Here is a 65,397-nt window from a genome sequence, read left to right as displayed (position 1 = left end):
ACACTTGTATGCTTGGCATCCTTCAAAGGGCGTCTAATAAGTTATCCATATTGTTAACGTTCTAATTTTTAGTTAATTATATCTGCCGTATAAGATACTTAAATCAGAAATACTATGCATTATTTGAATCTTCCAGGTAAGGTGTTATGCTTTAGAAGCAGGGTGGATGTGATGCATTTACTCATGTTGTTAAGAGGTTTTGCGGAGTTTGGTTAGATTTGCAAAACCATGATTGCTGTGATCTTGTACTGAATTTCATTGTTTTGAAGTTGTTGTTAATCTTCTAGAATAAACTTGTATATCATAAACATTCATATTCCTCACTGAAACAAACTTAATGGAGTCTTCTTTATAATAATATGAAGTGCGAGAAAAGTCTCTCCAACTGTTAAACCAATTATCTCGTATAGATGTAGCTTCCAATTTTGCAGCTCATTGAGAGAAGCATGACCCAGAGGAAGAAGAAATAGAAGCCACTGCGAAAAATATCACCGTTGTAGCCTTGCTCGACAGTGTGTTGCCCATTGGTTCAAAGGAGTTGTTGATCAAATTCACATTACTCATTGTCATGCCATATGGAAGGAGAAGGTCTACATTTCCACTCTTTCCCAATGACCAAATCTTATCGCTATCAATAAGTGTCATGCCACTTACGTGGATCATCCCTGCTGTAACATGAACTGAACTGGAAGAGCGTGCTGCTAAATTCTGTCCGAAGGCAACATCTTTCGTTGGAAGCTCAGCTGCATATGCAGTAGCAGCAGAGATAGATCCCAACATGCGACTGACCTATTAAGCGATGGAACCATCCCAACCTTTATCAAATTGGACATCTGCACCACAAAAAGATGAAGAGACCCCGATGAGATAGAAAGGCAAGAGAAAGGAAAAAAGAAAAGAAGTTCAAAAACTGAAACCTATATATTCAGTATTCACCCAGCAGAAACGTTTACTAAGATGGAAATCAAGCATGGAACACCAGATTTATCCTTTTATATCCCATTTGACCCAAATGCAAAATAGAAGCGTACAAAGTAAACTAGAAAAATCACAATCCAAATCAAAATCTCAACCTGCTGCAGTCTTTGCAATTGCTGCCTTTTGCTCAGAAGAGGAAGCACCTTCCACATTTGTTTTTGAAAGCTCAAGGAATGGCAGGAGAGCATGCTCGTTTCCAGCATACACCTGTTGTCACATCAACAGGTTAAAATACAACTCGTACAAGTGATTTCTGGTGCTGGAAAGATGTAATGGCATATCGTTACCTCCCCAATTAGGGCTGGTTGCACCATATTAGGAACCCCAACTTCGCCAAACTCATAAGCATCAAAACTTAACATTAAGTCATTGTCATAGGCATCAAAGTAGTTAATGTACTCATCAAGCATTTCAAAAGGTGATTGATCTGCATCAAAAGGTTTACGTTCATCGACTTCTACATATGATTCATCAGTAACTGGTGGATTCTGAGGTGCATCGAAGTATGTAAGCTTCCCATCAACAGGGTACTGAGCACTGTAATTGTATTATGCAGGATTTAGGAAATCCTCTAATGCAAAATAATCATTTTCATTTGGTGACTGATCCATTTGGAACTGTTCAGGTAAATTGAACATTTTCTAGCTGGTAAGGCAAATCTAGTATGCCATCATTTTGACCTGTGCCAATCAAAGCTTTTTGATCATCTTCAGAGGAGCCCTCTGTCGCAAAGGGTACCCCTTCTCCAGTAGCTGCAGCTCTTCCCAGGGATCCACCAAGAATGTTTTCTGTGTGTGACCTCTCCCATTCATACTTAGAAGTTGTTGCAGGTTAAGGATAATATTTATAAGAAATAATGAAAAGAAAATGCCCCATGTATCCACTACTTGGGATAGTGAACATATAAAATCTGCAAGACTTGATTCAAAGCACTTTCATTCAAATAAATATGAAAGAATGTGCTGCGGATTTACATTTTTTGTATCCTATGAACAAATAAACACATAATACTAATTTATTTAAGGCCAGGGGGCATGTGTTGTGCGGGTACTTCAAAATGGAAGTTGTACCCTTCTCGGACACTCCATATTTTAACTGAAAATGTTGTGTCTTTGGAGAAACATTGCTGTGTCTCAGCCATACCTGTGCAACACAGGGGGAAGGGACTAATAAAAAAGAAAAGGGCTAAGGAAATTACCTACCCCAGTAACTGGGTTCATCAGGTCCTAGAGAATCTTTTGATAAATGGAACTCATCAAGACCATTAAGTATGCAAACCACACATTAGCCAGTTTGATGAGCTGCGGCGAGTAATATTACATTAAATGCGTGTAATATAATAAACACCAGGTAATATCACAGTGCTTTGAGTGATCCTGTTGCTCAACTAATACCTGGTTAATTTTCCATAAAGCTAGTTTCAATAGATACTTACCTAGTAAAATTATATGACAGCTTTCCTTTGTACATTGTCCCAAAGTTGTTTGCTCCAATGTTGTTTTCCAAGGAAAAGTTGTTAGTAGCAGTAGCAGGCTCAGGGATGTGAATTCCTCTGCTCTATCAGTATGTTTCGAAGACGTTACGGCTCATTCTTTAGAGTGTATTATGGTGGATGACCTGCATAATGAAGTGATAAAAAGGTTACTAATTGTCTGGGAACCATTACCATTGCCAAGATCATGTATGAAATGAGTAATTGAAACATGAGTGAGATCACGCACCAAGAAATTAGATAGGCAGATAGCCAAGCTTCAACATACTTTAAAATCTGATGTCTTAATGTACGTTCTCGAAATTTAATTCAAATACCCAACAATAAACAATATATTCATGTACAGCTGTGGTGCAAGTGACATTGTTAAATTGTGCAACTTTGGTTATGTTTCAACCAAGAATTTTATGCTAAATTCATGGATATGGCTTTGGCAAAACCTCATATTGTCAATGGTGTATTGCTATTATCCATTGAAACTATATTCTTGAATACAAATGAGAACAATAAGATTTTGTTTTAGTGCAATACAGCTACACTAAATTTTTTGCATGGATGGTTCTTCAATTCTCCAGTTTGGTTGGTAACTCTTATCCACATGTTCTGCTTAAGGGCACCTGCTAAATTGAAACTGATATAGTGTTGTTCAACTTTCCTCACAAAGCTAAATATCGATATTATCAATGAAGAGACTTATTATTGCTCAGTTGCTTACAAATTGCTAATCTTGTCAGTACCTTCCCATAATGGCTTGATCTAATTTCAAATTATAATTGAAAAAAATCTATAAACAATTGATGTAACTCAAAAAATCCATACCTGACAAAGGGATTGCTAGAAGATTTCAAAGAGAATATGGAGAAGGAGCAACCGTGCAAAGACCCTTTTGGCTTTATGAATTTTTTTTTCTCTCAACTGGAAAAAGTATAATGTGAATGAGGGAGAGAATCTAAAACGCCAAACCCTTCGTTTTTTTCGTTTTTTTCCCTTTTGAATAGGGCTGGGGAATTGGAGTTGGTGGACCAATCCTTCATCACAATAAATAAAAAATGAGAATAAATCAAGTGGTTTGAAACTTTGAATAATAGGATACCTGGTTGCTAGTTGCTAGGAAACTTGTTGAGGATACTGAAAGAGGAGTCCCAAAGAAGGCAAAAGGTGGTGAATCATTTGATAAAACAATATTTGAAGATTTATTGTTGAATGAGAAGATGGAGTGATCATTCGGGAGAAGAGAGATTAATAGCATTTTTAGGGTTCTAAAAAATCCTTCCATTTCGATTTAGTTTTTTTTTCTCCGATTTTTTCTTAATCCCCCTGGCTGACGTGGACACCCTCGGAGCACTCGAAAGGAGACTGCTATTTTTTATTTTTTTATTTTTTATTTTTTTTTATAGATAAAAGGAAAACACTTCCAAAAAATTTAGGATGGGCTTCCTACATAGTTTTCATCGACACACAATTGAATCAGAACATAGCAAATGGAAAATACATAGCAACAATAGCATACCAAAGTGGGGGGTAATACTCATCTAGTGGCTCATTTAGTGGGGGGTAATACTCGTTAACCCAATAAAAAATACATAACATAGCAAATGGAAACTACATAACGTACCAAAGTAACTTGGACACAACAACTTCAAGACGGTCAGAACTTATCCTCCGACATTCAACACCTTGAGGATTCACCTGAAAATTTTATAAACACCATTGGTCATCTACTCATCTATAAAACTCAATTCTTGAAGAAAGATACAGTACATCCGGCACATATAATCACTGCAGATATTGATTTTGGTTGTATAGAAAGCCACACTAATCCAGTAAGAACATTAGTAACCGCTAGTCCAAGTGTCAACAAATCTACTCTAGACTGATAACTGCCAGACATAGAAATAAACAAAGTGTGTTACAAAAATGAGAAATCTGGTTTAACATGTGATTATGTGGCCATAATGTAGTTATAAGATTTTGTAAGCAAGAGACATTGACATTTTTATAACTAATCGCCCATGGTCTTTGATTGTTCAAGTATATGCTTATGCTACTTATTACTACCTGACCATTTACTCATAGCTAGTCAGCTAGTCCTCAAAGACGGTGCAATGCAAGCCCAACTTATGCGATCAAATGTCAATATTATTAGTATATTCCTATTGCACAACAATGACATTATTGTTTGAAATGGTTTACCAAATGTGATCAAATGCAATATTACTAATCTAGACAATGAAATGAAGCTAAAATGAAAGATTTAGTTATCTATTGGCGTCAGCGACAGGGGCAATGCCGGAAACAGTGCGGTTAAAAAGAACAGCTAAAAGTGAGAAACCACCAATGTATATAGGCAAGCTACGAACAGTGTCATCATTTTTAGTAACCCAGTCAGTATCCATTCTTTCTTGGGCTTTGGGTCTCTGTAACTCTTCTGGAAATCTGCTGTGATAAAACCCCTGGGTACTTAAAATTTGCTGATGTGGACACCATCAGAGATGAGGAAAAATGACTACTATTATATATATATATATATATATATAGATTTGGAGAGGTACAGTGGCCGAGTACTCGAGCAAGTTTCTGTTTCTGGATTTAAAGTACAAAACCCCAAGTCGAAATTGAACTCTAATACATAATGCTATTCCATGTTTTTAATTCAATAATTTCTGATTCAATTGGCTTTTCGCTATTTCATTTGTAAACCCTAACAATTTATTGGAACAAAACTAAAGCGGTAATGACCAAACGACAAAATCTACAACTAATCATTTGAAAAGAAAGAGAATAAGGGGATGCATACATGATATGAGTGCATAACATGGACGTCAACACATGTTTTGGAATACCCAATCCAGTAACAAAATCCTAATAAAATACCCCCCAACCAAGCATACCCATTTTTATACAATTACCAAGCCCACAGTAAGATAAATAATATCTCAGATAATATGATACACTATCTTGTGTTGTAAATTAGGGATCAATATACTAAGCAAGTTCAGTCACATATATATGAACTTAGATCGATTTGGTAATTTGTAAGATGTCACACCTATTGCCCAAAAGTGCATGGAGCTTAATGATTAGGTCTTCTTCATCTTCAGCGAAGTTTCCGCGTTTAAGGTCTGGCCTTAAATAATTTATCCATCTCAACCTACAACTTTTATGGCATCGACGTAACCCTGACCAAGACAATATATGAACAACAAATTAAATTAAGACTAAATGAGCAAATGTACTCATCGTCCTAAATAATTAAACTATATAATTTTAATCACGAGACAAATAGTTAAGAGCGAGCAATGCGCAATGGCTTTTTTTTCGATCTGTTTAAATTGATGCTCGATGAGCGTCTGGTCTTCTTGCTCAGACCAAGCTCCTTCGTCCTCCATCTCCAAACAACATCTCATGAAAAACTCATTTTCTTTGTGGAACTTCGATCTTTTCTCGAATGGGGAAAAATAAACAAAAAAAAAAAAAACAAAAACTCATTAGAGTTTCTCTTACCGTGTTCAAGAGCGGTTGAGGATCGATCCGGCATTAGTAGATCCATCTTTATAAATGATTATGAAGAGAATCTCTAGGGTTATTATTTTTAATTTTAGTCGCGGGGAGTTTTTTTTTTTCTTTTTTCTTTGGGAATAATCGTGGGTTTTTTAGGCGGGTTTACATCTATCACAGTTTTTGGCATGTATTTTCGTAAGTCGTAATTAGCTTTGGTTCCCTATTTTATCGTAATTACTTATGGACATGTGGAAACTCTCAAAACTCACTCTCCCTCAATTGATGAGGGGAGAGCTATAATATATATATATATATATATAAATAAAGATATACCTTGGTTTGCTAAAATATTTGGCATATCCTGTAAATACCAACAGTCCCAGTAAAAATATCAGTAAAATATCACAAAGCATTTTGTACTAAAACAAGTAGAAACAGACCGTGGTTATATTCTCTGTTATGTACTTTTGTTCACTGCTGCCTTGTAAGACTATTATATTGCTCCTTCCAAACACTCATTCTTCAACTAATTAATGGAATTTTCAAATTTTTGGGGGTGTCGTCGACTTCGCAGTTCCATTTCTGCCTCAGACTCAGGTTACTATCTCAACTCTTTTTATAATTTTCTTTTAAGTTGTTAGTAGCATTTAATAAAAGGAATTAAAAATATTGGACTGAAAAAGTGATGGCATCTGTAATTGCAGATAAGCGCATTAGAATGGAGAACAACCAGCTTTTTGATGCGGTGGCAAGTGGTAGTAATACACCCTCAGCAGATGATGTGCATGATATTATTGTTGAAGCTGGGAGATCATCGTGCAAACATTCTTTGATTACGGACTTGGAAGGCTTCCAAGGACACCAAAACCATGGTAAAACAACAACACCCACCCTGGAGAGCAATTTTAGTAGATATGATACCGATTACTTATATTAGATTCAACGTCAGTAGTTACTGGATCAAACCAATTAAGGCTCACAATGAGAATCCCTGGATGATTTGATAGTCTCTTAATTTAAGGCGTCATGAACCCATATTCAGTATTTAATTTTCACTTGTTCTGACTTGCTTGCAGCAGGTTCACATAGCTCTGGAACCACCACTCTTCAGTTTTCCAATGGGTTAGAAGTGATGGTAGATGATTCACCAGCAGACATTGCATTCAACCTTAATCGTCTATTAACACAGGTGATTGACGATTACCTCTCGCTGCCTTCTGAAGAACCAGCCTCTACCAGCCCATGGATGACAAGGAGGATGTTACTGAGGGAAAACCTGAAAATGATGGCATTGAAACAGTTTCCTAAAAGAACAATCAGAAGGCAAAATCCTGCAGAACCAATAATAAGGCATGTGAAGAAAAGTCTGCACAAATCAAAGAATGACACCTCAGCAGTGACACCTCAGTAGTTTGTAACAACTATGTAACCGCTTTAGAACATTGTACTATATATAGGGAAGTGAATGTACAGAAAAATAAGACAATGAAATAAAGATTCATTTTTAGTATTCTCGTTTTTGTTTATGGTATCGGAGCAAGAAAACCTTATGGTTACAATCGATCCAATCAAAGTCTAAGATCCATCAATTTATTTTTTTTTCAATTCTTCTTCATTTTTCTTCGATTCTTTCTTATACAAAATCAAAGTTTCGATTCATCAATCACTCAAATCTATACAATGACAAGAACAAATCAAACAATTCTTCCTTCAGCAAACCCTAATTCCACTATTAGTGGAACCGAAATCGATAATCAAAGTCAGATTCATCCTCAAATCAATGTTGCTACTTCAATTCCAGCTCAAATTAATGTCGTTGCTTCAATTCCGGCACAAATCAATACTGCTGCTCCATTTTCAACAAATTTCAATCAAATTCATCAAAATCAAGATCAGATTAATTCTATTTCATCAAGGTCACAACAGAATCAAGGTTTTCAATCTTTCAATATACAAAATCAAGGTTTCTATCAAGAAAATTCAATGCATCAAGGAAATCAAGATTTTCGTTCAAATTCATTTCCTTACAACTTTACAAGCTTCAATGCTCCAATGGCAGTTCCACCAACACACAGCTCGTTTCATTTTCAGAATATCTCCAACATGGTTCCTTTGAAGCTAAAGCGTGATAACTATCTCATGTGGAAGCAAGTATTCCTGCCGATTCTTATAACTCACGATCTCATGGGACTTATTGAAGGTCTTTGTCTGCCTAAATTTCTTATTACTAGTGATGGAAACTACTCAAATATGGTGAATTCTCAATATGTGACATGGGTTAAACGTGATCAAATGCTTTTAATCTGGATTAATGCAACTCTACCTGAAGAACTTTTACCATATGTGATTGGTGTGTCTACGTCAAGAGAATTATGGCTAACTTTAGAGAAAAGACTTGGTACAATTTCGGTGGCCCATGTTATTCAGTTAAAGACTCAACTACAAGAAGTTAAGAAAGAACAGAATACAATGGCTGCATATCTTCAAAAGATTAAGATAATAACAGATAGTTTAGCTGCATCTGGTTCTGTTGTTTCTGATGCTGATCTAATTTATCATACATTGAGAGGATTACCTGCTGATTACAACTCATTCACCACCTCAATTCGCACAAGATCAATCAATGATCCAGTACAACCTGAAGAATTACATAGCCTTCTTCTGAATGAAGAATTGACTATTGAACAAAGGAATAAGGGTCTTCTTCATGCCGAACAAATTCATCAAGCCTTTGCTGCTTTTAATGTCTCCAATAGAGGATCCTATGGTTCTAACATAGGCTCTTATAATAGAGGATATGGTAGACAAAATGGAAGAGGAAATGGATTTTACAATGGAAGAGGAAATGACAATGGCAGAGGAAATAATGGCTATAATGGAACATCAAACTACAACAACTCAAGGTACAATAATGGACCTGGGTCGTCTAGCAACAGTGGATACTCAAAGAATTATAATAACTCTGCCAATTCTGGAAATTCAAGGCCACAATGTCAGATTTGCAATAAATTTGGTCATATTGCTATTGACTGTCACAATCGGATGAACCATAGTTTTGTTGGAAGGATTCCTCCTGCCAAACTTGCTATGTTGGCTAGTTTTCATGATACTGGTTCATCTATGCAAGAGAATGAACCTCAGTTCTACGCTTCTTAGTACAATGATTCCAGTAATTCGAATCAAGCTTCAACCTCTCAACCATCTGATTCTTGTTGGTATGCAGATACAGGAGCCTCAAATCATCTCACTGCTAATCTCAATAATCTAGCTTCTCATTCTGAGTACAAGGGATCTGACAAAGTCTTAGTTGGCAATGGACAAGGTTTGCCCATACTACACTCTGGTTCTACTTCCTTTACTATTGAAAAGTCTGCTCATAGTTTTCATCTTAAAAACATTTTGCATGTGCCTCACATTAAACACAATCTTCTTAGTGTACATAAATTTGTTTCAGACAATAATTGTGTTCTAATCTTCACTCCCAATGGCTTTTTTGTTAAGGACTTGGCATCGGGGAGGATGCTTTTCCAAGGACAAACTGAGAATGGTTTATATCCTCTTCATCTTTCAGCAAAATCTCATGCATATCCTTCTTCATCTACTGCCTTCTTTTCAACTAAAGCATCAAATTCCACTTGGCACAGCATACTTGGACATCCTGCTGCTCCCATAATGCACAAGCTTATTCAAGCAAAATGTATTGATGTTCAAAGTCTTTCTAAGGATTCTTTTTGTAGTGATTGTGCAATAGGCAAAATGACTAAACTTCCTTTAACTTTGTCAAGTTGTAAATCTACTGAACCTTTACAGTTACTTCATATGGACCTATGGGGGCCTTCTCCTGTTATTTCAGTTAGTGGAAATAAATATTTTGCAACTGTAGTTGATGATTTCTCAAAATATTGTTGGTTTCTTCCATTACAGTCGAAATCTCAATTCTGTTCAGTTTTTCAATCCTTTAAACTATTCATTGAAAATGTTTTATCTTATAAAATCAAGGTTGTTAGAACTGATAATGGAGGTGAGTTCACTAGTGATCAACTTGAAATTTTTTTGTATCCTTCTGGGACTTCACATCAATTCAGTTGTCCACACACTCCAGAACAAAATGGAGTGGTGGAGAGGAAACATAGGCATATTTTAGATATGTCTAGGACTCTTATTTCTCAATCTTCCATTCCATCAAAATATTGGGTTGATCTCTTTTCAACTTCAGTTTATTTGATAAACAGACTTCCAACTTCTTCTCTTCACTTTATATCTCCCTGGGAAAAACTATTTCGTAGACAACCTGATTATTCAATCTTAAAAACCTTTGGCTATTGTTGCTACCCTTGGTTGAAACCATATACCTCCAATAAACTTGAATTGCGATCCAAACCATGTGTTTTCATAGGTTATTCTCTTCATCACAAAGGTTATAGATGTCTGCATCTTAATTCAGGAAGAGTTTTCATTTCTAGACATGTTTTATTTAATGAAAAATAATTTCCATTTAAGTTGTCTTCTTTTCAATCTTCTTCAAACTCTAATTTTCCTTCATCCATACCTCGACAAACTTCTGATTCTACTCCTATCCCAGAAAAGTCCGCACCAATCATTTCATCATCTTCTATTCCTATTCCGAAAGCTTCAGTTCAAACACCTAACATCCCTGATAACAATTCCTCTTCATCGAACAAGCATCACATGCAGACACGAGCAAAACATGGTATTTTTAAGCCCAAAGCATTACATACTATCAAACATCCTTTACCAGTTGCTCTTCAAACTACTGTCTCATCTACTTCTGTCACTCCTACTTGTTATTCACAAGCTATCAAAGATCCTCAATGGAAAGATGCAATGGTTTGTGAATTCAATGCCTTACTCAAAAACAACACTTGGATACTTGTCCCACCATTACCCTCTCAAAACTTAGTAGATAATAAATGGGTGTTCAGACTGAAATATAAAGCTGATGGTACTCTTGACAAATATAAAGCTAGATTGGTAGCCAAAGGATTTAATCAACAATATGGTCTAGATTATTTGGAGACCTTCAGTCCTGTGGCAAAACCAACCACAATCAGACTTATTTTATCCATTGCTGTTCATTTCAACTGGGAAATACGGCAGTTGGATGTCTCCAATGCTTTTCTACATGGTCATCTAAAGGAGCAAGTGTTTATGAAATAACCACCAGGGTTTGTAGACCCCATGAAGCCTCAGTATGTATGCAAGCTGTTAAAATCCATCTATGGACTGAAACAAGCACCACGTGCTTGGTATGAAGAACTCTTTCAAGCTCTTTTACAAATTGGATTTAACCCATCTGAAGCTGACCATTCCTTATTTATCAAGAAAGATTCAAAGTCTATTACTTACATATTGGTTTATGTGGATGATATCTTAGTAACAGGAAGTTCAAGTCTTGTTTATCTTCAAGTTATAACTCAATTAAGTTCAGTGTTTGCACTAAAAGATTTGGGCTTACTGAATTATTTTTTGGGGCTGGAAGTGCAAAGAAATGCAAATGGTCTCTTCTATGTCAGACAAAGTATACTCTGGACTTATTGAAAAAGGCAAATATGATTGATGCTAAGCCTGCTCCTACACCAGTTTCTTCAAGTTGTAGTCTAGATTCTCATACAGGAGAGATACTTGAAGAACCAACATTTTACAGATCATTAGTAGGAGCTCTGCAGTACTTGACGTGGACAAGACCTGATATTTCATTTGCAGTTAACATGGTCTGTCAGTTTACGCACTCTCCAAGAACACCTCATCTTGCAGCTGTGAAGAGAATTATTCAATATTTGAAGGGTACAATTACGCATGGTATCTGGTTCAAGAAAGGTTCTTTTACAATTCATGCTTACACAGATGCTGACTGGGCTAGTTGTCCTGTTGATAGAAGATCGATCACTGGGTTATGCGTTTATTTGCGGTGTAATTTGTTATCTTGGTCTGCCAAGAAACAACACACAGTGGCAAGATCCAGCACTGAAGCAGAGTATAGATCTCTTGCACACACAGCTGCAAAGATCTATTGGATTTGTATACTGCTGAAGGAACTTCATATACCTCTCTCTCAACCTCCTCTTATTCACTGTGACAATATCAGTGCCATAGCTCTTGCAAATAATCCTATTTTTCATGCTAGAACAAAGCATGTAGAAATCAATTATCATTATATTAGGGAACTTGTTATTAACAAGGTTATTGATATCAAATACTTATGTACAAAGGACCAATTAGCAGATATCTTTACAAAAAGGATTGTCTACACAGAGGTTCCACATGTTACTGTCCAAGCTCTCAGTTATTCCATCTCCTTTCAGCTTGAAGGGGGGTAATAAGGCATGTGAAGAAAAGTCTGCACAAATCAAAGAATGACACCTCAGTAGTTTGTAACAACTATGTAACCGCTTTAGAACATTGTATTATATATAGGAAAGTGAATGTACAGAAAAATAAGACAATGAAATAAAGATTCATTTTTAGTATTCTCGTTTTTGTTTAGTTCGAGCACAAAAGAAGTAGGCAAATCCACTTTTGATAAACTGAGTTCTTCTGAGTTATTGCTCATCATTCGCCAAACCAAAATAAAGAGGCGAAGAGATCTAAACGGAATATTAGGGTTCGCGACCTGGAAACCTTAACTTCAGTTACACAGTGCTATAATTTGCTGTTGCCTCTCCCCAGAAATGCTCCGTCGTCTCATAAAAGCAAAGAAACATATCATGAAGAAGGGACTACAATGTTTGTGGTTGAGCAAGAGCTGGCAGTACTAGACTCAGGGAACTCCATATATCATGGAAATATGCCACCTGACCCAGACAGAAGTCGCAGTCAATGTTCATTGACACTCCATGAAGCAGAAAAAAATGGAAACAGAGAAATAATAAACAACAGTGAGCCATTTGAAACCAACACCAGAGACTGCTGCTCTTCAGGCATTTCATACAAGGAATTGGGAATATACCAAGGCAGGCCTGACAAGTGTCAAGAATATCTGAAGACAAACTCCGGACTTATAACCACAGGATTTGGGTGTTCAAGCTTGACTGAAGCAGACGGGAGAGCAGCACTCGAGTTAAAGAACTCTGGTATTTCACCACAAATTTCTGTAGATTCTTTGTTACTTCAAGTAAATGTTGGAAACATGAATGCGGAGAAAGAAAGTCCTACATTGGTAGAGGCTGACAGAGCATTGGAAAATGTAAGTTCATCTGAAAACACCAACAATATTTCCAAGATTCAACAGGAGCTTGAACTAAACGAGAAAGCAGAAGAAATAGAAGACTTGATTAACCTGAACCAAACTCTTACAGGCAAAGAGTGTCAGAGTAACCAACAACTGCACGAAGCGCGCAAATCATTGATCGAAGTAAGATTTGTTAGTAATTTTGTTAGGATTGCAGGCACGTTCATATGTATAATATTCAAATACTTTATCAGAACTCATAAAACGAAACTCTTCATTTATATAAAGGGTTTCCAGGACTTTTTGAGTCATGGCCGTGGAGCAATAATTGGGATCAAGCGACTAGGGGAGCTAGATGAGAAACCTTTTCGAAATGCATGCATACAGAAGTTTCCAGCTGGAGAATGGGATGTAAAATCTGCGGAGTTATGCTCGCTTTGGCAGGAACACATAAATAATTCCGAGTGGTATCCATTCAAAACTGCAACTATTAATGAAAACCTTCATGTATGTAATACATCTCCTTACCAATTTTATCTATAACTTGCTTCTAATGCTCATCTTCCTTGCTTTTCTCCTATTGTATAAGAGTAGGTCTTCCTTTTGTATGTTTTATTATATTGGATCTTTGAGATGTAGCTAGTGAGAGGTGCAGGAAATAATAGATGAAAATGATGAAAAACTAAGAAGCCTGAAGCGAGAATGGGGTGACAAAGTGTATGATGCTGTAGCTACAGCCTTGTTGGAGATAAATGAGTACAATGCAAGTGGGAGATATGCAGTTCCTGAACTTTGGAACTTCAAGGAAGAAAGGAATGCCAGTTTGAAAGAAGCCATCCAATATATATTAAAACAGTTGAAATCTTTGAAAGCTTTTAAGCGTCGAAGACTATAAGCCAAGGTAGGCATTTATTTGTTTTGTGTCTTATACTATTATAAAGAAAGGACAAGTATAAAAACTAAGTTCACCAGTCCAAGTGGTATTGGGCATTGGTCCTGTCCACATTTAAATGAGAAATGAGGTTTTTCGTCCCCCTCCTGAATATATTTAAATAGAAACAGAGTTGTGGAAGCATCTTTTTCCCCCTTAGAAGAGTCTAGACTTCCTCATCTAAATGTTTATTTCTTTGAACTTCATTTTCCTAATGCAGCGTACACATTTTATATGTTTTTTTCCCTATTTGTTTTGTTTTTTTTTTATTTTTTTGGGTTTAGACAAGGGCGCTACAAATTGCGCGGTGAGCGCCTTATGAATAACAAACTCGATTCTTCAATTTTTTTTTTCCTTAACTTAGTTTGATAAAAAAAAAATGACAGCGGATACCCTAGCCGATCGAACCAAGGGCAGGGCTTAATCTTTTCATTGTAGTACTGGCCTGTGCTGACATTTGCACTTAATGGTAACCGGGACAAGACTTGAAGAGCATCAAGTTGCGTTTTTAAATTTCGATGATGTTAAAAGCTAAGTTGTTTGAGGATGTAAGATGTTGAACAATATCTGAAAACTGTCATCTCATTGAGATCTTGCTGGCGAAAATAGTACCTATTGTGGAAAAGAGCTTGACCTTTAGGAATTTGTAGAGTATTTCCATGTAAGATTCCTTGGGGTTATTCTGGCCATGAGTCTCAGGTTTTATCCTAACTTACCCAACGGGCGGATAGGTTTTCTATTCTACTAAATTTTCAATGGCAGTGAGACACTAGACATGGATTTATTCAGAAGAACTGAATGTTGTTGAGTTGTGACTCATGACCACTGAGAAACCAATTTGCTCTCGTATACCATGTAGAACACATAAACTTGATTGCCATGTGCTTAACCTTATCTTGGGTTTTGCAATTTCTGATGAACGGTGGTTTTCTGGTCTACAGATATATTACTCTGGATACGTTTGAACAACTTAACAAAATTTACGGTGAAGGTGACTATAGTCGTTGAAAATGACCCGTGATTAAGGGTGCGTATGTTAACTCAGAAAGAAAAGCTATAGAATAGTCACTTTGGAACAAAATAGAAAAGAATAGAATGGAAACTAAATTTTGGTGTTGTATGTTTAGTAGACTGAAGAAAAGAAAAGAAAACCAATGAATGGAACAAACCATGTTTGTTATGCAAATACTAAAGAAAGGAAAGGGAAATGGAAATGAAATGTGTTTATTAAAGGTTTTTATTTTTCTTCTTTTCTGTTTCCTTTTCCATTTCATGTTTGTTATTCAAAAATTAAAGAAAAGATAATAAAACAACCATTTTCATTTTCCTTTCCTCATAAATCAGTGGTTGACCCTCGAAATCAAAAAGTCTTTCCATTCCATAGTTTCAAAAAAAAGTTTTCTTTCCATTCCATAGTTTCATTAATTTTGGCTAAATATGAGAATTATGGTTGCTCCATCTCGCTTGCTCTTCAGTTGATAAATAGCATTCTAATGGGGGTGTAAACACTTGAGCACATGTCGTAGGTAATAAAGAAATGTTCCATCTCGGACGTCACTTGGAGTGTCGTCCCTATCTATTTCTAAAGTCATAATTTGAAAATTTTAAACTCAAGAGGGACGTCACTTCAAGTATCTTACGAGTTTAAAATTAAACTTTTTTACACTTCTCTATTGGGACACTTATTGTGAGTGGATATTTATGGGCTATATAATAATTGGAGTTGTAAAATCCTAATGGCACCTAGGTGGAGCCTATGTGGAGGTGTAATTTTACACCCTCCATGAGAGATGCCCTTAAAGAGGTTTGTAATATGATCCATTACCTAATTTAGTAATTTTCACTTAGTGTGATTTCATTAGGAGCGGGGAAGACAATGTTGAACTTTGAAGGCGATGCATGCAGGTTACTAAAAGGATTGACACCTACTCAAACTTGTTAGCATTGAAATGGTGGAACTTGGTCAATCCAGGGCCCAAGTAAAGATCAGGAGTAAACTGAGTTAAATTTTTGCGGGAGCGTTCTTCATTATAAGATGTATACCAAAAATCAATCCTCAATTCATCTTGTAAGTCCACTTTTAGGAGTGGAATAACTTTGGAGTCACCATAAGGTGGAGTTCATATAACCATCTCCTTAAATGTTATACATAAAAATATAAGCTCTTGGCTCCAAGATGGTATTTAGAGTAAACTGAGTAATGAGAAATTGAGAACTAGTTTGTTGAACAGTTGAACTGCATTACAGGGCCGGCCCTGGGCTTATGCTGTCCATAGGGCATCCAAAACCAAGGTTTGCAAGTCATGAATATGTGGAATAACATTGAAGATTGCGAGTTCTGAAAGTATGGTTGAAGAGGTTGGTGTGTGGCTGTATGGTACTGATTAATCACTAGATTTTTAGACCCGTTCAACGAACGGGGACCATTTTTATATAATGTTTTTTCATTTGATTATTATGTATAAAAATTCTGACTTCCAAATTATATTGAAACTTATACAGTAAGTTAATTGATCAAAGTTCTCAATGCCAATAATTTGCTATGGATATTAAACAAAGCTACAAACATAGAGAAAGCAAAATCCATTAAAAGGTAAAAACTTGCGTTGTTGGTCATCAGTGTGGAGAAGACTGGCACGAAGGAGCTCCATTGGCATTTCCTTATAACATTTGTTGCTTCTAACCCCAATTACTGCAACATTTAGACCCACTAAAGAAAATAATTAATTATATTTCTTTGCTTCCACTTATACTTATAAATGACATATTAAAATAAGATTTTCATATATGAGAAGCCACAATTGATTTTAATCTAAGGGTTCAATCTAAGTTTGTTTTTCCCTTATTCCAAAAACCTACAAAAGAGAAGCAACCGTAGAATACTTATTTTTTAGTATTTAACCTCAAAATACTCATATCGTCAAATAAAGTTAAGCACAAGACAAAATTTTGTTGAAATCTTACTTGTAGCTAGTAGATCTTATGCATCAAAATCGATTAAACAAAGATATGGAAAGAAAACCCGATAAAGAAATTAAAGCAATTAATTAGTCCAAAATTCGTGGTGTCTTTTAATTTTTTGTTTTTTAATTCTTAGCCCATTAGTATACCTAACACGTGTTGTCACTTTAACCACTTGCATCTCTAATTTCCACACGTGTATTCTCGCTCTGATTTTTTTAAGATAGCAAATGGGTTAACCTATCTCTTGAGCATCTATCTTCAGTTGACTTTAGCGAAGAAGTAAATTCAGTAGCTTTTAAAAATAATTTTATTTTAAAAGTGTTGATTTTATCCTTGGAGTTTTTAATATTTAGTCCTACTGTTAATCACAATATTTTCGTTTGGTCCTAAAAAAATGGATGTTAATTAGAAAACGGTCAACTCGAAATCAATGCTAAGTCAACTCAGTCAAACATCAATTTTAATAAACAAACAATTGTAGACCAACAAAATTTGCTATTATAATTAGGACTAAAAGCTAAATCGTTTTTATGGGGTTTTCGACAGGCAACTCTAGGGCAGGCTATCTAGGCAGCCAAGTTCCCCACGCTTTAAGCACAATCCAATAAAAGGCCCCCAACAACCGTCGAAATAAGGTTTATTAGGGTTTAGGTAGGCCTGGTCCGTTTGGGATTCTTGAGGTCCAAAGTCTACTTTTCCACCACTTAACACATAATGTCTTTATTAGTCTACTTAACACGTGGTGTTTACTTCACCACTTATTTCTCTAATTTCTACAGGTGTAGCCAATTATTCATATTTTTAACTTATCTCTTGAGTATCTATTTCAGTTGACTTAAGCAAGAAGTGAAGTCACTCGCTTTTAAAGGTAACTTCTATTTTTCCCATTTTGTTCTCTTTAGACACTCCTCCAAGTCTTCTCAGTAAGCTTTTTCAGGTACTCTCTATTCTCTAATTATTATAGTGATACTTTAATTCAGGAGGGGGAGAGGAACTTCACCACATTGTGAGTAATTGGTCATTAGAGGAAGTGACCCAAAATGAGAAATAGACTACAAATTTTAATATTATGCAGTCATGGAATATTACACTATAAATTTTAATTTTTGAATTATTATGTACCAAAAAGTTTTAACTATAGAATATTGTAATGAAAAATACACATAATCATAATGATTACATTAGTTAAAATTACAAATAATTAATGATTCAACCTACATATAACTCTGAAGTAAACCAATACTTTACAATTCTATATTGAAAACATCAACCTACATATAACTATGAAGTAAACCAATACTCTACAATTCTATAATGAAAACATTGAGTACATCAAAGCATAGTAATTCGTGTCACCTTCTTGATTAAATCCAAGCATAGATATCGTTGATGTCCCTTCTTAATCCCTTAGGCAAATATTTGATTAGATATATTTCATCTTCTCCACTTTTGTCGTTCAAAATGACATACTTTATGTGTCAGGCGTGATGACAGTTCCCTTTGTTTCATTTATCATAGTGGTCTGTTAATGTGATGAGAAAGAGTCTTTCTATCTCGAAGCACTCTAAACACCCTGTTTAACAATGTGGAAACCCCACAACAAAATCACACACCTTAAACTTTGTCCTATAAATTGAAAATAGAATAAACAGGTGATCTAACCTCTTTTGCGATCACTGTCCAAGACTTTTCCATTGGAGTCTTCTTCTCTAATTCCATATACGAACTCTTTCTTGGTGGTGCTTCAATATATTTGAGTTCGTTTTACTATACAACAAACAAAAATATTACTAATTTATTCTACTATATTACTCGCACGTAGAGATTATAGAAGTTTTAGAAGAAGTGAAATATATGAGAGAGTTGTACTTTTAATAGGAAACAACCAATAGCCTTCCAGTCTGAAAATTGCACTTGCACTCAAATTGAAATTTAAGTGATCCACGTGACAAAACCAAGTATTGGGAAATTGCCACATAGGAAAGAAATTGTCCACCTCAGCTGCTTTAATATATAGGGAGGTGATCTACTATCTATATACTAAAGTAGCATATTAGATTTTGAGTTCGATGGTCAATGAGATGAATAAAAAGAAACAATCCATATAATTTATTTTTAAAATATTTTATAATTTATTTTTTTGAATTATTATATATCAAAAATTTTAACTCCAAAATATTTTAATGATTTAAGTTTTGATCAAAACGAAGAGATTTTCTCACTCAGAGAGAGAGGATTCATCGACCAACACTTCCTTTCAAACCATTCAAGCAGGGATTAAGATTGCTTAGTCTTCATTTTTTTAAATTTCCTTGAACATCATGCCCGACCACTCTTTCCTGACAACAACTCCAATGATCAATCTATGCTTCTCAAGTGGCGTAGTATCAATATTCCTTTCAAACTATTTGGTTGCCATTGATGCACACGCTTATATACAATGAAACTTGCTAGCATTTCTTTTATCCCTTTTATAATCAAACTGCAATATATATTCACAATTAAAATAAACATAATAAAGAATGAAATGAATGTGTGAAAGAAAAATGTAAGAAGAAATATCATGTTGGAAAAAAATCAAACCGATAGTAAGATTGCTTGAAGATTTTGCAACTTAAGTCGCCGACAATGGTATTATTTACATTAGTTCTCAAACACATGTTGATTTCAAACAAACTTGAGAAAATATTAAAACACGATGATTTGTGTCTCACATACCCTCACCATGTTTGACATGATGCACTCAAGTTTATTGTTGTGTTTAGGGGGCATTTGGATAGAAAGCCACAAAGCCAGAAAGAAAAAAGCTTAAATTAAACTTCAGGCCAATAACGAAGAGAATGGAAGAGTATGAGGTTGAATTTGCCCTTTAAATTAGGTTGGGTAAAGTTTCAGAAACTCAAGACTCTTGTTTTCTAGATAGACTTTGGTTCCCCCTATCTTAGGTCTATCCAACAGCCAAAGCAAATCAGACGTCAACTCATCAATCCCCGATCTTCTCTATACGCAAATAGAGTTTCCAATTGTAATGGTTTTCTCCTTTATAGCTTTATAGCTTTTTTGCCAAACGCCCCCTTAGTGTTTGTCTCCACCATAACCACGAACTGCACTTTCAAATAGAAATGAAAGTTTGCAATATTTTTTCATCTCCACAACAATACAATGAAACCTACAAATTCATAACACCAAGTCACACGTGTCAAAATACAAAAGCTAGAGCGATCAAGTTATGAATGTGAAAATTTAATAGTAAAACAACACTCTAAGTTTGACTTTTTATGTAAATATCTATCTATAAGATGAGTAGATGATCTCTATATACTATCATCAAGAAATCAAGTTCTATATAAGAATAGACATGTTATATAACATCGTCCATATATTGGTCTTTATCTATTACCACCCTTTACATGAATCAAGATTGGTGTGCAGATTCATATACACTCATTCCGCTAAGACTAAGACAGCCCAACCATTTACATATATATTAAATTTCAAGTAACATATTGTAGTAAGCCAGTAACAATGTAGTATATATATATATATATATATATATATATATATGGCATTTTACACATACAAACATATACACATATATATGGCATATCGAAAGAAGCAGGAATGCATACAGTTCAACCATCTCAAGCTAGCAATGCAAAGATTGATTTTTTACAAAAACATTATAAGTAATGGATTGAGTACTCGTGGAGAAAAAAAAATAGTCATGAAGAAGAAGGAAAAGAAAGGCATAACATTATAGGAGACATGAAAAACATGAATACCCGATGAAGAATAGCTGAGGTTTAGTTGCGTTGCTTGCCAAAAAAATCAAACCATGAATAAATATTCACCTCTTGAACTTTTAAGATCGAATTTAAATTTTCCTAAGAGAGTTTGAACAGACAAAGACTTTATTGATGCTTGGTTGCACACAGATATCGAGTCCCATCTCCACTGCTTTGAGTTCCTAGTACAATATTGATCTCTTTGACCCTCCTCCTATGTAGGTAAAAAATACATTTCCCTCGTGATTTATTGACATATTGACTGTGCACAAAGTGTCCTTTAGCGAAAAATCTCAAGTTCAACTGTAGATTGAAAAGTTAAGATCAGATTACTTAAAACATAAGCAATTAACTACAAAGGGAAAATTTACTTCCTCCGATTAGTAGATCTACAAAAAGGAATACACATGGAATCATAAAAAGAAATATGAAAAAGCTATATACATAATAACTTTAATTGGTATCAAAGACATATAGTTCTCCAATCTCATTGACCTACGGACATGCAAATTAATATTTAAAGAAATTCACATTTTCTATATCCTACATAAAAAAAAAAATCCTCTCCCGAAAGCCTAAAAGGCCTCAAGTATATATAAAGACCAACTCTTCTTTTATGTTTGAACTTTGCAGATAACCAAATTTTTGGTATAAAAATAAGTTGTTGGAAAGTTATAGATCCATAAGAATGAAGCCATAATGAAAATAACATTTGTTGAACGTTGCACTACAATGCTTCAACTGAAAGGTGCACGTAGTTTTGTGCAATAAGCTGCATTGTGATAGTAATTACTATAGTTCATAAAGAAAAACAAACATACTAAATGCCAATATAGTATAAAAAGAAATATCTAAAGGCAGCCCTATATATCACTCTTCAGCTGTGGTTGTTGAATTCATTGCTCTCAAAATCAATGTGCAACCTTGCTCCACACTTCTCATTGTTTCCCCCTGAAGTGAATTGAATCTTCCAGCATTACCAAAGAATTTAATCGGTGAATGGTATGCTTTGATTCACAATAGGTCCAGAACGGACATGGCAAGCCGTGAGGACATTGAGAAGAGGGTTAACAGTGATGATGCAAGTGATATTAAAACACGATTAGTTACTTCATATAAAAAATTTAAAGAACATAATGGCATTAGATATGAATAGTATTATACTTTATTAAATCAAGATTGTTCAAAGATCTATTTTCCCAAAGAATTCAGAAACTCCTCTCATTACTTATATTTGAAGTCCGTCAAAAGTAAATATACGGAATATGGCCTAAACCAAAAAGAAAAAGATAAGGAAAGAATACTAAAACCATTTTTATGTACCTCACCCAAACAATGTTTGGATGGCCATTTAATTGAGATGCTAGCTATATATAGTGAAACATCTATATACCAAACAATGTTTTGATGGCCATTTAACTAAGATGCTAGCTATAGTGAAACATCTATATACCAAACAATATTTGGATGGCCATTTAACTAAGATTATAGTGAAACATCTATATAGGATAGCTTTTACTATGTATGTATGTGTTAATTCTCCACAAAGCCTGATGTACCATGTGACATCCTATAAGCATTTTGATTAAAAAACATGTTAACATCAATAAGCAATTGACCAACCCATAACCATATCTAGCTTATCAGTAAGCTTCAATTAAGAGTTCAGTTTAACCCCCAAATGTCTTCCTTAACTACGTCAGGTCCTTTATAACTTAATTAGTTTATTTCAATGATATTTGCAAATACCTGGTATGTATATAGCTATGTTACATGGGCACGCCATATTTCACAAATAATCCATGTCAGACACACACAAACACATTTTGTATGTAATATACCTCAGTTTTTTTATATTTTGCCATGTCAGACACTTCAAATCCATGTCGAATACGGACACACGTATTTGTGTCAATGTAACTTAAGTATATAGCAGTATTTATCCCAAGAATCCGGATAAGAGTTTAGAAAGAGCTGACTGTTATTAAAGGAACCTAAAGCTCCTTCAGAAACAACACCACTAATTAGAGAAATCAACCACCCACTTGATGGGATAATTACAAAGAATAGTACATGTGCACATTATACCATATTGCATTGTTGCATTGACCCCTGACAAACCATATTACGGAGTAAAAGTTCTATAAATACGTTCTAAACCATTGGTGTTACCTGGTAGTAAGTGGTTTTTCACCTCCAGTTGGAATCGAAACAAAAGCATTATATGCACTCATTATTGCATTGATCCCCTCCTTTCGATAGGGTTTCCAAAAGCTTTCTCGTTATTAGACTTAAAGAGGAAAACTTCTCTTTTTGGAGGAGGCTTTATACATAGAAATATTAATTGCAATTAAATTGGCTACTACAATGAATAAAAGTGAATCAAAACACTGAAAAGTCTGAGAAAACAAAGAATAAAAAAGATAAATAATAATTAAAAAAAATAAGGTATTTAAATTAGAACAGATAAAGAACGTATTATTAATAGTTAATGCAGACTGATGCTATTAAGAAGAAGATAGAGAGCCATACTTTTTATTAGATTGAATTTCCATAGATGCATAGATGAACCGGCGAGGTTCTGCAGACCTTTTCGCCCACAGTGAGTAAAGCAGAGCTTGAGAAAGTCAAAGAACCATAAAAATTAAGAAGAGTGGAGCATGAATCCCTTTTCCCATTACTAATTGTGAAACTCAAAACATTAAGTCCAATTGCTCAATATTCAAATCAATTATTCCTATGGGAAGGTTTCCCCATACTTGTACTATAATTATGTGGAAACTTTACAGAGGCATTAAAACAAGATGGAATGGAATTGGAGATTTGTTTGGTCAACTGTATTTTGGAATATTTTATCGGTCATTATTACAGTTACCATTACTACAATAAAGTTACCAATAATGCATTCTGATGCACCTATAATGTTGAACATGAGCTAGTTGCTGAAGGGTGAAAATGCATATTGTATACTTACCAATGCATACTTGTATAAGTGCTACTATGCTTGGTGTGTGTAAACCCACTTATAATGCAATGAAACACTCAAATATAAATAATTAATGCTATGAAACTACAATGTTTTTAGCTCAAAATACTCGAACTTTAGGCAGTAGCCAAATAGTTGGTACTACTAATATCATTTGAACACATTGTACGTGTCATCTAACAGATTAAGACATGTCTATTCAACAATCATCATGACTGTAAAGTATTCAATCTCGAATTTACAAAACTGTCAAACCCATTTCACATGAAAACTATAAACCCATTTCACATGATCAATAGGTATAAATCCAAATTGGACCACATACCTATATCCTAATTTTTTGTTCTGCAATGATTCCTAGATTACGTAAACTTTTTTCAGAGAAATATTCAGGGAATTGAAAAGATATCATAGAGATAATAACTAAACCCTGTAAAGTTTAGTACAACAGAAACCCAAAATATTTAAATCAACAAAAATTGTGGAAATTCTACTCGTATTGTACCCCAATAAATCATATTAAATCAAAAGAAGGCCTATTTTGGCTATCTCTAAGTATTGAAACAGTTAACTGGTTCTGTTAGAACTGTACCTAAGTCCATATACAAAAAAACAATAAAGCTATGCCCCCCATCCATCTCGCCTAAAGCAAATTACTGCAAACCCGAAGCCTCCATCAACGTAAACGCCACTCGCCAATTAACATAGATCACGAGTTAATGGTTCCTCGGTCGGTCAAGTAGCAGCGGTCTTAATAATGCATATCAAAACCGGGATAGCCACAATAGCCCAAATCCGATTACACCAAATACCCTCCTTTCTTCTTCATAGCATTAGTAGAAATAAGCCTATTAGTACCACCATTGATGTACACTCTAGCATTGGCTACATTAAGTTCAATGTCATCCATTTGTTTACCTTGTGCATCAACCAAAGACTTTGCCAAATCAAGGAAAACTTGTTGCAACTTCGGTTAAACTCCTTTGAATCTCCTTAACCTGCTTCTTGTTACATGACCCCGGAAAACACCTTAACTTGTCCATTCACGGATACCAACTTATCAATCTCTTCATCGGTTGCTACTTTACCAAGCATTATAATACCTCCTCTTCGGACCTTTATGTTTTGTAACAATCCGGTTTCTCAATGCCCGAAAATCATTCATCATGTCTCTTAGTTTAATTCTTAGACCATTTGTGGCCGACATCCGTGTCCTATCAAACGGGACTACCTTCACTATAGTAATAATTTGTTTCTTCATTGTAAAATGTTTATGCCTTGGTTTGGAATTTGTTACTTAAGTAATCCCCTATATATTCTGTCTTACATTCAACGGATGGGAAGGAAAGCGAGACCATAATCCTCCCGCCCACTTGAGCTCATTCGCCATTTGAAACCTTCAAATAAGTCTAATTAATTTGATTAGGATGTTGGCGTTGAATATTATCAAAATCTTATGAGTGCAACATTCTCGACAATGAACGCCCCTTTGATTTATACTTTATATACTCGACAAAACAATTTAGGGACTTTGAAAAACACACATTTAATAATAAACGAGTGCGAGAAAGAGAACGCGAGATTTTTTAACTCCATAACTGCATCTATCATTAAGCAAAATAGATGAAGTCGCACAAAAGTGGCCAAAATGCCAGCTAATTTATTTCTTCCTCTAGTTGAACCTAGAATACATTGAACCCTTTCCTCATTTATCTAATGCAGAAACTTGCAGAAAACTTCACCCTTCTATTGAGTTACTTTGGCGCCACAATAAAATCTCCTGGCGATAATTTCGGCAACAATACTTCAAAGTTTTTAATGAACCATTTCCAGCTCACTTTGGATGGAGACCTCAAGTCAACCCAACAATTTTTGAAAAGGAGGCAGTTGATACATGAAAGATGAACGAAAGGTAGAATATGCTAACTATGGAAGTGAGATGAAGTCCATTGATACTTTGGAAAGAACTTTGAAACTATCAAACTTTATGCAATTTTCCATATCTTTATCATGGAGAACTCTGCTAATGGAACTACTACAGATCCCCATTGGGTAGATGGTTTTCCCCTCAATATCAACTTGTATGTCTCTCCTATGCTCAATCTTCGACCATAAAGATGAGACTTTAGTTCTTGATGAGATTGATGAGTTATTAGAGCTCATGAAGAAGACATGGTCAACACTACATTAGACTGGTCAAGAGATTCCAATCTTACTTTAATGATCTTCCCCTTGCGAAGGACAGTAACCATATTAGAATCCATTCAATCTTTTAACCCTCGAAGGACTTTGGCACTGTGTGTCGATTTCGTCTCTTCGTTTAATTCTTGAAGATCAAGAAGTAGAGTGGAAATCACTTCCATCTCAATATTTACAGCACTGACTTCTTCAAAGAATTGAGTAAGGTTCTACCAAAAGCGCAAGACTGGTTGCTGCAATAGAATAGAATGCTAAAAAAAAAACTACATATTCTTTAGACTGAATTAGATTGGGGGGAAATCAAAAAATAAAATTTTAGATTTGAGGTTTTCTTTTAAACTGGATAGAAAGAAAAAAGACCATGGGGGTTGAGTACGGTAATAGGTTTTCGGTAGAATGTGTATAAGGTTTATTTAATTGTTATTTTTGTTTTTTTTTTACTTTGAGGAGTCAATAAAAAATTAAGAATAGATTAGGGAGATTTAAACAAATCTGGGGAGGTATCACTAATTATTATTCCATCTATTTTTTTATGAGCCAATCATATTGTTCATGGTGCAAAATAGAGCGATATGGTGAGGAGAGAGAATGTGTACGAGCTTTTATATATACTAGCAAGATGCACGTGCTCTGCACGCAGTGTCAAATAATAGAGCAAAAAACATGATTGTTTGTAATTCACTAATTCTCTATTATTTGAAAACATGATTGTTTGTAAGAGCCAACATAGAGCATAAGACTATTATTAGAGAAAAGCATATCACGCCTAATAGAGCAAAAAACAATTGCCATTTTAATGCAAAATATTTGCTTTTGCCCAAAGATATAGCATGCTAAAAAATAAAATGATGGAGTCCTTCCTTTGTTATGTGATGAAGTCAAGGAACAATTGGTAATCAGTAACAGTGCTTGTGCTAATTCCATTAGATCAACCTCGAGTCCATTAAATAATATACTTTGTTTAATATCAGCGTGTATCATAATTCTTTTATTATGATTGGGAATGTCTTACTATTCAAGTAATTTCAATATCATCTTCACCATATTGGGCATTTTCACAAAACTTCAATCAAACTTTTTATTATTAAACCTAACAACAAAAAAAAAAGTCGATAGGTTTTATCAAAGTTTGGTACTTTCTTTTTATAGAGAGTGGTGCAATAAATTTGAATAAGTGATTAATATAATTTTCATATCTAATAACTCTACATAATTGCTAATATTTTTTAGAATAATTTAATATAACGACACCCGTTTGTAGGACGGGTTCGAAAACTAATTTATATGATGACCAATCCTTCTAAGAATATCACCAACATAATTATGAATCTAAAAGCAAACCTTTATGTACATTGCAGCCAAAACCATTAAATTTGGGCTTAAAAGAAGCCCAACATAACAAGGCCCTTCCGAGAGACCGGTTGTGGGAAGTTTGTGTACAACTTGATTGTCGAGAATCTGAGGATCCTACCAAGACATTGGACCAAAGTATAGAACCCAAATTGAAAAAATAAAAAATATGAACGAATCAGCGACAAATTGCAAGAAGTATGCGTTTTTATATAGTTATATCCATCCATTACAGTTTTAAGAACCAATTGGCTCAAGTAAAAAGCACGCATTAACCCAAGCACCTAAAACGACTCGAAGATTGATCGACATACATAACAAACTTACAAAAGGGACCCTTCAATATCTATCAATGGGAAGAAACTATCACAAGGTAACCACTTCCACGCATTACTTTAAACATAAAAGATATCTAGCATAAGTTGCAATGAAGAACAACCACCAAAAAAAGAAAAGACTAATGAGCGGTCGAGCGACAAAGCTAAAAGTTCTAGCACGATTATAGCTTACCTGTTCAAAGAACACATTAGTGCAACATTTCATCTAACTTCATGCAGAAGAGCTAAATTCTGCAATGAAGAAATACAAGCGGTCGAAAGGGTGTCATCATTTCAATATCACGGTGATAATATACATGAAAAAAAAAGCACGAAAAGAATTAGACAAATATAAGTCATTGCCAACTATTTTCTTCTCTCAAGAAGAACCGTGGAGAGTTTTCAACAAGAATCGCACCTTTATTGTCCACACTCCACAACCTTTAGTTGAATGAAATGGAATATGGTTCACACTTCCTTAAATGGTTCACGGTCGAGTTGAACCTAGTTAGAAATTAGGTATGAAATTGCTAATTTTATAGAAAGGCAAGGTGTGGGGCATCGATTGGAGGCAAGTGATATTGCAATTATAAGGTAAGATCATATTCAAAAGAAGAAACCAAATAGTGTTTCTATGTCATCGAGTTCCAGCATTTTTAGATTTCTCAGAGAATAGCACATGGAGTTTTCTTTTTTTATTCAAAAACAATTAAATAAATTTAGATTGGTTAAGTTTGGATGAAGTAATTAATTGATGTTTTAGGGAAACTTAAAAAAAAAACAATAAGAAACGGGAAAAAAACATCTAAAACAGGCTCGCTAAAGCTAAAAACGGAACTTAGCTTCTCATCGACTACATCGGCGTGAAATCCTCAACTTCAAATACAATGCGAGGCCGGGCGGGGTTGCCTTAGCTACTATGGTGTACATATGCCAGGAATCGCACCATCGCCGAGTCGATCGAGGCGGAATGAATTTCCCCTACTACCTTGGGGCGGGGCGGATCTTGACGCCGGATAATCATCCATGTTCAATTCACAATGATCCAATTGAGCATCCCCTACAAAAGAAGCACATTTTGGTATCTGGATCAATGCACGAGTGATGAGCATTATTTCCTACCCCTCGGCACGGTACTAAACTATTATTTCCGCCGGGTTTCCACCGAAAGTGCACCCTCGAACCAAAGAAATGTGATAAAAGAAATTATAACACGAATTGACATTTTCACTAACCAAAGCCGCCGGTTCCAAAGATTAACATTAAGAGATTCCAAGCCACGAAAATGGAAGCTCACGAAAGGGAACAAAGTTTTGATATGTTATCCAAGATAATGACCGGGCCACCAAGGAGGGGGAAGGGGTGTAGAAGTGAAAAAGAAAGCGAGAACTTTACTGTCTTCCCACGCTTTTCGGCATCAAACGAAAGTTCCCGACTTCCGTCGTAGACAAAACATCCAAATTTTAGTGTCCGTTGGGAGACAAATTCGGAGGAAGTGTTAGTGGGGCCAAAGGTGCGCGACCTAATTGTTGGACAATCAACGGTTGAAAGTGATGCAAGTCCAGGTCCTCCCTCTAAGTCATTAGCATTTGAGGCATGAAAATGGGGAGTCTCAAGCATGATAAATGGAACCCTCTGCTGCCATAGAAACCGCATGTGAGGCAGCGGGAAGCTTGTCTTTTAACTTTGACCCTATGCTGAAATTTCTCCACGGTATTCACTTCGATAATAAATATCATATGATTGAAAGTGGTAAAAGTTAGAAAGTACCTATACATGAAAGATTCAAAATTGAAAACATGGCTCATGTCCCTCCCGCTCTGGAATCATGGATGATATCTTCAAGACCAGAAAATTTTGAAAATTATATTACCAAAAATGCATTAATGTCAATACAAGAAAAGGAAAAACTGAAAAGAGAATAATCAGCATTTGATACAGAATGAGAATTATGACTCCATACCTCTTTTCCCCGATCTTGTGAAACCCGATTGAAAGTATCCATGAGATCCGAGATTGTTGACTCTGAATGTAAAGTATCTATTTATCCGAGATCTTTGGGGCGTAACGCCCAACGGGTGCGAAATATTTATGCAATGAGGCATACAGATCCCGGATGGAAAACTTGATCTTACCCAAACTCTTGATTCTCAAGAAGTCTTGGGCAAAAATCGAGTTAGAGGGCGATTACATGACAAATAGTCGCATCGTGTAAGAGAAACAGGATGTACTGGTCCTTGGCGGTTTGTGCTTGTTGTGACGGAGGTCTCCTTTCCAAGATTGGCAAGCTTCAATCAACATGCTGCAATAATGGGATAAACTAACATTTTTCCCATTATTTTAGGTAAGCTTTTGGGTTGATTTACATGATATTTCAATCATTTTTGCTATCAATTTTAAGGGAAGTTTCACTATTTGTAGAACATCTTTGGACATTTGGGGGTTTATATATATACCACGAGTCCTCACATCACGCGTTTAGGCTTGCACTTTTCACTATTATTAGTTTAGGGGCTGTATTATCTGCTCTATTAATTCTTGTTAGCACTAATTAATGATATTGTACAAAGTCATTCATAGCTGTTTTTTCTTTGCGAGTAGTAAATAGATCTTCTTAGCATGGTGATGATTATGACATGGTGAGCTTTGTGCCTTCGACTTGAGGAAGTAAAAGCGGTAGTCCGTCTCTCTACACGACTTTAGTATATGGATTTATCAATTAGGTTCCTCCGAAGATCGACGCCACCATCTTTATATAGTTTAGGACCTTCATTATTGGTTTTCTTGTGCGTGCATTCACCTTACAAAAAAAAATTAAACTCTTCAAGAGGTTAAACGCTTGAGCCGACCGCTTTCGCTTCAAAGCAAGGTCAAGTCGACATTGCCCACGAGGGGCGTCGACCCCACCTACATTGTTATTTTGTTACTATCTTTGATTTTAGGACATATTGAATCATTGATTCCAATGTCCATATTCCATATATTAGTAATGAACTGAAATTCTAATACAAATTTAAATTGCTTGATAATATTGATTTCATAATTGTAAGGAGATAATACCAATTACCAATCCCAAACAAAGATGTGCCATCATCCACAAATCTCCCTAACACGCTTTAGGCAACCTACACACCAATGACTTGTACTCGGGCGACCTACTCTCCTCCACACTAAGGACCTATAGTCAAGGGACCTAGAAGATGTATGTCCAAGATGTCCAAAAGGACACCAAAGAATAATAAATGAAACGATGAAAAGAAATAAAAGTAAATGTTCTAATCAATTAAATCAAAGATCATAGCAATTTATAGAGCCAACTTGGTATTCATATGTTGAAAGACCAAAAATCCAATGAAAAAATAGAAAAAATTTAGGCAAAGACCATACATTTGCAATGAGAAGTTGCAAATTGCACTTGATGAGACGCTCTACCTTGGAACAATCCATGCAATGAATATTCAAGTGTAGGCCGTAAAAAGGATAGATCAAAACATAAATTATATGATTATTTAGAATACAATTAAAGTTAATTAACCGAAAAGAAGACAATTAATATTTAAGAAAAAAAAAAATGTAGAACCAATGACATCTACACCGAGCCAAGTGAATGATAATCGAGAATCCGAAGGCACCACATAAAATGCCAATTTGAATCTTCAAAACAGTTATGGGCGAGAATAATACATAGTTTTCATATAAATCTTTTATAAAAGAAACCAATCATTCATTAACGGATGATGGAAATACCTATAATTTTGTCTGCGCAATTTCCAAAGGCGTTACATGCACAAAGGAAAAAGATGTACTTTGCGCATTAACAGAAAATTTTTTCCTCCTAGCTTCCTCCTCCTTTGTAAAAAACCAAATAAAGGCAAATAAAATTGACTTAGACCACAAATCCATCAAAGAAAAGAAATTTATTTTACGGTATACTACAACTATTACCAAGACCGCCAGATCAAGTGCAAAACACACTCTTGGAACTAAAGACTCTTAGAAATGGGGGTCACATCCATGCGAAAGACTTCCTTTTTTGAGAGACCCAAACCAACTGCATCTTTGAGAGCAACCATTAGTTAGTGAGAGAGAAGTTGAAGGACTTTTTCGTTTGTTTGATGAGAAAGAGTAGAGATGGGAGAGAAGGGAGAAGAGACTTTCAGATTAGGCTATTAGTCGATTAAATACAACTCTTATTAAATAACCCAATTATTACTAATAATTAATAAATGGCATTTATAGTAATGCGTACAATTGAGCATTGCGTGGATTTGGTTTTAGAATATATTCCCACATGAAAAGACTAATTGGCCCTATTTAAATGTGTTAAGCAATTATTTTATTTAAAGACAATATTGGTACTGAAAATTTATAAACACATCAAAAGACAAAGTAGTCCTCATTAATAAATAGGTAGGCATATGATTTTATTATTCATCAAGGGTATTATGCGTCAGAAAAAGTCCCGGATGAATTTAAGAGGCCACGATCATTATAGGCTATACTAGTAGTAGAGATACATAGATAGATAGATGAGGAGGAAGCACAGAGAGCTGAAACGGTTCCTGAGTTATCTGTCTTAAAAAGCCCACTATGATGTTTCAAAACCGAAAGAAAATAAAGATCTAATACAAAAGCCCATTCCGAAATAGAAATAAAAGCCTGCAATGGGCCTTTTGAAGGTGACTCATTTGCTCCAAGATGATTATTCAGAATCCGGATTGAGAAAGCCTAGTAAAAATGGTAATTTATTATAGAGCGAAATTAAAATTAATATATGACTAATTTTGTATCCCAAATTTAGTCTACAAAAGTTAGATAAAAGTAGGACCCATCAAAACAAAATGAAACAAGATTTCAAGAATCTTTTATCAGATTCCAATTTTCTTTTTCTTAATTAGGATAAAAAAGAAAAAGAAAAGAAATTAATAAGATGGTGTTTAGATTCTGTTTCTAACAAACTAAAATTGGATTCTTGGGGCTGTCTTATTTTGCCATGCTTCGTTTCCAAAAAAGTTTGATACATGTAGTAGTATTGGAGTTTGTTTCTTCTTGTTTGAGCTTGGGTTATAACAACAATGGGAGAAATGGTTGTAGTGAGTGAAAGAGAAGAGATTGAGAGAAAGAAACTTTGGGCTACTCTTCCACCTGGTTTTCGTTTCCATCCAACTGATGAAGAGCTTGTTTTATATTACTTGAAAAGAAAAATCTCTGATCAGACTTGTCTTAATCTTGCTATTATAGCTGAGATTGATCTTTATAAATGGGATCCAGAAGAATTGCCAGGTAAAGTTTCATTATTTCATGTTTGAATTTTTTAGAAATCTCTGTTTGATGTTGTAAAAATGTTGAATTTGTTTGGAATTTTGGTGGGAATGTAGGCCAGTCTGTGTTGGTGAATGGAGATAAGAAATGGTATTTTTTTAACCGGAGAGACCGAAAGTATCCGAAAGGATCAAGAGCTAGTAGGGCAACAGCTCATGGTTATTGGAAAATAACTGGTAGGGATCGAAATGTTACTTACAAGTCACAGATTGTTGGCTCCAAGAAGACTCTTGTGTTTTATAGAGGCCGTGCTCCGGCTAGTGACAGAACCGATTGGGTAATTCAAGAGTATACTTTGAACCAACAAGTGTTGGAGAATTCAGTAGCTGCAGATAAGGTTTGCATTTTTCTTTTAGTCGTGTTTTCTATATTTTCTAGATAATTTTTTTTAATTCTCTGATGTTTTGATTGCAGGATTCTTATGTTTTATGCAAACTTTACAAGAAAAACGGTTCTGGTCCCATGCATCCTGAATTCTTTGAATCAGTATTCAATGATGAGGAATGGGATGGTGATGAAGACTTAGTAGAAGATAATGCTATTAATCGAGAAAAACTTGTTAGTCAGCTTAACGGCTATGCTGCTTTGGACATCTCTTCAGTATACAACCGATGCCATTATCCAACTTGTGGTGCAGAGGAGATTTCAATGGACTTAGAAGAAAAACCTGTAATAAACCATCCCTGTGCTGATAGTTCATCTGGTGAACAACCTCTTGCTTGTGGTTTTTCGATTGAGTTACCCCAGGTATATCACCCACAAATTACTGCATGAATTTGCTTATTTCCATTAACACATTATTACTTTGATGGGGGGATGCATTATTACTATGTTTATTAAGTTGTTAGTGTTACAAATTGAGTTTCTTGGTGTGAATGTGTGACATTTCAGTGCTGAATAGCCACTTGTGGTATCCATCTGGGATTCCAGATTTATTTTTTTACTAATAGTTTTATATTTATTGAGAATCTGGCGTTCCAGATGTAATGACATGTGTGGATATGAATGTCTTGCATGGTATGAAATTCCACAGATTACAAAAGGTAAGACCTAGTAAGATGTGGGAAGTCGTAGTTAATGAGATGTGGCCTGTTCTTCTCCAGAAGAGTAGAAATCTACATATACTTCCTATAGTATCTATATAATTGAGTTCAGAGGGTATTCATGGACATGCATCAAACATCTGCAGTAACTTGTAAGAGTTAGTAATGTGACGTCTTTAAGCTGATCAGTGATTTAATATGAAAGTTGGGTGGTATGCACATCTCTTATCAATTCTTAACTTCCAGCCTATTTACAGGCAACCCTCCATTAAATGAGATTTGGTGTGTTTAGTAGAAGCCCATTTTTTCTTTCCATGATAGAGGATATGCATCGTAGACAATACAGAGCTTCTTTTGAGAAAGGCTTTCATGGAAATGTGTCAACTATCTGCAATTATAAGCTCAAATTCATAATTCGACATCATGATGCTGACTGTATAGCATCTTAATCGATGTTTACAACCCCTTAAAGTTGTCTAGGTCATATTAGCCTTTGAGTTCATGCTGAGCGTAGGTAATATACTAATATGCGTAATGGTTGAAAATTTTCTCTACTCTAGGAAACTATAAATAACAGAAATTAATTACACGTATTAAATGTTTGCAAGTATTATCCATATTTAGGTTTATTGATAAGATAGATCTTTCGACTGAAGAATTCTAGCAATTTAGATTACACCTCTAAATAATGCAAAAGAAGAATTTGAATGTAAGTTTGGATAAGGACTTTTTTGTGTGAGGCGACACAAAAGGAGGGATAGCCGAGAATTGTGACTGGGAGAAAAGGAAACTAAAATTTAAAGGACAATATGTACTTAAACACATACCTGGTATTTATAGCTACAAAGGTCTGGTAAGAATTTCCTACAAGTGGAACATGTGCAGATCGCATGAGGCTCATATGGAATATTTGCTAGAACAAACACCACCTATCTTTTATGCTTGTAGGGAAGATATTAATGTGCTTGATTGTGTTACAAAGGTCCGGTGAGAATCATCTAGAAGTGGAACATGTGCAATGCACATGAGGTTTATATGGAATATTTGCTGGAACAAACACCACCTATTATTGATGCTTGTAGGAAGGACATTAATTTGCTTGATTGTGTTTCATCAGACATCGAAGGTAGCTATATCGATCCGTTTTTTAATCCCCTAGAAGAACACGTCAATCGGTTGTTTCAAGTCTTTGATTAAGCAAAAAACAGATTTTGTTCATATACGTGTGCATGATACAAATCAAGAGTTCAAGTTTTCAGTTTGTTGAGGTTAGATAGGTACGGTAAAATTCAAGATATTTTGTCTTGCTTGACATATAGATCTTATTTGGGGAGAATTTCAAACTTGCTGTGGATAGTGCCTTGAGACAATGATTCAAAAGTTACAGTTGCATTTTATGTATTTTCACTTTGGGGTTTTGGTTTGGTAAAAGTGATTCAAAAAGCAGGAACGATATATTGGTGATCTTGTTGGCATCTTTTTGCAACACTGCACATATGGGGGCATTCAAAGTTGTAATAGCATTCTGTGGGGGAACCAGATATCTTGGATTACTACTTTTCTGTCTTGAAATCCGCTCCACTGGTGTGGCAGGTTCCCATCAAATATTGATGGTGAAAATTATCTTTTGGGAGACCGTTTTGGGTTGCATTCTCACTGGTGATGTGCTCAGAGACGGGGACTATTGTGTCTCCAGTATGTTCAATGTGCGACACATTTAATGAGAACTTTGTCATCTTTTCCTACACTGCTCTTTCGCTTTAAAGGTGTGGGCAGAGTTGACACAACCAAGGGTAATAGCTTTCCCACTACTTGCACAAGCTGAGTCCTTACAAGATTTTCTATCACTATGGCCAAGGAGAAGATATGGATGCTTTGGTGACAAGATATGACGTTTATTACCGTATGCAACTATATGGGTGCTGTGGAAAACAAGAAACAACCATATTTTCAGGAGCAAAGGGCTATCAGTTCGGAGTACTGTGCTAGAGGTTAAAGGGATATTGTGGCATTGGATGTCCTCTACATATCAAAGGAGGAATTATAGGTTAAAAGACCTTGTTTTAGACTGGTCGAATGTCTTAGTGGGAGAGTGATGCTGGTGGTCTTTGTGGGGAGTTTGTTGTCTGTTTTTGCTTTTCCTTCTATGTAACCAAGTGAGGTCCTCACTCACTGTTTTATTTTTTAGTTTTTACTGTAATGTGCTATGCACTACCCTCTTAATAAAGATCACTTGTCAAACAAAAAAGATACAATTTGGTATAAAAAGTCGCACACACTAAAGACACAATAAGCAAGTACCTTTTTTATAGTAATGAGTTTACTTTTCTTGTGAAATGATTCTCTTACGATTTCTTGATGCTACCAAATTCGTAGACAATAAGCAAATGCAACGTCTTTAATGTTGTTTGTATCATTTTCTGTTGTATTTTGCAATTGTATATTGCAATAGTCATCATCAAAGTTGTGTACTGGAATGCAGTTGAGAAGGCAAATAAATGATCTGGAAGGACAGTCTTCATCGCTGGAGAATAGGGGAGATGAAATTGCTGAATTACAGAAGAAGATTGAAGCTTTGAGCAAAGAATTGGAAGAGAAGAACAGTGACTTGGAACATCTGGAAACTCTCAATGGAACTCTGATTGTCAAAGAAACTATGAGCAACCGCGAGCTACAGGAAGCTCGCAAAGAATTAATTAACGTACGGACTTCTTTATTTATTTATTTTCTTGTTTCGAACTGCTCTATGATTGTTCATATTCAATGATTTGTACTTTCCCTTTACTTGAGAAATGCTGATGCTACAAAACTGACCTATCCATAATACCTAGGGTTTACAAGACTACCAAGCAATCCTTACTCCTATTGGTATCAAGCAACTTGGGGAATTGAACCCCGAGCCGTTTCAAAGGGCTTGCTTTAATCTTTTATCAACTGAAGAACAGGAAGTGGCTCTTGATCTATGTTCGCTGTGGCAAAAACAAATTTGTGATCCAGAGTGGCATCCTTTTAAGAGGATTACCTTATTTGGAAAACTGCAAGTACGTGATATATATCTCTAACTCAGTGGCACTTCCCATTTGACTTTTCAGGCCTTTGTTTGGAAAGAGGACATTTCATTGGTTATCTTTCTCAGTTTCTGGATTTGATTCAATCTTATTACTGAATTATGCAGGAAACGATAGATTTAAATGATGAGAAGTTGGTAATGCTCAGAAAAGTGTGGGGTTGGGAAGTATATGATGCTGTGCTTACAGCACTGAAGGAGATTAACGAGCACAATCCAAGCGGGAGGTATGTGGCTCCTGAGCTGTGGAACTTTCGAGAACGTAGAAAGGCCACACTGAAGGAAGCTATTCATTTCATTTTGAAGTGTCTTGAGACTTGTTTAATTAAGATCAAATCATGACAAGGACGTAATCGGTCTTATCATTTCAGGAAGACAGAATTTTTGACCTATTGGAGTGATCCTTGAGTTAATTGAGTTATTATTTGATCAGAACTAAATTTTGTTGATAAGATTTTTGTCGATCTAATCTGGTTACTTTTCATAGGCCAATCTCTTTGAATTCTAATATCTTACTAAGCACTAAATAACGAAATGTTAGCTACCCATGAGTTCCAGATGTTTTGATAATTACTGTCAGTAACAATTCTGGTGTGTGTGTGTGTGTGGGGGGGTAGGGGTCCATGGCCCGCATGCATGGGTGCAGAAAGTCTACTCGTCAAGAAACATTATTCTTGTTGAAGTCGGTGATGCGCAAAAAAATAGTTGTGATTTACTGCACTTCTGTTACGCAAGCAGAAGTTCTATATATATGAAGAAGTGTGGTAGAAGAAAGTATAATTATAGTCGTCGGTGGTTTTGTATGGAGGAACTTCTTTATTAAATATGGAAACTCTTGCTTAGGAGGTAAATCTCATCCATGCCAGCTTTTTTTTTCCTCCTTTTTGTTGTACTTGATGTTCTTCTTTGAGAAACACTTGTTAAACGTAGTGAGAGATGTTGATTTTGCTTTATAGAAGAACACAGTTCAGCATAGTTTCATACACAGATTAGGGTCCCAACTCCTAGGTTTAGGATCATGAGAATTCACCACAAATTTCGAATCAACTGTCGGACAAAGAGATACTATTCCAACTCCCTCTCTCTCTATCTCTCAAAGTAAATATCCATTTGCTCCAACATGAGACATCTCATGAATCTTTAATTTAGGATCGTAACGTTGCTTTCTACTCTTACTCTGCAATCAGCTCAGAAAACACCTGATAACAGAAGTGTGATTGTACGATCGGCATATGACCCTTGTCTGAGTTTCTTGTTTTCATGGGGCTTATTTGCGTAAATTCCAATTTCTAAATGTAAAAGGTTGTCAGGTGTTACCTGACCTTAATCACCAATGTACTATACCACTTTTAGCTGAATTTTCACATACCTATTAGTACGTTCTGAATTTAAGGAACTGCTCAATGATAATCTAGAGCATGTTTCAGTTAGGAGTACATGCTTAAGCTGCTAGTCTAGTTCGAATGATTTGAGTGTTATAAAAGAGCTTTTCGGATTCTATGAACTACACTACATACTTGAAATATATGAGTTTAAATAAATTGAATGATGGTAGCGAACTCCAAACACTTCGGATAGCAGGACACTGAGAAGTTGATAAATTAGGAGTAGCAGAGTGAACTGAGATGTCAGATAGCATTTACGAAGAAAACAAACCCATTTGACTGTATGATTAAATCCACCACACACAGTAGGATAAGGTGATACTCTTCATATTGTAGCCATTTAACCCGAATTTGTGGATGCAATACTTACAGTTGCAGAATGGATCAAATCTCTGTGAGGTGGGTGTTTTTCTGTGGCAGACAAAATGAGAAGATAAAGTGTTAAAGGAATGAACTACCTCACTTACTCCTCATTCTTCCATGTAGATTCTTAGATGACAATAAAACAAAGTTGGCTCTCATTATCCAGTTGGAGAAGGACAGAACTAAGTGCCCCTAACTACTGTATTATTTGGATTCAGGGATGGTGTGTTTGGGACTCTGCTTGAAAGGTTCTCGATCATCAGCATATTATATCTGCAGTAGTAGATTCAGCCACACTTTTTTAATCTTATCTACCGAAAGTAGTAGTCGTTATAGAAGTAGTAGCAGATACTGAAGATATATAAGATTCTGTTCTATTTTCTTCTGTTCCTTCAAGTTGTTTCGTTTTGGAAGCTTACCGCCATCATCACTTCTTTTTATAAAAGAGAAAAAGACTGTGCAAGTTGGAGATTTGAAATTGGCCATTGTATTATTTTTGGCCACCTTCTGCAATTTGAGGATGATAAAAATTAAAATGGTAATTAGAATTCGTTGTTGTTTGACTTGTTTCGGATACACCGAAATTTCGAGTTGAGGCTGTAGGATGAAATGAAAGAGTTCATGACACAAGTGAGTGAAGTGACCAATGTAATTTGCATCCATTTTACTTGACTTTGTATTTTCTTAAATAACCTTGGACAGGATCTAACTCAGCAAGAACAGTTATACTTCTTTAGTTTGGTTCTTTTGTACATTATATATTACAAACTCCTCATTTCTTCTGCATAATCTTTGAGATCAATTTGGTTTCCATGCACTTAAGATTTTCCATCATCTATGACTATGATTTATTTCTGTCTAAGCTTCAGCTCCTACTCTAAAAACCTAAATTAGACGAGTACAAGGTGGGAGAACAAGAAAATCTAGACACAATATTTCCCTTCAATGCAGATCTTATTAGTACCGGATCAGCAGTATGCCAGTATGCACGTAGGTGGCATATTTAGTTATACATCAATACATGGCCCACATTGGCATTCACTATTCAATGTATTGAGCTACAAAATCTAAGAATTAATGTTAAGTTGACCATATTTTATACAGAAATCCAAGTCCCAACCACCTGAGCATCAGAGCCATGTCTGAACTTTTTTTTTGATAAGCTATGTCTGTGAATTGTGGGTTATTGTTGCAAAATGACTCTGACCAACCATTCAAAGTAATTGCTTGATAGCATGTACATCAATGATCAATAGATGATATTATTTTGCTACTTTGCCTGCAGTATGTAATAAACGTGAGCGATGATCCCTACTGGAAATGGTGGTGTGTCTTGTTGTCTCTACTACTCTGTTCTCCCTCGTGTAGTTTCTGTACTTCAGCTACCAATTACAAGTTTACAACCATCGATACAACATTAAGACCATCAACCATTCAACCAAAGAGGGAAAACCACATCCTACCGTGTTGTAATATTGGATTCACACATCTGCAAAACCTGAAAATCACATTTATAGTCTTATGATCTAATCTATGCCATTAACTCAATTGTCCTCGTAATCCCGGTATACAGCAAACTATCTAAGTATCCAACCAGTGTGTGAGGGACTAATATATGCAATCAATGTATATTATGCACATGTCCAGCACAACTCATCACATAACTATATTAAGACCTGCCAGGTTGCTCAGCCAGGTTTTGTAACGCTCAAAGAAAAAAAAGACAACTGTTAAAACAATTCTATAACAGCAACCATGCACTCATTTATCTTCCATTTAAACTCATTCAAGAGTCTCATTGACCAAATGTCATGGGCTATAAATGATAAGGGAACTACCAAACAAAAGGGAGGAGCTCCATGCTCACATTCTCTCCATCTCTGACTCAGTCATTCAAGATGAACTACGTCTGATTTGATTCCAGTTCATCAGAGAACTGAATACGTAAGCAACTCACAACATAGACCTGAGTTCAGTTAAATATCTTATACAAATCTAATTCTCTGAGATTGTAAGGTCGTGACTAAAAAATATATTTACACAGTAGATCCAACATTCGGTGTATATCTACCAATCCAGGATGCAGAATATGGCTACAACTCTACAAGCCTACAATTCTAACAAGTCTTGGAATTCAAGTAAGCGGTAACTTATAGCTCCTAAAATACTTTGGCGTGTATATATATATATATATATATATATATATATATATATATAGTTAATAGTTCCTTTCTTATGGTCATAACTTGTAGTACCAAATGCCTTATTAACGAAAAGTTGGCTGACAGATTAATTTATTACGCGATAAGCACAATTTCTTTTGTAATTGCTGAAAAATTGTTTTCCATAAAACTATGCAACCCCTCCGCTGCAATGGAATAAATGATTACAGAAAATCAAGTGCGCATTCTCTCGCCTTATGATCATGAAAAAATGGTCTATGCTTGTACTGCAAAGAGTGCGAATCCATCCTTAAGACTTGGAACACTCAACACTCGTACTAGTGTTTTTCTATAATAATGAATCTATCTATACTAACATAAGTTTCTCTATTTGGGTATTTTATCAACTAATGATCATAAAACAAATATATAGGAGTAGATTCTGGTTACAATATTTTTATACAATATTTTTACCAAATTTTTCAAGATGTTTTAAGAATCAATTTTTTGTTGAGAAAATATTCTCACTATGAATATGTCCTCCACAAAAAATCAATATTTTAAATTTCTCTAAGTGTGTTAAAAAAAAATTATAAATTGATATTTTTAGACTGTTGATAAAAATTCATAGATTGAGAGTAATTTTTTTTAATGATTAAGAGTTTTCAAATGAACTGAATTTTTATAGAAATAATCTCCATAATAGAGAAATTACATCTATTATGAATTAAGACTTAATTCATATTTTTAAAAAAATATTATATAAAATGTTGTATAAAAATATGGCTAAATCTACCCTGCGCAGGTCGTATGGTGTGCTGTGAAATCACAGCCACTCATACCAGGGGGTGCGTGTGTATAGGACGGCAGAAGTACTGATCCAAAGGCCCACATAACCTGCGCACAATACATCTCGCGCACTGAAGAACAGCTCTAAAAATATTGTAAAAAAAACAATCTCTATATCAATTTTGATTATATAACAGTTGATTGATTGCCACATTGATCGTACATTATTTGAACAGTTGACTACAACCTACAGGGGTAGCCGTAGTAGTTCTGGACGATTGATCTGACCCATGAGAGAACACGAGGGCCCATTCATGTTAAAGTTTTCGATCTAAAGGGAGCATCTGCCATATTCTCGTGACCCACCTATTCAATTTAACCATGTACGAAATTTATGTCAAGAATTCACATTCGGGCAAGTTTGAACAATTGAACGCGATCAGGAGGTATGTCAACTTTCCTTAAGTTAAAAATAAAACAACAAGAGAATCCAAAGAAGCAAGTTGTGCAACCTTGTGCTTTCTATGCAATATTCTTTTATCCAAGTAGATCATTTATTCATTTGGAAGTTGGAACCAGAACATATTCGATCCTCTTGTTTTAAATTTACCTATTTTTACTACCAATCAATCACCTGGCGACATTTGCTGTTACAATATAGATCCGAATATATTCTGTTCATTTTTGTTAGGTAATATGCATTTCATTAGCAATGCACATGAATGTACTTATCCATTATTCTTATCCAAGTTTGAACATTTACTCCTTTGGAACTAGAACACATGATGTCTGATTTTCACACCCAACAATAGAATGTATTAATTTAATTTGAGTAGATACAATTAAATAATCAGCACTTCCTCAACTATGTACGAAATGTAAACTAAATCAAATAGATAAAACACATCAACTCATTCATCAGATTCGACATTTGTGCACTAAAAATAGATGTAGAAAACAGTAGATTATATTAGAATACAATTACCCAACAAAAAGTGTCTTGAACATAAGACAATTAGAGACAGTAATCCCAGTCCATTCAGTGATATACTGAAACCATATTAGTACTTTATATTATAAGAAACTACTATATATCAAAAGCTGCGGGCTACATCCTTTTTGCAGCCGCTTCAGCACTCCCTACATTTTTCATTTTTCTCCAACCTAATAAACAACCCCACATTGTAAAAAGTTGTCACACTCACCCTCATCTCCTTTCTCAATAAAAAAAGTAAAAATGGCGCCAAAAAAAAAGGCTATATGGGCGGGAAATTTCATTAAGTAAAAAAACTAGACTCTGAAATTTTTGCCAACGAAAGTTTGACCGAATTGCCAGTGAGCTGGAGCGATATTCCATGAAGTGGATGTGCGACGATCACTGCCAGTAACACGGAAAGAAAGTGCCTGGCCCACCAAAATTGAATTAGATTGCCAATTTTGCCCCCAGTTACGACTCATGGTCATCCAACCTGTTTTCGTACCCTTCACCATCACACGGGTAATATCTCCTGCACCAGCCACGTTTGAGACTAGAATCAAGTTGAAGTAACGGAAGCCGTTGATCGTGAATCTGATCCCTCCTAATTTCCTACACGGCACCCTGTGTGGACAAAAAAAGTAAAGTACAAATAACATGTTAGAAGGGCTGTTTTGAGTCTTGACATTTTAGAAGTTGTATATAGTAAAAGACTAGATTTTAACGGAAAACGGTGAAAACGAAAAAGTGGTCTTCAGTTGCATTGGATGCTGTGTAAAACGCGTGGAATATGTTTACATTGGTGACAGAGCTTGCTTTGGACCCATATATATACTGGGGCTTAGGGTTTCTGCCACAGAAAACATAGGCGTGAAAAACACACACTGTCCCCATTCTCTTTTTTCTCTGTGGTTGGCTCTGGTACAAAATCATGATTGTAGATCTTCTGGTCCTGGGAGACCAGAATTTCGTACTACATCTCCAATAATACACCCATACTTCATCAACATCAAAGGACCATAAATTTTAGGACAGGGTCCAGATTTTTACCGTCTAAAGGACCAGTGTTTGCGAAAACATAGACCCATTTGGTTTGCTAGGTTTCAACTTTTTTGTGCTTTAAATTTTCACCCAACTAAAATGGCTTAAAATCATGAATAGCAACCAGCTTTACATATCCAAACTCCCAAGGCCCAAAAACATCAGTAATCACTTTCAAATGACCGCACTACCCTTAAAATCCAAAAAACATCAGTAATCACTTTCAATTGACCGCACTACCCTTAAAATGCTATACTGTTAGTCTGTTACCACTATTTTTTTTGAGATCACGCCCTTATTTAGAGCTAAAATTGGTCATGTAAAGACATTTTGGTCATTAGACATGGTACTATCCGCCTCGTACTATCCTATCAAAGTTCTGGTAATAACTGCCAAAACTTGGAAAATAAGGGAAAACGCCGGAAAATTGACAAAGCTTGACTTAAAGCAACAAAGCAAACAAATATGACATCACACAAAGCGTTAAAAATGTAAAGAAAAGAGATAAATGCTCAAAAACGAATCTCTTACCTCCGAAAAGCAACGGGAACGATACCGGCACGATATTCAGCAATCTTAAGAAACATAGGCATTGCAAGATCGAAATGAGGACGAGGAGGGTTACACCAACCACCATTGTCACTAGGTTGGGCAAAGTTAGGTGGGCAGAAATTAGTAGCAGTAACGAGGATAGATGGACTACCAGCATGGCACCATCTTGGGTCATTAGCACATTTCAGTTCAAAACAAGCACCACAACTTAATCCATTGTTGAAAAGTGCTGTACTTAATGCTGCTGTGTTTACACCGTATCCTTGGCTGTAAAGGTTTCCATATCCACAAGCCCCACCTGAAAAAATGAGAAAACAGAGTTAGTTAGAAGTTGGGTTTTCAAGTAATGGCGCATGGTAGTGAAATGTGAATGAGAGAAAATACTACTTACCCATTGTTCCAGAAGCATCACTGCCACCATAGAAAGTAGCATGAGCACTTTCCCATGCACCACCGGAATAAACACCAGGGATTCTAGCTTCAACAAGAGTCAAAAATGAGATGAGGGAAATAATGCAAAATGCTCTTAACAGAGCCATTTTTCTCTCACTACAACTTAAAAAAAGGAGTACAGAGAGAGAAAAGAGATGAGGGGTGGAAATGAAGATGAAGGAAAGAGGTGAGGATGGTGGACTACTTAAAGGAGGATGTCAGGGCAGAGATACCTCAATGGCAGGGTACGTAATTATGACATCTCATTAATGGTAGTGTGGCCCTTGGCATTATTTTTTTTATAGAATTTCCAAAAAAAATCGTTTTCTTTCACTTAAAGATTTAGACGTTTTTACCCTTGCTGTTCTCTTGATATTCTCAGTGCCTAGTTGCCTACGCTTAAAATATCAACGATCAATCACTACAAAACTGAAAATATTGAACAAACCTATTATACGTTTATTTATACCACAATACTTTTCAATATATACTAATATACCCAGTGTTCATTATTCCAAATGGAATATCAGAATTCTATCCAATATTTTGGTTTTTCAAAAAATTGAAAAAAACAATATAGAGTTGAAATATTAATAATTTTGAAATTTGTTAAAATTTTAAATATAACATGGGTTGAAATATTATAAATTTCAGTTTTTAAATTTGTTAAAATTTTAAAAATTCTGAAATCCCGAACTATGAATCTCTACACTATATGATAGCCGGTCATTCGGACGCCTCTCAATTCTTGATTAGGCAAATTTAAATCTCTTTATTTACTTAATTTAGAAATACCTCCCTCACTAAATCTAGAATAAATCCTACTTTTATTAATATAATTTGAATAAAATCTTTTTGTTTATTAATAATTTAGAAACACCTCTCTAATGTCACTTAAATTAAATAATTATCCCATTTTTCACATTGAAATTAAAACAAGTCCTATTTTATTATTGATAATTTAAAAACCTTTTCTAATCTCACTCAAATAACATAATTATCTTCTATTTTGTTTAAAATAAATAAATAAATGAGTCTCTTCTATATAATTACAATTACCATTTACAATTAGAATCCAAAGAAACCATGCTAATTATCGACATGGAAGGACGGAGTATGTACAATAGTCAGCAATTGCTATTTCCCATTTTCCCTTGATATTTTGCATTCATCAAAAGTGTAACACTATAATGTAGTAAATATCGCAACGTAGATCGTATCAAAACTCCAAATTATTGTGCCGATTCCTCATATCTCAGCAAACATTTCAATATGTCTCGATACTTTGTACTGGTTAAGGGTATTGCTGACTTTAGGTTTATAAGAGACAAAAAGTTGATAGTGTGAAGCCACTTTGCTTCAATCGCAAGTTGTGCCGTTACTAGCGGCTGTGATTTGAGGACTTTCTTTTTAACAGTAAAAAGGACACGGAGCAAGTCCATACCCGAACCAAGGGTCCATAAGATGACGTGTTATTGTTTAGGGTTTTCGAGTTTTCTAACAACCGAAGCATCACCCCACAATTAGTGGGCCCAATTTTCCCAAGTATCACGCCGGGATTTACCGTACTAATGGGTCCCATCTCGAGCCTTACGCAGACACATTGCCTGGTCCGCCAATACTAACTTGTTGCTTATATTCAGCTCATTTTATATTGAACTTGTTGTTTAAAATTTAAAATTGCGGTTTAAGCTCGTTAAATTTTGATTTTGAGGTCAACTATAAAAACATTCACCTATTTTTGTTTCTTAAATATACGTTTCTTTGACTACATATTTACATTTGTACTAGCAACCAAATTCGCATGAGATCCATAGTTTGAGATTTGGGAATTCCAAAAATCTGAAAAAACTGAAATTTATAATATTTCGACCCATATCACATTTTGATTTCAACTCATTTCGAAATTATTAATATTTTGATTTTATATAGTTTTTTCTATTTTTTTTTAAATCAAAATATCCAATGAAATTCCGACATTCCATTCGAAATCGTGAGTAGCCATTGATGAGATCTCAAGTTTGGATCTTTACTTACACTTGGAAATTGTTGTATTTCATAAATGTATGGATGCCTAACCTCAGGACTGACTTAAGCGACCAAGCTTTATACTTAGACCAGTACAGTAACACAATGGCTGAGTCTTGATGAGGTATGCCTTTCAAAGTTTCAATTGCTAGATGTAGTTTTAAAGCAAACGCGCGTACAATTTTAATTCCTTTTCATCTTTTCATGGCAAACACAAATTTATGGTCGGATACACATTGCTAAATTTGCTTGTGAACACCACTTCCAAGAGTCAAACTCATCCACTATTGAAAACTAAACAAAGTAACAAAGTTGGTTGCATTGCATTTTTTGGAATTTGCTTCCTGAGTCTGATTCCAAATTTCTACTCTTAATAGGTTAATGTAGTAGAAATTAAAGCAAGTCTGAAATCAAACCAGTCCATTTAATAGGCCAAATATGGCAACTGTAGAGCAAAGCATATTAAAGTCGATGTCACTAAAAACAATCGAAGAAAAAGGGAAAAGAAAGCAATGCAGAGAAAAAACGGTTTATGTTGCGAGATGCGCTATTAAGGTCACATCGGCGACTCTTAACGTTCCATGTGCCTTTCTCTTCACTACTGGTCAAAACTCAATACAAGCCTTGAAGAAACTCTACTGAAGCCCACCCCCCATGTGATACGAATAATTGTTTTTACTTGCCTCATCCAAACAAAGCTCACCCATGTGCCCCTAGTCCCTCACTACTTTTTCCTTTTCATATTAAACCCTTAGCTCATAAATAAGTTTAATCTGTCATATTTGCTGTAAATTAATATGACCAAACTTTTATATTAAAGAAGAACTGCTTTTGATGTTGCTATATAAATATAACCGTGCTTTTGGAGTTTTGGAATAAGTAATTATCATCATGTAAAATAATATGAGGCTTACATATTCTTGTTTTATTTTTCTTTGGATCTCATTTTCAATATTTTTAGGTGATTTCAATCTTCTTCTTGTTTGCTTCTTGCATTTAAAGTTTATGCACTTTTGATCACTTGTGCTTTGGCATCTCCATATACATCCTTATCTTGCAACCGAATTTTGTTTTTATAAAAAATGTAATGTATTAAAAATGTATGAGAGCATCATAGCATGGAGCTATTGTCCTCCCATGGATTTTTCACACAATGTCACAATCTTAACCATCAAATGCTTTCACAAAATTTGATATGATTGAGAACAATAAGTCGGTGATTGAATATATTACTAAAAATTTATAACATAATGCTAACATTATAAGCACCAAGTTTGTTTGAAATGCCCAAAATTTGAAAATAATTCAAATTATAAGAATTTGACAATAAAGATCGATCTGTTCTAAATTTAGACACGCTTAGAACATCATCAACGCATTTGCCATTTTCATTGTGGCACATCAGCAAAAAAATAAAAATAAAAATTGTCATTTTCATGTTGTGTTTCAATGCATTTTTGTTGTTATGTCTATTTCAGTGTGACACATCATTTTTATTTTAATATAAATGGTTAAAATGTAAATAAGAAAAAAATATGAAACTTCTTGGGGAATAGTGGGACGGCTAATGTTTAGCCATCCAAAGACATTTCTCTCCAACTTTTTTTTCTCTTATAACTTTTAAGTTAGGACAATTAAACTTTAGCTGTCCGAACCGTTGTTATAAATTATACAAAAATCGTTTGGATTTTGGCAATTGTTGTGATGGCAATTGGTTTTTAGCAGCATGTTGGAAGCAGTGTTTATTATTCCGAATGGAATATTGGAATTTTATCCAATATTCCAATTTTTCAAAAAAAAACCACAAAAAACAGTATAGAGTTGAAATTTTGAAATTTTTTGAAATTTCAAAATAATAAGGGTCGAAATATTATGAATTTCGGTTTTTAGATTTTTTGAAATTCCGAGAATTTCAAAATCCCAAACTATAGTTGGAAGATATTTTACCAAATTAATTGCTACATGTCACATTGTCACATTGGTAATGGCAAATAACATCACGTTGATGATGGTATTACTATAATCCCATATTTCCGACCTTAGTGAAATTATGATCATATCTATCAAAACACTTGACACACTGAAAATTTCAGTATGTAAATTAACATGATTCCAAAAAGAAAATGAAAATATCGTTCACTCATTCATTTATCAAAGGGAAGGGACGATTAGGGTGGTTCGTACCGTACAGATACGGTAAGTCAAAAGAGAAAAGGAAAAAGTGTAAGAGCCATTGATCTACCAAGATCTAGAAGATCAAACACGTCAGCCACATTCAACGGTTCTTCAACAACACTCACCCACCCACCTACCCATGCAAAGACATGTGAACGTGCCACCTAGAACCCAAATATTTCTATGTCCACGTCGTGTACCAAGAATGTGATTCTCTTCTAGGAAAAAAATTCATTTATTAAGGAAACAAAAGACTTGTTTGTGGGAAAATTTGGTAAGTACCTAATTAAAGCAGTCCTGTTCTAATTTCCTTGATGTGAATTGTGGACCGCGCTAGTGACAATTGATCCACTTGTTTTTGATAAAAATTGTTTTTGCTTGTTCTGGGGATGTTTATGAACTAGAACTATAGGTGGTGACTTCGGAAGTTCGGATTGGATCGGATAGGATAAATGGCTTTTAGAAAATTTTCCAATTTTTTTTTTCAGATGACAATATCTTTCCAAATCTGATTCAATTATTTTTTGAATGACAATTTCTTTTCCGAATTTAGAAAGTTCATAAAATTGGAAAGTTTTTAAAAATTTCGAAATAGGCAAAATTCATAAGTAAATCGAAAATTTAAATTATATAATCGGATAACCATTTTTCATCCAATTAATACATTCATTTAGCAATCATTTTGAAATGTATTAATTCAGTGAACAACTTAGACTTTTTAACGCATTCATTCAACAAATTTTTTTCTTCATATTAATGCATTAATTCAGTAAATAAGAAAATGGGAGAAAGAGAGACATGTACTATAATGACAATATTGATTTTTTGAAGTTTTTAGAGAAACAATGTTTTACTTCTCTAGGGTTTATATTTGGTTTGTAAACTATATGTAGTTTTGATTTAATAATTATATGAAATAGACAAATATATGTTAAAAATTCAGAAATTAATCGAAAATTGGATCGAATTGGATCGGATCGGATTTTGAAAACACATCAAATTCCGATCCAATTATTTATCGAAAAAAATCAGATATCGGAATACAAATATCTGTAGAATTAAACAACCAATCAAAAAGACAAAACACGAGATTTATAGTGGTTTAGTGCCAATGCGGCAGCCTACGTCCATGGGAGAAGAAAGAGATGTTATTGCTTAATCGATTCTTAGGGTTCCATTACAAAGATATATATAGGCACAACACAAGTGCACAAAATCGTCTCTTGTTTCAAAGAATGGAGTCTTCCCTTTTATAGAAAACAAATATCAGTTGAACTTGTCATAAACCGACTAAGCGCGCCCGCGCCTAAGCTCCTGTCTTTAACTTCTCCCACACTCCCCCTCAAGATGGTACGAAGATATCCAACAAGCCCAACTTGGAGAGTATATCATGGAACTTGGAAGCTGGAAGTCCATTGGTAAAAAGGTCTGCAAGCTGTTGGTCACTTCGAACAAAGGAGGTAATGACAATACTAGACTGCACTTTTTCACGCACAAAATGATAGTCAACTTCAATATGCTTAGTTCTCTCATGAAACACCGGATTTGCAGCAATATGCATAGCAGCTTGATTATCACAGTAAAGTGTAGTTGGCAGATGCAAACCAAAACACAAATCCTTCATAAGAGTGCGAAGCCATATGATTTCACTGGTAGTGGAAGCCATAGCCCTATACTTAGCTTCAGCACTAGAACGAGCCACTGCATTCTATTTTTTTGCTCTTCCAAGTGACTAAATGATAAGAGCCCAAAACTATAGTTTTAACCCCTTAACAATAATACTTTTAGACCAATTATGCGAGTAATAAAGAAGAGTTAATGCTGATTACGTATTTTTATGTATTTCAGGCATTGAAGTCAATTATGTGCAGAAATGTGCCACTTTGGCGAGATAAAGGAGCAAGGGTTGGTTGCTAAGAAATTCAGTGATTAAAGGCCAAGATTCAAGGAGAAAATCCTTTGTAAAGCCCGGTCAAAAGCTGAAAAGTCAAAGTCAACGCGGGCAGAAACAAAACACAAAAGTCAGCAGAACTTCCGAAGACCGTATCTTTGGACTCAGGCCTACCTTATGTCAAAACGACTGGCTCGAAAAGAGCTTTCCAATAGTCCAAGCCTTAACCCAATCAGAGGAGCAAACATGGACGAAAAGTCTGATGAAGTCAAATCTGGCTGGAAAGGGGTCTGTGGATTGAAGAAATTGGGCTTTGGGCTCGATTTTCCGGCCCAAAACATGGCTCCTCAGCCCATGCATGAAAATGTGGATCTGGTCTCCTTCATTTGGATGGACAAGACTTAACTCTTAAAGAAAATAATTAGGTTAGGTAGCAAGTAGCCATTAGAGATAGTTCTAGATCTAGTTTTCTTCCATTAATTAGTTTTCATACCTTGTTTTAATTTAGATTATTGAATGATTGTTAATTCCTATTTAGATTAATAAAAATAGTTAGTTCTTCATAATTTCAGTTTTTGTTATTTAAAATTACTTAGATCTAATTTCGATTCTTATTTATTAATCATTTCTTAGTTGTTAAGTTAGACTTGAATTATTGATTAGTTCAATTTAGTAAATTTATAGTCTTTATATGATGTTTTGTTTGATTTCCATGAGAGATGATAGTTTTATGAATCAAGGCTAAATCTCCATTTGATGAAGCCTTGATGAAAACTTGATTGTGTAGTGTAGAATCATTGTAAGAGTCTATTCCACTCTAGAAGGTAGTTGATTCGCTATGAGAATGGGTAGAACTTCCTCACATGCTAGTCATTAATTGGTAGAAATTGCCATGAATGATTAGGGATTAGAACAACCAATGCTTATCGTAAGAACGTAAGAATTTGATTACAACAATCTATGCTAGTTTATTAAGTTGGATTCAAGTTGGATTTAACCCCCGCCCCCTAATTCGTTATCTAGATTCAAACCTTAGTATTCCGTCATTTCGTTATTCGTATCTTGTTAGTTCAATTCACATCGTAGTATTAAATTCCCACCATTACTCTCACTAACTTTGGCTAGGACTAATAATATTAGAAAACATTGAATGCTAAAGAACTAGGAGTGGAACAAATCTTTTACTCCACTCTATTTCGATAGATTTGAGAGTAGAATAATCTTTGATAAACACACGAGTTCAGTTTTAGTTTTACTTGCGTTTAGAGTTCAATCTTTTATTCGTAGGTAAAATTAATCAATTGTACAGTTATCACCAAATTACCTCCCACAAAGGTATAATAACTGGAAGTAGACCGCCGATCAACTGGACATCCTGCCCAATCAGCATCTGTATAAGCAGTAATAGATGTATACCCATTTTTCCGCATCCAAATACCTCTGCCTGGCGACCTTTTCAGATACTGCAGTATTCTAGAAACTGCATTCATATGTGGAGTCCTTGGAGCATGCATAAAACGACTAACCAAGCTTACTGCATAAGAAATATCTGGTTGGGTAAAAGTTAAATATATTAGTTTACCAACTAATCACGGATACTGACCAATGTCAGTAAGAAGATCACTAGTGTTGTCCAACTTGGCTCCACTATCACTTGGAGAATCAGATGGTTTTACACCCAGCTTTCCTGCTTCACTTAAAAGATCCAACACATATTTTCTTTGATTAAGAAATATGCCTCTTTTTGAATAAGCGATTTCGATCCCAAGAAAGTACTTCATAATACCCAGATCCTTGATGGCAAATTTCTTGTGCAGTAAATCCTTGAGCTTAGAGATTTCGATATGGTCATTACCTGTAATAACTATGTCATCAATATAAATTAGAACAACAACCAAGCCTGACCCGCTAGACTTAACAAATAAGGAAGGATCAGCATCACTCCGCTTAAGACCGGTCATAGCTAGAACATAACTGAGTTTGGCATACCACGATTGTGGAGATTGTTTAAGTCCATAGATAGCCTTTTTTAACTTGCATACTAATCCAACCTTAGTCTCATTCGGATGTCCAGGTGGGATGCTCATATACACTTCTTCTTTAAGATCGTTGTGTAAGAATGCATTTTTAACATCCATCTGAAATAATTTCCAGTCTTGATTTACAGCTAGAGATACAAGAACTCTAAACGTGTTCATATTTGCAACTGGTGCAAAAGTCTCCTTGTAGTCCTGAACATATGTATGGGTGAATCCTTTACAAGTTGCAACTAGTCGAGCTTTAAACCTCTTTAAGGAACCATCACTGTTGAACTTGTTTTTGAACACCCAAGGACAATCAGCTGTTTTCTTTCCGTACGATAGCATAACAATCTTTCAAGTTTTATTCTCGTCTAGAGCACGAAGTTCTTCTTGCATCGCCTTTCTCCATACTGGACGAAAGTTAGCTTCTCTAAAGTTCCTAGGTTCTTGGTGCTAGGAGTGTTAAAAAAAGTCGTTGACCCATCATCTAGTAGGGTACCCCGGTCTTCACCCGCCACCCAAACTGTCACAGCCCGAATTTCCAAACAATTAAAAAAAATGAATATTTGAAATATAAATATCTCAAACATCATTATGTTCAATTGTCTAAAAACCCAGGCTATGACGGGGTGATACAACACATATCAAAACCTAAAACCCACATCACAACAGGATCAACTTAACAACAAAAATCTCCAAATTCCTCAACTATCACTTTATTCAGAACTTTCTTCCATCCCAATACAAACATAAACAAACTTTAAGAATAACAATTTCCAACATCGTATTCTCATGTCATATAAAAAAAATGTAACCTACGTTATTACATCATTCCAAAAGATCAGACCTAATAATTTAAACTCCCAGACTGCTCCAGGCGAGAATCCAAATCACACGCCGCAGTTCCACTGCCTTCCACCTATGTTCCCAAGAACACACCCACGTTGCCAAAACAGACCCGCCCCGCTCTGCTACTGTTTTTACGCTGTCGGGCTATGGGTGTAGGTTCTATGCTCAAACCCGACCCGTCAAGCCACCCGACCCACACTATGTAAAAAGTGGAAAAGTCGCTGACCCAACTCCGTTGACCCGCACAATTTCAAGACTCTAACTCTAATATTTTTGTATTTTGTTTATATTTTCTTTTAACTTTTGTTGGAATTTGGGAGATATGAACACAAACTTATGAGTTCAACATCAATTTCAAATATTCAAATTTGAACATTGGGCAAATATTAAAAGTTCAAATTCAACTTTCGAATTTTGGAGAAGATGAATCATTCATCCTTGTATTAATTTTGAATTCTTTTAGTTTATATTTTATTGTTTTGTACTATAGATCCTCGCTCTCATCTTCATTTTATCATGCTATGGAAAATAATCAATTTACAAATGGTAAATCATGAGAAAGAAGTTTCAAATTTGCATATATAGTTTTGGGTTCAAGTTCAAGTTTTTTTTATTTTTGTTTATTTTTTATTGATTGATTCCATTTTTTTCTCTATGTTGTGAATTGGAAATATATTACTTGCAGAATTAGAAAGTTTTTTTTGGGTGAAATTAAGTTAAAATGATAATTTCCACCCGACCCGGATGACCCGCCCCGTCGGGGACCATTGGATTTGTATCCCCTAGACCTGCCCCGACCCATCACTATTTGAATCGCGGTTGACCCGCCCCGCCCCGTATTACACCCCTAGTTCTTGCACATCATCGACTGTACTCAAGAAAGCATGATGAGATGAAGTGATATTGGCATACGTTATATACTCCTGTAGAGGATATGAAACGTCATGCAATAAATAAAAATTCCTGTGAGCTACTGGAGGATGTAGTTTTCTATCAGATTTATAGTAATCCTTGAGAGTTACTGAAGGTTGTCTCTCTCGTTTAGATTGTCGAGCAACTGGAGGAGCGTTCCCGCGCCTCTGTTACTGTAACGTCGTCTGGGGCTAGAGCGCACGTGCCCCTTAGTTACTAAGTCACTGAGTGCGCCTGCACCCTTGCTTCAGTAACTTCATGTGTTTCAATAACTTCTATGGCAGGAACTATACCTTCACCAACAGCTAGGACATGAACCATACCTTCACCAATTGCTGGCCGGGAGAGGTGTCAAATCTGCCATAATTGCTGGGAGAGGTGCCAAATATGCCAAATACCCTCCCTGGGACCGATTTTCCAGGCATAGCTGGATTTTGATAGAAAGCTTCAGATTCCACAAATCGTACATCACAAGAGACAACCGGTTTTCTTGTTGTCGGATTGTAACATATGTAGCCTTTCTATGTGGTAGAATAACCAACAAAAATATATCGAGTAGCCTGAGCATCGAATTTATCTCGATGAATAGCTTGTTGATGCACATAACAAACACACCAAAAAACTCACAGATGAGAGAGATCCAGCGGCCTAGATTTGAGCACTTCCAATGGGGATTTAAAACCAAAACCCCGGGAAGAAGACTTTTAATCAAATAAGCAAAGCCAGCTTAAGACGCCATGAGACCAGTATTGCTTAGGAACATTTATGCCCAACATAAGAGCACGAGTGGTCTCCAAAAGGTGTCTGTTTTTCCTTTCAGCCACGCCATTCTGCTGAGGTGTGCCAACACAGCTAGTTTGATGAATTATCCCCTGGCTACGAAGGTACTCAGGTAACAAACCTTTGTAAAACTCAGTGCCATTGTCAGATCTAAACGTCTTGATTTTTCCACCAAATTGATTAGTAACCATATTATGAAAATCCTTGAAAACATTCACAACCTCAGTCTTCGATTTCAACAAATATAACCATGTAACACGAGATTTATCATCAATAAACAACACAAAATACTTATAGCCATCATAAGAATCAACTGGAGCAGGCCCCCATAAATTAGAATGGATTAACTCAAACAAATTATTAGACATAGTATGCGAGTTTGGAAAAGGTAAACGAGTTTGTTTAGAAAATTGACAAACATCACAAACATCATCAGAGTTTATAGAAATATGCGGAAACAAATTTGACAGGATATGACTAGATGGATGCCCAAGTCTTTTATGCAAAATGCGACTCTCAAGTAAACCACTAGCTTGACACGCCTTCTTATGCGACTTTAACAAATAGAGCCCATTGGAATAAATTCCTTCACCAATCGTCCTCTTCGACTTTCGATCCTGAAAGACGATAGAGTTAGGAGAAAAAATGACATCACAATTTAAAGAATTTGTAAGTTTGCCAATAGATAGAAGTTGGATAGGGAAGGAAGGAACAACTAGAGCATCACTCTTGAGACTTTGATTAAAAAAATCCACTTGACCACTACCTAGAATGGGAACGGTGGAGCCATTGGCTATGGAAATGTTATGTTTTTTGGTTTTGGACACAAAATTATGTACAGAGGCAGGGCAATTAGCCATATGCCCAGTAGCCCCCGAATCAATTATCCATGAGTTACTATTTTTTGGCATAGTAAAATAGGCATGTAAATTACCTGACACATGAGTTGAGACATACGGACCTTTGCTAGATGGCATGGACTTAGTGAGTTGTTGGAGAATTTGACTCAACTAATGACTAATATCTGAGTTGGACATTGATGTCTCGGCTACTGCGGCATGCTCCTTCTTGGACAGTTCCTTTTTAAGATGTGGATGTAATTCCCAACAACAGTCCTTTGTGTGCCAGTTTTTTCCACAATGATCATAATGAGACAGTTCCCTTTTCCCCTTACTTTTTTTGAATCCCTGTGACTTCTTTCAAAAAATGTTTTCTGCAAGTAATACAGTAGATTCAAAGATTGAAGACTTCACCTCGGAGTTCATGAATTTCTTCCTTGTTTTCTCTCTCTGAATAGTTGCACAAATAGCAGCAAGTGATGAAAGAGTGCTTTCCATTAGAATATTGCTTTCCAGATTTTCATATTCTGGTTTAAGATTACGAAATACTGTGAAGATTTTATCCTCTTCTGCCCATTTCAAAAGAGTCTTAGCATCTATGGTGTGTGGACGATATATGTTTAACTCATCCCACAATTTCTTCAAATTCCCAAGGTATTATGTAAAAGTCTTCTCACCTTGTTGCAAAGCACCGATTGCGAGTTGAAGTTCAAAAACACGGGCAGAATTATTCTGGTTTCCGTATAAATCTTCAATTGAATCCCACATCTCCTTTGTAGAATCAGAGAAAATAAAAATTCCAGCAATAGTTGACTCCATAGAATTGAGTAACCAAGATCGAACAAGCTAATCATTGGAAACCCAATTCTCATATTCGGCATCATCAATGGCAGGACACACCTTAATGAATCCTAATTTTCTCTTGCAACCCAGAGATAGCGAAACAGCCCTAGACCAAGGTATATAGTTTGTTCCATTCAAAAGAATTGATGACAACTTCCAACCGAGATTAGAATCAGTCTCTGTTGCTACATCAAACTTTGGGTTTGGTTTTGGATCTGACATAGTATTTTGAGTTTATTTAGGTTGATTTAAAGAAGAGATTAAACGCTTCGCTCTGATACCATGTAGAATTAAACAACCAATCAAAGAGACAAAACACAAGATTTATAGTGGTTCGGTGCCAATGCGGTAGCCTACGTCCACGGGAGAAGAAAGAGATGTTATTGCTTAATCGATTATTAGGGTTCCATTACAGAGATATATATAGGCACAACACAAGTGCACAAAATCGTCTCTTGTTTCTAAGAATGTAGTCTTCTCTTTTATAGAAACACCAATATCGGTCGAACTTGTCATAAACCGACTGAGCGCGCCTGCGCCTTCATCATGTGCAACAAAAGTGCACCTGTCTCTGACTTTTCCCACTATATCATTGCCAAATTCGAAAAAATATCGGATCGGAATTCGAAAAAATTGGGTTTTAGAAAAAAAGTAGCACCCATAACTAGAACATATATGTTTTGTAAGCAGGAGTCTAAAGTGCTTTTACATTCGAAAATACTTTGCAAATGCTGCAAACACAGCTAGAACCATGTAGTTTTGAAATAATGACTAGTGCTAAATTCAACTCGAATCTAGGATTACGATTATACCATGATCATTTCTAGAAAATGAGAATATACTTCATCAAATTTAATTCGATCGAATGCAAGGTTACAATTATGCCATGAATATGTTTTTAACTCATGTGCTTGGCTCAATAGAAATGTATTCCATTGTTGTCATGAAAAAGGAGACCAAGAAAATATGGCATCCAATAAAAACATAGTTTAAGATTTTAGAATCATCGGAATTTCGACAAATCCAAAAACTGGAATTCCTGCTTTTATTCCCCTATATTCTGAGTGCATTATGAAATTTCATATTTTTCGACCTTTTAATTAGAATTCTGAATTTCTCAAACAACCGAAATATTTGGCAGAATTATGAAAATTCCGTCGAAATCACAAACTATGAATAAAAACGAATCGAAGGATAATATAGTAATGAGTAATGAAGAGTAATGTACATTCGGACGTTTAATTTGGGTGAGTAAGATAAAATAAAAATGAAAATCAGTAAAATTAAACGTAAATAAACTTCTTCCTTATATATATATATATATATATATATATATATATATATATATATATATATATATATATATATATATATATATATAAGCTCCCACAAGGGGTATTTTTCGAGCTCTATTAAAATTCTATGTCATCTCCTATTAAAACATAAATTTCTCTCATATTTGAAAAACAGAAATATTTTTTTACAACAGGAATTCCTATTATATTATAACGGGAATTATTCTCCTATTAAAACAAATTCTAGCACTTCTAATTAAAGTGTAAATCCTTCTCCTATTAAAACATAATCTCTCACCCAATTGAAAAAACGGGTTTTTAAAACTTAATTAAAACTTCATTAAAAACAATTTGTTAGAAAATTAAAACGGGTTAGCGACTAAAACGGTAGTCTCAATTTTCTAAAAAAAATCTAAATATTTTCAAAAGAGTTGGTGCATATACGTGAGTGTTTTCAAAAGAGCCGATGCGTATGCACGCAGGCCTACAAGCTAGTCTTAATATTAAAGCTCCCACAATGGGTATTTTTTGAGCTCTATTAAAATTATACGTCATCTTCTATTAAAACTGGAATTTCTCTCTTATTTGAAAAACGATATATTTTTTTTATTATTATAATTATAATACTTCTAATTAAAGCGGGAATCATTCTCCTATTAAAATGGGAATTCCTCTCCTATTGAAAATAGAAAATCTAGTATATCTAATTAAAACGAAAATTATTCTCCTATTAAAACAGGATCTCTCTCCTAATTGAAAAAACGGGTTTTTAAAATTTAATTAAAATTTTATTTAAAACAATTTGTTAGAAAATTAAAACGGGTTAGCGACTAAAACGGTAGTACCAATTTTTTAAAAAAAATCTAAATGTTTTCAAAAGAGCCTGTGCGTATGCACGCCGGCCTATATATATATATATATATATATATATATAGCTAGGCTCACAAACGGACATACGTATACGGACTTGAGAGAGAAAAATAGAAAGTCACGTATTCTCTTCTGTTATGTAGAAAAAGTGAGGCCTCCACATTAAATAGATCCCCGAATTAGACTCTCACGTGCTACCCTCTCTATCATAATCTCTCTCTCTTGTGTTGCTCTCTTCCATTACTCTTCCAACTTCCTACAATTTTTTTCTTCTAAACCAGTGACAAAGGCAATCAAAATCTAAACTCAAAAGTGTGACAATTCCGACAACAAGCGAAATTCATGAACCCGCTAAATTTTTGTTTATGACATTGTTCTAATTTTGGAGCTGTTTTTGTTTCTTTTAGAACAAAGGAAATCCATTATTTTTGTGCTGATTTGAGATCAAAGGATTGTTCTATTGTATTTTGAGTGAATGAAAATCTACAATGTTCTTTTTTGGAGTTTTTTCTTGTATTGGAAACAATGGCAACTTAATAAGATAAAAGATCTTTAAATTTGGATATCGTACTAGGATGATTTGAGTGTTATTAGGAATACCAAAAAAAAAAAAAAAAAAAAGAGAGATATGAGAACTCTTGATATCATTTTAATGGAAAAATTGCTCTCTGTCATTCTATTAATGGTTTACATCTTACCAATGAGGATATGAGGTCTTACCCATTCTATCCTCACAATTGATTGCTACAATTAATTCGAAAGTTATTAGCTCTCTTGATAGCTTTCTCTTTTACCGAACAAAAATAAATTATTGACTGAGAGAATTAAGAGGAGAGATAATACAAGAGCGATACAAATAGAAGAGAGAAAGTATTTGAGGTTCTCAAGTATTAACTATTGAGCAGTTCTTCGGTACGCAGACTGTATGGTGCGCAAGCCTCATACGACCATAGATTCAATACTTCTGCCGTCCTATACACCCCACCCCCTGGTATGAGTGGCTGTGATTTCATAGAGCACCATACGCCTTGTGCACAGAAGATTTAGCCTTAACTATTAACTAAGTAGGGGACCCACTTTTCTACTAAATTGATGACTTTCCATTTTTCTCTCTCAAGTCCATTTACGTACATCCGTCTAAGAGCCCCACTATATATATATATATATATATATATATTAGGAGGGGTTGAATATAATTTGAGTGACATGAATGAGGTTTTCTAAATTATTTTAAATAATATGAAGCTAAGTATAATTTCAATAAAGTGAGAGAGTTTTTTGATAAATTATTTAAAAAGGAGGAGCTGATTATATAAAATAGATATATATATATATATATATATATATATATATATATATATATATATATATATGATAGCTGGGTTTTGAGGAACCCCTCCCCACTATCGAGTAGGCTAATTTAGATCTCCTTATTTACTTAATTTAGAAACACTTCCCTCATTAAATTTATCCCTCACTAAATTTAGAATATGCCCCACTTTTATTAATATAATTTGATCAAGGTCTTTTTTGTATTAGTAATTTAGAAACACCTATCTAATGTAATTAAATTAAATAATTACCTCCATTTCCCACATTGAAATTAAAACAAATCCTATTTTATTATTGATAATTTAAAATAATTTTCCTAATATCACTTAAATAACATAATTATCTCCTATTTTGTTTAAAAAAAATAAATAGATGAATCTTTCCTATATAATTACAATTACTATTTACAATTATAATCCAAAGAAACCATACTAACTATCGATCTAGAGGGGCGGGTGAGACTTAAAAAAAACGATGTGTAGCACGGTTTGCATACTTGTATATATATATATAACCACTATTTTTTATTAATAGATAATAATAGTGTTATTGTACAAATAAATAGATAACAAGACCAAAATATTGATAGAATCTCAATACAGGCACCAAAATCAAAATTAAATCAACCGCCCTGTAATCTTGGATATAATCAAATCCACCTTGAACAGGCAAGGTCGTTTCTTCAATACCTCTGCAGTTGCAATCTTTCTATATATGCATGAAAAAACAATAATCCGGCCACCAACTCCCATAAGATCAACCCGAATGCCAACCCAACACGATAATATATCCATGGACTAGAACACGCCTTAAAATAATCTAATACAATTCTCTCATATTTATTTTTGTTTCTTTATTTTATTTTAATTTATTATTCTGGTTGACCCAAGCAGTTCCTTAGAAATTCATATTTTCATACAATATCTTGTAACTTATAGTATGCCATCAAATTAACCACTTCTTATTCCCTAATAATTCTAAAGACATTGACTTTTGGTTCGTGCAGCCATCTAGGGATCTAAACTCACATGGATTCAATGATTTATGTTTAGACTAAGGAACTCTTTTAGATCTTTAAACTAGGGTATTGAGGATAATGTACCCCACTTGTTAGCTCAAATCATTAGGTGTAAGAGTTCATATGCTTTTTCCTATTCTTTTATGTTTAACTAAGTGGGTCTAGTCGTTTAGATCTTGTCTCGAGGAATTAGTGTTTAACTTAGTCTACATTGAAATTAAACTCACACTAAGTTGTCTAGGAGATCACTTTATTTAGTGAGTGGATCTCTGTTCACCTCGTCTCTTTGTTACGGTAAAGGTATATTGGTTCTCTTTACAAGGACGGTACTTTATTTTCCATAACTCCGTACCTTGTAATAAAACTTTATTAAAAGGTCAGATATTCACATTCCTTTACAGTTTAATAAACATTAACATGTGACCAATCTATCCATAGAATTATATTTATTACGAGGATAAATTTGCAATTTCACAATCTTGTGAGAAACAACATTCGTTTAATTTCAGTCCTGTGGTGATGTCTCATCTATGCAGCCTTGATTACCGGAAGTGCTATACAGCCTTGGTGTGTGACAGACGGATGGACACACTTACCATGTTTGATAATTTGATTGTGGAAATAGGAAAGATTTTAACCTCCTTTAAAAGACATTTCACCCTCTCTGATTATTAGTGAACCGCACGATTTGAACCGAAAATTACCGGAGAGGATTAAAATTAAGCACCCTTTATGAATGCAACTTTTAGGAATGCGCTAGAGTAGAAATGATTTTCACGTAGATAGGAATGTTTATAGGCGTTGGCATGTGTTTCAACTTTCAACGTAACTCCAAAGTCCAAATTCTCCCAATGTGCTCACCAATATTTCATTAGATCATTGACTTGGTCGCGGATGGCAAAGATCATAAGATCAATGGGTGAAATGCCCTAATTTATGAGAGAATGAAGGGATCAGGAACGACCATAAAGTTGTCTTGTACACTGGGACTGGGAGCAATCTTTTTGTTTTTTCGACGATTGAATACTGGGAGCAATCGTACATGGGGGTCAAGGGAAATGCATAATAGATTGCATGTGATGTGAACCTTATTAGAGGAGACATCTTAATGTGCCCCAACTTGCACTGGGCCCTGCCTCGCCAACTCTAGTGCATTACTAGACTTTAGATGCCATGACTTTAGATGCCATGAAAATAGTTTCACGGTAGATAATGTACTACCCACCGCAATACAAAATATCGGGAGTGCAATATATCGATCTCTGAGTTATGGATATGTATTGCGAATATATCTTCTTATATTTGGATATTTTATATTGGAGCATATGCAAATAAGCCAAATATCATGAATATATTGCGATATATATATATATCGACAAAAATTCCGTGGTATATCTTGATATTTAGTGTAAAAGGAAATTAAAAACTTGGGAACTAAAGTGTATCACTTAAGAATGTTTTTGATTGGTATAAATTAATAAGATTTAAATGAAAAATTGATCCATGAAAGGAAATTAGAAACAATTAAAGGAAATTATTATTGATATTTTCTATAAAAACTAATTGAATAAAGTTTTAATTGATTGAGTATTTAGGTGATATAATTCATCCAAATTTAAAAGGGGAAAGTGCATTAAATATTTAAATCTCATAATTTCAGATCTAGATCCAATTAAAATGAGAAACACAACTCTAATTTGTGTCAAAATTTCCATCTTCATCAATCACCATTACCTCTCAATTTTCTTTCTAATTAGTTATTTTCTTCCTTATCTAAAAAAAAAAAAATCAAGAAATAGCCCTCAGCCCCCTGGTTTAGACCCGGGTTCATATAAACCCCCGTTATAACATAACCTTCCTATTTTTGAGATTGGGAAAGAAATCATGTATGTTTCTCATTTTATGATATTTTTCTTTTCCTATTTTACCTTTTGAAGAAACACCCCATTTGCATTCCTTGCCTTTCTCCTTCAACTTGTTTCGATTTCTTTGGATTCTTCTTCAATCAAGTTCGATATCGTTAGAATTTGAGAAATTAGGTTTGGCAAAAAAGAAATCTTTTTCAACAATGAATTAGAAATCAAGTTTAACAATGAAGAAATATGGGTTCATGAAGAAGAAACAATGAAGAATCACTCTCTTTCTCATTTCGATTGATTGTTGTGAATTTTTGTGTTTGTTTTATTGATTTTTCTTTTTTCTTCCTAATTTGAATAAATTGGGTTCCTGTGACTGTAAATTTGTTTTTGCATAGAAATTTAAGTATGCAAATTTATTTTTACATATTGATTTTTCTCAGCAGATCCTGTGACTCTATGTAAATATGACTATGCAAATTTAACTTTACATATGTAAATTGATGTTTACGTACAAATGTCACTATGCAAATTTAAATTTACATATATAAATTGATTTTTACATACAAATGTCACTATGCAAATTTAAATTTACATAAGAATTTTCAAATCTTAGATTTGGTTTTGAGTGGAAGAAAAAAAAAATCAAATCTTGATATTGCTTCTCAAATTTGATTTGTTTGGTTGGAGAACAACAAATTTCAGGAGAAATTGATTGAGAGAAAGAAAAGAATAATTTCATATTTGAAAAGAATAAAATGAGAGAAAGTGAGAAAGGAAGAAGAAAGAGGGTAGTGGTGATAGGGGCATTTTCGTCTATTCCCGCTGATAATTTGGGGTTTTGAAAAGGAGAGAGATTACGTGAGTTTGTTCGCATACGGGGAGTTTTAATTGACCGGTTTTTTGAGCAGGGAGATTAAACCCAAAACCTGGAAAAAAAAAATTATATCAATGTCTTCTCCTTTAAGATTTCATTGTTAATTATTTCATGAAGAGAAAATGAGTTAACTTTGATTAGTGGAGGGAAGATAGCTTGAAGGCTAGGGATGTTGAAAATTGGAACAAAAAAAAGAATAGGATGAAGTACGTGTTATGGAAAAGTTCAATTCAAGTTTTGGGAAGATGTTATATTATAATATTTTGAAAAAAATAAAATTATAAGGATATTATCCCGATATTTGATGACATATCCATGATATTTACAAAATATTGACTTATATCGCAATATTTGACGATATATCGAGGATCAGTTTTTGCACTAGAAAGTATCAAATGCATATCCTTGATACATTCATATCTTTTGTTGAAATCTTGATATATATCGCAATATTTTGTACTATGCTACTAAGTATTAACTACAATGTTGGTGTTTTTTCTTCATGTGTATCAGTATTAAGTGGCGTATCAGTCCTTCACTCCTACTATACGCACAAAGTCACAAGAATGCATGTCAACCACTCAACTAATCCCTTAAGACGTCTAGGGATAAAATGTCTTACAATTAAGTGGTATTGGCAACTTTGGTGTGTGATACTCGATTAAAAGTTAAATCAACCTTAATACATAAATATCGCGATATGTTTAGAGATATATAAGACTACAAATATTGACAATATATTGATGATATTTGGAGATATATGACGATATTTGGTTTAGGTAACAATTTTATTTAATATTTACCATTACATTTTAAATAAATATAAATGAATATATCAAGAGATATCCACAATATCCATGATATGTGTCGATATTTTGGATATATCTACGATATTTGCATAGGAAACAATGTAAAATATCTCCAAAGAGGGAATATATCCACGATACATTTCAAGAAATTGAGTATTGATAAATACCCATATCCCGA

The 65,397-nt window shown here is 34.8% G+C and overlaps 4 protein-coding genes, 2 long non-coding RNA genes and 1 pseudogene across 8 annotated transcripts; 4 read left to right on the top strand and 3 right to left on the bottom strand.

Moving 5' to 3' along the window:
* The first annotated feature begins 6,426 nt into the window (after nucleotides 1–6,426).
* LOC147486918 (uncharacterized) lies at nucleotides 6,427–9,864 on the top strand. Of its 3 annotated transcripts, XM_086573195.1 has the most exons (5): nucleotides 6,427–6,568; nucleotides 6,676–6,843; nucleotides 7,048–8,874; nucleotides 9,195–9,293; nucleotides 9,473–9,864. In XM_086573195.1, the coding sequence occupies exons 3-4, from the start codon at nucleotides 7,652–7,654 to the stop codon at nucleotides 9,223–9,225; spliced, it is 1,254 nt and encodes a 417-aa protein (XP_086429321.1). In that variant the 5' UTR covers nucleotides 6,427–6,568; nucleotides 6,676–6,843; nucleotides 7,048–7,651; the 3' UTR covers nucleotides 9,226–9,293; nucleotides 9,473–9,864. The 3 variants fall into 3 exon arrangements, with proteins under 3 accessions (XP_086429321.1, XP_086429320.1, XP_086429319.1); XM_086573194.1 differs by having other exon boundaries at nucleotides 7,051–9,293; XM_086573193.1 differs by having other exon boundaries at nucleotides 7,048–9,293.
* LOC147486917 (uncharacterized) lies at nucleotides 7,613–13,819 on the bottom strand. Its single transcript, XR_015202497.1, has 2 exons — nucleotides 13,689–13,819; nucleotides 7,613–12,329 (listed from the first exon to the last, which is right to left on the bottom strand). It is a non-coding gene; the product is annotated as an uncharacterized LOC147486917 (long non-coding RNA).
* Nucleotides 12,329–14,329, top strand: LOC147486916 (factor of DNA methylation 1-like). The gene is made up of 3 exons (XM_086573196.1): nucleotides 12,329–13,343; nucleotides 13,449–13,667; nucleotides 13,816–14,329. The coding sequence occupies exons 1-3, from the start codon at nucleotides 12,714–12,716 to the stop codon at nucleotides 14,053–14,055; spliced, it is 1,089 nt and encodes a 362-aa protein (XP_086429322.1). The 5' UTR covers nucleotides 12,329–12,713; the 3' UTR covers nucleotides 14,056–14,329.
* Nucleotides 14,330–24,625: 10,296 nt separating this feature from the next.
* On the bottom strand, nucleotides 24,626–27,918 carry LOC147486915 (syntaxin-112 pseudogene; annotated as a pseudogene).
* A 4,455-nt stretch (nucleotides 27,919–32,373) lies between these two features.
* On the top strand, nucleotides 32,374–37,608 carry LOC147486914 (uncharacterized). The gene is made up of 6 exons (XM_086573192.1): nucleotides 32,374–32,975; nucleotides 33,071–33,351; nucleotides 33,429–33,761; nucleotides 36,540–36,758; nucleotides 36,889–37,098; nucleotides 37,233–37,608. Exons 1-6 carry the CDS (start codon nucleotides 32,768–32,770, stop codon nucleotides 37,464–37,466), a joined length of 1,485 nt encoding a protein of 494 aa, XP_086429318.1. The 5' UTR covers nucleotides 32,374–32,767; the 3' UTR covers nucleotides 37,467–37,608.
* A 146-nt stretch (nucleotides 37,609–37,754) lies between these two features.
* Nucleotides 37,755–39,654, top strand: LOC147486913 (uncharacterized). The gene is made up of 2 exons (XR_015201805.1): nucleotides 37,755–37,970; nucleotides 38,882–39,654. It is a non-coding gene; the product is annotated as an uncharacterized LOC147486913 (long non-coding RNA).
* A 3,116-nt stretch (nucleotides 39,655–42,770) lies between these two features.
* Nucleotides 42,771–45,247, bottom strand: LOC147486912 (expansin-A6). The gene is made up of 3 exons (XM_086573197.1): nucleotides 44,784–45,247; nucleotides 44,372–44,690; nucleotides 42,771–43,423 (listed from the first exon to the last, which is right to left on the bottom strand). Exons 1-3 carry the CDS (start codon nucleotides 44,929–44,931, stop codon nucleotides 43,114–43,116), a joined length of 777 nt encoding a protein of 258 aa, XP_086429323.1. The 5' UTR covers nucleotides 44,932–45,247; the 3' UTR covers nucleotides 42,771–43,113.
* Between the last annotated feature and the right edge of the window lie 20,150 nt (nucleotides 45,248–65,397).

The sequence above is a fragment of the Coptis chinensis genome, chromosome 7 (assembly GCF_015680905.1).
Source record: "Coptis chinensis isolate HL-2020 chromosome 7, ASM1568090v1, whole genome shotgun sequence".
Taxonomy (NCBI): Eukaryota; Viridiplantae; Streptophyta; class Magnoliopsida; order Ranunculales; family Ranunculaceae; genus Coptis; species Coptis chinensis.
Note: the sequence above shows the minus strand (reverse complement) of the source record. Positions and strands in the feature narration are given on the sequence as shown.

What these genes read in the sequence shown, in the direction of transcription:
- LOC147486918 (XM_086573194.1), top strand. Translation starts at nt 7,652, where the DNA reads ATGACAAGAACAAATCAAACAATTCTTCCTTCAGCAAACCCTAATTCC.
- LOC147486916 (XM_086573196.1), top strand. Translation starts at nt 12,714, where the DNA reads ATGTTTGTGGTTGAGCAAGAGCTGGCAGTACTAGACTCAGGGAACTCC. An exon ending in CGCGCAAATCATTGATCGAA is followed by an intron (nt 13,344 to 13,448) that starts GTAAGATTTGTT and finishes ATTTATATAAAG; the next exon opens with GGTTTCCAGGACTTTTTGAG. An exon ending in CTATTAATGAAAACCTTCAT is followed by an intron (nt 13,668 to 13,815) that starts GTATGTAATACA and finishes TGAGAGGTGCAG; the next exon opens with GAAATAATAGATGAAAATGA.
- LOC147486912 (XM_086573197.1), bottom strand. Translation starts at nt 44,931, where the DNA reads ATGGCTCTGTTAAGAGCATTTTGCATTATTTCCCTCATCTCATTTTTG. An exon ending in TGATGCTTCTGGAACAATGG is followed by an intron (nt 44,691 to 44,783) that starts GTAAGTAGTATT and finishes TCATTTTTTCAG; the next exon opens with GTGGGGCTTGTGGATATGGA. An exon ending in GTTCCCGTTGCTTTTCGGAG is followed by an intron (nt 43,424 to 44,371) that starts GTAAGAGATTCG and finishes TTGTCCACACAG; the next exon opens with GGTGCCGTGTAGGAAATTAG.
- LOC147486914 (XM_086573192.1), top strand. Translation starts at nt 32,768, where the DNA reads ATGGGAGAAATGGTTGTAGTGAGTGAAAGAGAAGAGATTGAGAGAAAG. An exon ending in ATTCAGTAGCTGCAGATAAG is followed by an intron (nt 33,352 to 33,428) that starts GTTTGCATTTTT and finishes TTTTGATTGCAG; the next exon opens with GATTCTTATGTTTTATGCAA. An exon ending in CTCGCAAAGAATTAATTAAC is followed by an intron (nt 36,759 to 36,888) that starts GTACGGACTTCT and finishes CATAATACCTAG; the next exon opens with GGTTTACAAGACTACCAAGC.